This window comes from Dysidea avara, chromosome 1, assembly GCF_963678975.1.
Source record: "Dysidea avara chromosome 1, odDysAvar1.4, whole genome shotgun sequence".
NCBI classification, from domain to species: Eukaryota; Metazoa; Porifera; class Demospongiae; order Dictyoceratida; family Dysideidae; genus Dysidea; species Dysidea avara.
In genome coordinates this window covers 8,024,691-8,085,638 of record NC_089272.1, presented here as the reverse complement: position 1 = coordinate 8,085,638, position 60,948 = coordinate 8,024,691, and the positions used below count along the sequence as shown (strand labels likewise).

General features: G+C 39.6%; 2 protein-coding genes and 5 long non-coding RNA genes across 10 annotated transcripts; 4 read left to right on the top strand and 3 right to left on the bottom strand.

Moving 5' to 3' along the window:
• Window positions 1–976: 976 nt before the first annotated feature.
• LOC136241991 (uncharacterized) lies at window positions 977–2,212 on the bottom strand. Of its 2 annotated transcripts, none has more exons than XR_010694467.1 (7): window positions 1,933–2,212; window positions 1,817–1,882; window positions 1,660–1,771; window positions 1,492–1,591; window positions 1,203–1,442; window positions 1,091–1,147; window positions 977–1,038 (listed from the first exon to the last, which is right to left on the bottom strand). It is a non-coding gene; the product is annotated as an uncharacterized lncRNA (long non-coding RNA). The 2 variants fall into 2 exon arrangements; XR_010694446.1 differs by having other exon boundaries at window positions 1,938–2,207.
• A 6,352-nt stretch (window positions 2,213–8,564) lies between these two features.
• Window positions 8,565–9,173, top strand: LOC136241272 (uncharacterized). Its single transcript, XR_010694247.1, has 5 exons — window positions 8,565–8,591; window positions 8,633–8,680; window positions 8,736–8,786; window positions 8,836–8,920; window positions 8,975–9,173. It is a non-coding gene; the product is annotated as an uncharacterized lncRNA (long non-coding RNA).
• A 1,050-nt stretch (window positions 9,174–10,223) lies between these two features.
• LOC136253481 (uncharacterized) lies at window positions 10,224–16,424 on the top strand. Its single transcript, XM_066046184.1, has 9 exons — window positions 10,224–10,340; window positions 10,396–10,425; window positions 10,485–10,532; window positions 10,648–10,688; window positions 15,052–15,144; window positions 15,206–15,256; window positions 15,311–15,355; window positions 15,406–15,447; window positions 16,356–16,424. The coding sequence occupies exons 1-9, from the start codon at window positions 10,283–10,285 to the stop codon at window positions 16,422–16,424; spliced, it is 477 nt and encodes a 158-aa protein (XP_065902256.1). The 5' UTR covers window positions 10,224–10,282.
• Window positions 16,425–16,900: 476 nt separating this feature from the next.
• Window positions 16,901–17,365, top strand: LOC136240666 (uncharacterized). The gene is made up of 4 exons (XR_010693928.1): window positions 16,901–16,959; window positions 17,034–17,066; window positions 17,117–17,149; window positions 17,198–17,365. It is a non-coding gene; the product is annotated as an uncharacterized lncRNA (long non-coding RNA).
• Window positions 17,366–24,290: 6,925 nt separating this feature from the next.
• On the top strand, window positions 24,291–26,497 carry LOC136253318 (uncharacterized). The gene is made up of 2 exons (XM_066046001.1): window positions 24,291–24,588; window positions 25,185–26,497. Exons 1-2 carry the CDS (start codon window positions 24,291–24,293, stop codon window positions 26,495–26,497), a joined length of 1,611 nt encoding a protein of 536 aa, XP_065902073.1.
• A 13,133-nt stretch (window positions 26,498–39,630) lies between these two features.
• LOC136238794 (uncharacterized) lies at window positions 39,631–41,229 on the bottom strand. Of its 3 annotated transcripts, XR_010693208.1 has the most exons (4): window positions 41,215–41,229; window positions 40,526–40,640; window positions 39,836–39,967; window positions 39,631–39,783 (listed from the first exon to the last, which is right to left on the bottom strand). It is a non-coding gene; the product is annotated as an uncharacterized lncRNA (long non-coding RNA). The 3 variants fall into 3 exon arrangements; XR_010693216.1 differs by lacking the exons at window positions 40,526–40,640; window positions 41,215–41,229 and adding an exon at window positions 40,180–40,198; XR_010693234.1 differs by lacking the exons at window positions 40,526–40,640; window positions 41,215–41,229 and adding an exon at window positions 40,021–40,041.
• Window positions 41,230–49,272: 8,043 nt separating this feature from the next.
• On the bottom strand, window positions 49,273–50,346 carry LOC136238237 (uncharacterized). The gene is made up of 3 exons (XR_010692889.1): window positions 49,593–50,346; window positions 49,458–49,537; window positions 49,273–49,405 (listed from the first exon to the last, which is right to left on the bottom strand). It is a non-coding gene; the product is annotated as an uncharacterized lncRNA (long non-coding RNA).
• Between the last annotated feature and the right edge of the window lie 10,602 nt (window positions 50,347–60,948).

Here is a 60,948-nt window from a genome sequence, read left to right as displayed (position 1 = left end):
TATGTAATCTGTCGTGGTTATAGACCAGAGTAAAGGGATTAAATATCCACTACCGTGCGAATCTGCAGGTATAGGCAACCTCTACTTTGATCGATCAAATCACTACTTTTTTGTTGATCCTTTAATATTTGCGATTTAAATAGTTTATTTTTTAGTAAAGTCAACTTTCTAATTAGTATCCTTGATTCAGCACAATTTATAATTTAAATATACTAGTTTTTTTTTGTTTTTTTGTTAAGGCATACAGCTATAGTACGTTCGCGTTGAGCTGAACCCTCAAAAACGATTAATAACTTACGATTGCTACATCACATGAGCCTCCTGTATTGCTCGATACGTAGCGCTTCTCGATCCGCTAAAAATATATTAAAAGCGCTTCATTCGAATGTAAGACACTCCAGTTATGACACTGTAAAGTTTTGCCATACATTTTCAATGGGGAAGCCTCTAAAGCGCGGCCCTTTGATGGTCATGTTGACACATGTTTGTGGCCAAGCCAGACGTCACACACCCGCCCTCAACACGCATGATTTCACCATCCGTTATGTAAGAGGCTGTAATACACTTTTACAAGAAAAATAAAACAGATTTTGTGTGTGTAAAACAGAGTTGCATAAGTATAAGAGCTGGGGCCACTGTTGCACTATTTAGAAGATAAGTGGCCTGCTTATATTCAGATAAAAAACTTCTTCAGCCTCAAAAGAGAAAAATACCAAATTATAACAGCTCAAAATCTGTTATTCAGCATTGGTGTTCCTGCAAGTGAGCCAAACAACATGTATTTTATTTCACATTCACCACAGCTGATTATTGTCTTCTGTTCCCATTTAGTCAATTTGTCATTTTAATCCTTTTCTCATCACTTCGCCACACATGTACACAGTTTTTACAGCCAGCATTTTGTTTTTTAAGTTAAAACTCTAAAATTTTCAACAAATGAAATAATACTGTTTGTATGAATTTGGGCTGATAGTACCTGTAGTGACTACCAAACACTCCTGCACTGATTTCATATACAAGGGATGGTATGTTCAACTTCTGCTAGCACAATAAAGCAATGGTATTTTTTTATTAAAGTGCACACACTTACACTTCATCTGTATTTTCATGTACTTCACAGAGTTTAATCCCAGCTACCCGATGACTCCTGGGGAACAAAATCAAGTTGTAACACCAATGCTGCAAATATCAAACAATCTTACATCAGATGAAGTAAGCCCAGAAGAAGACTTGGACCCGTTGCTGCTAGTGGAAGATTCATTAATACCACCATCATCATCTTCACTATCACTGCTGATTTGGATGAGGAATTGCTCTAGAAGTTCTTCATTACCCAAGTCTCATCCAAATACACAACTGGTCTTCCTTCAGTTCTGTTGCACCTCGTTCGTCTTTAATATTTATGATGCTGATGGACTGTGCAGGGATGCTCATAGCATACCCTGCATATACGTGTAGTGACATTAAAGCACAAACAGTTTCAATTCTAACCTCTTGTCATTAATCGTCTAGTACTTAAATCCCATATCACTCAACACTCTTTAAAGCAATGTTCTACCCCAGAGAAAACACCATCATTCTTAAGTTTGGCCTAAGACGGAGTACGTGACAAAGTTCCAGGTTTCAAAATTTAACCGTAGTATCTATGATTTAACTTACCAAAATTTTTGAGAGCGATAGATTTCCTTCCTTCCGTACAATGAATGGATCTTGTCTGACAATATCTGGGTCAAAACTGTGTGCATCAACATGGACTCGTGAACATTTGTACCTGACGATTACAATTGAGCGGGCTTGTGCAAAGTGCATTTTGTACCTTTTCTTGGCGTAAATAAACCACCTTTCTTGCGGTGCTCCATTCTAATAGATGTCCTTGAAATCCCTGCGTGGCGTAATGTATGCCAAAAACCCAGCAAAGAAGGCATTACATACAATACCGGTGGCCTTCGAGATTCTCTCCGTGATGTTGATAGAAATTTTACATTTCTTCGCTTCTTGCTTAAAGTACTCCCATAGTTTCATAAGTAGATACTTCGTTTGGCTGTTTAACTTCTTCCCAAGGGGGTTCGCTCCGCACTTGCTGACGGTGCACTGGACGCCATATTCACAACAATTAAGTGCGCGCCCGTAACATGGGCTTACGAACAAATGCGTCATAAACATTATGTTTAAAGCCTTTGATCTTGTATGGCTTCTTAATCAACAACCCAGGATTCAGCTCAACGCGAACGTACTATAGCTATAAACAAGTGAGTGTTCTATTAGGGTGACTGCTGTATTAGAGTATCTTGAGTCGGCCTGCAAAGATATGTTCCTGCCCAAAAAGGGTGTGGTCATCATGGTTTCGATCGATTATTAGAGTATCTTGAGTCAGCCTACCAACTTGAAGGTGTGTGGTCACTGTTAGAAGAGAGACATCTGTTACAGCATAAAAGGGGTGTGGTCATCGTGGTCTAGATCAATAATGAGTAGAACGAAGAATGCGTGGGATCTTGAGACCTATTGTGAATATGTAGGTAGTTACATATTCCTATCTATCTAGTACTGGTACCTCCGTACAGTAGCGTAGTCTTAAGCGCCTTAAATAATTTTTGTATCATCTCTTTAAAAAAGTGTTGATATGGAAAATTAACGCCTTGATATGGTTTCGTTGGATGAAGAAGACAAGCAGGCTTATTGAAGATAAAAGAATAGACAAGGCACAGAGGGCACACACTCTTCAGACCCCTAAAAGGCAAATCCCACTGGTGAGTTTGTTATCGTGGTGTAAAATTGTGGCCGTGCGCTGCTTCATTTGGCCTCTAGGCTTTCTGCCTCACTGACTCACTCACTGACCACTGTCACTGACATTTTGACTATTTAAAAAAAATTTATATCCGGCCAGTTTGTAATGCTACGTTTGATGCTAGATAGACTATTATTATTCCATAAAGGTGATTTTTGTCACATAAGATGTTTGTAAGTTGGTTTTTTAAAAGCAGCATTTTTGGAGGTGCACATTATTTCTGGCAATCTCTACTTAAACAGTACTACCATACTGTTTAATACACTAATCCACCTGACTAAAACAGCCACCTACCTATATTAAGGCCAAAAACTCTTGGCCCAAAGGTGACCAAATTAGACAGGTTCCGCTGTATATGCATACATGTTCAATTTGTATTTTGGTAATGAAAGTTGTGCTTGTAGTAATTTTATGTTTGCATATATTTTGTTTACAGTCTATTCCATCAAACAAGCCAGGTGTATTGGAACCATCTCTTACAAAACAGGACATAGGTCAAATGGTCAAAGATGTGCCAAAATATTGTAACACCGGTATATTTCCACCTAATTCCAAGGATAAGTGGGACTCCTTTCTCTCCACTTTCAATACCGTCTATGGCACAGTACCATCAGTAACTCCACGGTGGATAGTTGATGACCTTGCACCATTGAATCAAAGAGGAATTATCAGCATAAATCCTTCTCTGCCAGTGCATGTGGTTGAAAAAACTAATAATGCAAGACAAGTTAGACAGGTAAACAGTCTGTCTCATGCAATATGCACATGCTTATTTGAATGTTACATCATACAGTATGATAGTGTTCTATATTGGGGATCATAAATAATCATCCCAAAACCAGCCTCGCAATATCTTCATGATTAATCCTTTAGCAGTACTCAAGCCCTAAATGCCTTCTGTGTGACTTCCCAAAATGCTTCGGCTATCAAATTTTTTATTCAGTGGAATTTTCTGCTGACTGGATGCCTTCAGACAAGAACAACTCAATAACAATAAGGGCTGTTTTGGGCTTGATTAAGCATTCTTTCTGCCCAACTGGTATATACCCTTTGGCATACTACAGTACATACAATGCATGCATCATAGACTTACTTTTATCCTTCCTTCTTTGTGTCCCATTGCTTTTGGTGAGTAGCGTGCATGATAGCTTCCCCATGTTTGTAAGTGTGTGTGTACATGATGGTTTCCTCATGTTTGTAACAGGAATGGTCTGTATTTCTCCGTAATAACTGGATTGATTACAGTGTCACTTCTTGTTTGTTCTTTGTTTGTATCACTATGTAATGGGCTGAACATAGCACTATCAAGATTATCTAATCCTAAACTTGCCTGCATTTGTCAGATATGCTTTTGGCAGATGGTTCTCTGGCACCCTGTATAACCATACCGCATATTATGTTTATATTTACCCAGGAACATGCTGGAATGGGTCCAAATACTTTGGATGTATGAGCAGAGTGATGATTCTAAGCCAACTTAAGGGAAGGGGTGGCAGAGAAGGAGGGAGGGGGGCTGTAGCCCCTGCTAAAAAGATAATGGAGGGGCTTAGCCTCCTTCAAATTATCTATAGAGCATGCCAATAGAATCAATAATTCGAGATACTCCAATAGAGCAGTCACACTATTCTTCAGAGAAACATTGTAGCAGGCTATGTATGTAGCTATAAATAAGCAGATATAGTTGGTGGAGGGCAGCTATTATCAACAGGCAATTACCGTTATTTTGGTCTTCGACTTACAGCTAGGCCATGTCATCCCTTGGCTGCACCGGCAGCTCCCCCCTCCTAAATATAGGTGTCTTTGCTGTCCTTGCTTAAGGGTCAATACCAGATACCGGGTCAATACCACGATATGTTAAGTATTGTTGTTTATATAAGACAAGTTAAGTGTTGTGTTTGCTGTCATAGATTGTACTTGGAAAGGATGCAAGACCAAAAGCCAGTCGAAGATCTGTTTCCAGTACCACCTCTCAACAAACAAGATCTACAGCTGCCTCCACATCATCCATTGCTGAATCAGCTTGCAATGCTGCAGTTGGTAGTCATGTGTTACTAAAGTGTGAGAGGTATAAAGATTTTGTTCCCCAAATTGGGAGGTTGAAAGCTATCAAGGAAGCTAGCGTCACTGTACAGTGGCTAGAAGGGGAATATGAAGGCAAATGGAAGATTCGGAGATTCTTAAGCTATCTGGTTTGTTAACAATTGTGTTTGTTGTAGTGCACCTATCAATGTATTGCCCCACTACCCGGCCCCCCTCGGGCATATATGGGGCTATAGTGGGGATTTGACACAGCCGAATGTCAAATGCCCCATAGTAGGGCAAACCTATCTTGTCAAATTCCCACCGTTGGCCCCAGTTGCAACGCGGGATTAACTCGAGATTTGACATAGCGAAGGAAGTTACAACAAAAAATATTTGGGCACCTACTGAACGATCGTCAAATGCCCCATTGTAGGGCAGCAGTTTCGTGTCAATTCCCCCTGTAAAGCCCTATTTACGCTCGAGGGGGGGGGGGGGGTGGTGGGGCAATACATTGATAGGTGCATAGCTAGCTAGCTAGCTGGCTATAGCGTGAAAAAAAATCGAGTTTTATTATATTATACTCTTATATAGGGTCCGCAATGTGAAAAATCAACTTCTACAAATCAATCCCCCTACCATTGTGGGATGTTCATTGTAGTATCCCATTGCTTGATCTACCATGAAACCGGAGACACGATTGTTGTCTTCACAGAAATATTGTTTTCAGTATCTCGCAAGATGCAATATTTATTTTTTAAATTTCGTGCTCTACACAAAGGACCGGATGAAACTTGCTACTTAGCCAAATCGTATCCAGAGCTGTTGTAGTTGAAAAGTACGTACAGAAATAAGTAAATGATTTGCCGGGTGCCCGGCACAGGGTTGCTTTCTTTGAAAAAAACAGACAAAGAAATACGAAGTTTCGAATTCAAACTGCCCTATCACCCAGGTCCAGAGAAGCCAACTCTTCCTCATAGTATTTCGATGCGGTTGGGTGCATAGTCTGTCTATGCTGTTAGTTTGGAAAAGATCTGAGACTTCTCACCATCTGGGTGACGAGCGTCAAAATTTTCTGCAGCATCAAAGAATTGTGTCACGCTTTCTAGCCATTTCCAGCGCTTCTGCAGCCACAGCAATCATCAATTATAAACTAAAACTATGGTAAAAGATGTCCCTGAACGTTTGGTAGCAGCGGTTGTCAATTATTATTTCATCCACGGCTTCCACGCCTCGTTCTAAGCTATGCATCAAGGGAGGCAGCAAATTTGACTTCACCTCTCACGCTCCACAGCAGCTTCAAATCTTCACTAGATCACCCTACATCACCATTATGCTGCAAAACATCCAAAAACAAACCGAAAAAAGCACAAAATCTTTCATTTTTGATTCGAGCTGGGTGGAGCTCCTGGTGAGCTGCTGGTATACTGCATCATATGAAATTACAGAGACACCAACTACCACTACTACCAAACGTTTTGATCCATCATTTATCATCATTCTAAACAAAATTAAGTGACCAGTGTGGCATCAGAAGTACTGGAAAGCACTTTGGTACCATTGAGAGAATCCCTTGAAATGACGCACGAAAATTTTGACGTTCTTCACCCAGATGGTGAGAAGTCTCAGATCCTTTCCAGACTAACAGCATAGACAGACTATGCATCCAACCTTATCACATCACTATGAGGAAGAGTTGGCTTTTCTTGTCTTGGCTGGTAGGGCAGTTTGAATTCGAAAATTTGTGTTTCGTTTTCTGCTTTCTGAGAGAAAGCAACCCTGTGCCGGGAACCCAGTGAATCATTTGCTTATTACTGTGCGTACTTTTTAACTACATTAACTCTAGATAATATCTAGCTAAGCAGCAAGTTCTATCCTGCTCTTTGTGTGGAGCACGAAATTTTAAAAATAATTTTTGCATCTCACGAAATACAAAAATCGAAATATCGATTTTTTTTAGTATTTCGTGAGATGCAAAAATTATTTTTAAAATTTCGTGCTCCACACAAAGAACAGAATAAAACTTGCTGCTTAGCTAGATATTATCTAGAGTTAATGTAGTTAAAAAGTACGCACAGTAATAAGCAAATGATTTACTGGGTTCCCGGCACAGGGTTGCTTTCTCTCAAAAAGCAGAAAACGAAACACAAATTTTCGAATTCAAACTACCTTACCAGCAAAGACTAGAAAAGCCAACTCTTCCTCATAGTGATGTGATAAGGTTGGATGCATAGTCTGTCTATACTGTTAGTCTGGAAAGGATCTGAGACTTCTCACCATCTGGGTGAAGAACGTCAAATTTTTGTGCGTCATTTCAAGGGATTCTCTCAATGGTACCGAAGTGCTTTCCAGTACTTCTGATGCCACACTGGTCACTTAATTTTGTTTAGAATGATGATAAATGATGGATCAAAACGTTTGGTAGTAGTGGTAGTTGGTGTTTCTGTGATTTCATATGATGCAGTATACCAGTAGCTCACCAGGAGCTCCACCCAGCTCGAATCAAAAATGAAAGATTTTGTGCTTTTTTCGGTTTGTTTTTGGATGTTTTGAAGCATAATGGTGATGTAGGGTGATCTAGTGAAGATTTGAAGCTGCTGTGGAGCGTGAGAGGTGAAGTCAAATTTGGACGATTTTGCTGCCTCCCTTGATGCATACACTGTTAAAACAGGGGAGTAACAGTAACTAGGGGAGTGAAATATTTTACTCTGAAAGGGGAGTTTGGATTACTAGGAGAGTAACAGTAACCCACTAAGGGTAAAGAGAACTCCAAGTAAGTGAAGGCACCAAACTCAAGAGTTCCCATTGCCAGCTAGCTAGTAGCAAAGGTGAACTCAGTGAGCCAGTATGGCTGAGGCCACATATGAATGAGCCACATGCAGGTTATAGCTGTCTCACTTAACCAGTTCAATTCTAGCCACTAAATGTAAAAAAGGAAAGTAATTATTTAGGCTTCCTTTTCAATGGCAGCCATTTACTCGTGTTTTATTTTACAGGCTAACCAAGACATAGTGAAGGAAACAGAGAGTACGAAAACAGGAGGACGAATTGTTACTCAAGAATATTTTGAAATACGTATGTATAATTATTAAATACCATTTCTATTACAAGCGCATTATTTAGAGTGAAGAGTATTACCATAGAAACGGCTTCTTTAACAACAGAGCCGTGTTGAGTAGTTGAAAGCGGTTTGCTTCTCTGAGGAATTGTAGTGCTTAAAAGGTGATACTAAATCGTTTGCTTGTTCGTGAATAATTACTGGACGTTCACTAGAGTCTATCTCGTTCATTGTTTCTTCAGCTCATATCTGAGTCGTCTCGTGTGACACACCGGTTTGTTAAACTGGCTCCAACAGAAGTCACCACTGCTCGTGAGGGTTTAGGCGCCTTATTGTGATACGGCAGAAATAGTTCAAGACGCAGGGAAAGAGAATAAAATTCGGCGGACTCAGTCGTATCACTGACTGGTACGTACAGTATTCAGCCCATCCAAGCTCACCGCTAGCTACTAGTAGTCAGTGTGTAAGAAGTTGAAGACTTGAGGGAGGAGAGGAAAGCCACCTAGCTTAAACATGGCGTACATATCATGTCCGTCTGCCTTCAGTTGACGTTAGCAGCAGGACACAATGATATTGCCTGGTAAGGTCAGTAGCCCGTATCATTGTCTTTTTACATAATTACATGCAGATTCACTAGTACGATGTATGTATCGTCTGCAGCTAACAATCTTTGATACAATGTACATTGTGTGTCTTCAACTTATCAACTTTCCAAGTTATTCTTGACCTGTAAGGAGATAATGTTTATAGTTACGTAAGTACTTTTTTAGCATGGATGTCTCAATGTCACTGAGAACATAGAATTTTTACAACATCCAGTAAGCGTGTTAACATACAGTGACTGTGCATCAATTTGTAAACATATATTTACAGGTGCCACAAGAAATCAGTGAACAAATAGACAAACAAAATGATGAACTCCAGGTAGCAAAAAAGTGCTGTTTTGCATGATAGCAACTGTTTGCCTCTTTAGTTTACACTACCAATGCTGCTGGTCTGGAAGAATTGTTTTCACAACTTTGTTGGCAACTGTGTGTGACGTACCTTCAGCCATAAAGGTAACAAGTATATGATTGTTGAATATTTCTTTACTATACTGCTATTTACTACAGCTGATAACATGTCATGTGGCAGGAAGTAACTCCAGTGAAGTGGCAGTGAAGCATCGTTTGCTGATGAAGCCTTGCTACTGGTCTCTTTTTTTCAGAGACTTTCCAATATTATAAAGCTGGATATTGTAAATATTTTGTTACAGTTTTGCTGTATGTCTTTAACATCATTTGAAATTTTATACGGAGTTATTTGCAGAATTTCATGGAGTAAAGGAAACGCCTTGCATGCTTATGTGAACTCTCCTAGAGTAACTAGAACTCCCTACAATAGATTTTTCTGTTACTCCTTTGTGGGGTGTTAGTTACTCTCCACAAAAATATAGGGGTGTTAAATCCTCCCTACACTGGGAACTCCCCTAGGGGAGTAACAGTTACTCCTTATTTTTAACAGTGTAGCTTAGAGCGAGGCGTGGAAGCCGTGGATGAAATAATAATTGACAACCGCTGCTACCAAACGTTCAGGGACATCTTTTGCCATAGTTTTAATTTATAATTGATGATTGTTGTGGTTGCAGAAGCGCTGGAAATGGCTAGAAAGCGCGACACAATTCTTCAATGCTGCAGAAACTTTTGACGCTTGTCACCCAGATGGTGAGAAGTCTCAGATCTTTTCCAAACTAACAGCATAGACAGACTATGCACCCAACTGTATCGAAACACTATGAGGAAGAGTTGGCTTCTGTTGCCCTGGGTGGTAGGGCGGTTTGAATTCGAAACTTCATATCTCTTTGTCTGTTTTTTCAAAGAAAGCAACCCTGTGCCGGACACCCAGCAAATCATTTACTTATTTCTGTGCGTACTTTTCAACTACAACAACTCTGGATACGATTGGGCTAAGTAGCAAGTTTCATCCGGTCCTTTGTGTGTAGCATGAAATTTTAAAAATAAATTTTGCATCTTGCGAGATACTGATAACAATATTTCTGTGAAGACAACAATCGTGCCTCCGGTTTCATGGTGGATCAAGCAATGGGATACTACAATGAACATCCCACAATGGTAGAGGTATTGGTTTGTAGAAGTTGATTTTTCGGATTGCGGACCCTATCTTATAGGAGATTATCATTCGTTGCAAGCAGATGCCCAGAAACTAGCTGACTATGAACTCACTAAAGAAAAGTTTTTAGGGTGTGCTGTAACTTCAAGTTCATCGTCAGAGCCAGACCATGTGACAAGTGACGTTACAATTTCCAAACCACTGCCAAAAACGAAGAAAACCAATACACCCAAGTCAGTGCCACCTAAAAAAAGAAAGGAAGTGCTGAACGAGAGGAAGAGATAAAACTTGCATTGCAAAAAGCAAAAGATATGGATTCAAGAGCCAGCATGATGGATATCACAAATAGCACGGAAGTGGAAAAGCAAAGTAAGTTATTGATAGGCTGCATATCAGCCATACATGTCAGTTTGGTTAAATATAGCTACTTTAGCAGTTGACAAGGAGATGCAAAGTAAGTTTGTTATTAATTGACATTAAATAATGTAAATTACGTATATGTTAACTGTATAGCAGCTGAAAGAAGGGAGAGGCAAAGCAAGAAGAAAAGTGAAAACCAACGTAAGTATTTTAACAGACCTTGTGCATTATATATATAATATTTTATTCAATGTATGAAATTTTAATGCTGTTACAATAACAGTATGTTGATTATATTGTTGGATTTTATATATAGCAACCTCTGCTGCAAACTTCACAAGTACTGATAAATCCAATGTAAGATCAAGACACACGGTAGTGTGTCGTGCGGCCCAAGTAGCCGGCGCGCCACACCGTGAGTATATTTACAGGAAGAAAGTAAACGCGATTTTCACACCTTTGTAGCTCCGTGATTCCTTATCCTATTAAAACCAAAGTTGCTACAGAAATGCCGGCGAGGTAGGGGAGTCCACATACCAAATTTGAAGAAAATCGCTTCAGCCATTTCCGAGATACGAGCGGCCAAAGTTTGGGTTTTTTTCTTCGTTTTATTCTTCTTCTTCTTCTTCTTCTTTTCGCACACTTTAAAAAATCCGCAATAAAACACGAATTCGAACTTGGATCTAGCTGAAATTTGGCACACTGAAAGGGCTCATTAAGGCGAATCTCAGTACCAAGTTTGGTAGGAATCCGATGAACATTCACGGAGTTATTACCAATTATCTGCGTAAAATAAGGTCGAAGGTCTGTCACGCCCACAGGGTAAACCGCTTGAAGGAATGAGCTGAAAATTGCTATGTAGGTGGAGTAACTATCGTAGGAGTGCCTTTTTGTGGTTTGAAAGGAATCCAGTTAAAGGCCATTGAGATATGACACAAAATCCAACCTATGTCACAATTACGCTATCGACTTTTATGAATAAAAAAACTATTAGTTTTCACGCCTACCAGCCAAACCGCTTAGAACAGTGAGCTGAAAATCGGTGGGTAGCTGGAATAATTATCATAGAAAGTCCTTGCAGTAGTACAGAAGAATCGGATTACAAACCACTGAGTTATGATTCCGAAGCCAACTACGTGTAGCATATGCGAGATCGAGATACTCTAATAGAACAATCACCCTAATAAAGCATTCAGCTACGTTTATAACTTACTCCATTATAGAATTTCTTTGGCATTGCAAGTTATTCTGTAGGGAGTTCAGCTACAAACAGTTAATCTTATAGACAATTCAGCTACAAGCAAGTCATCCTGTAGAGAGTTCAGCTACAAACAAATCTCTGTAGAGAGATCAGCTAGAAGAAATTACCTTGTAGAGAGTTCAGCTACAAAGAAACCATCATGTAGAGAGTTCAGCTACAAAGAAACCATCATGTAGAGAGTTCAGCTGCAAACAAATCACCTGTAGAGAGTTCAGCTACAAACAAATCTCCCTGTAGAGAGATCAGCTAGAAGAAGTTACCTTGTAGAGAGTTCAGCTACAAAGAAACCATCATGTAGAGAGTTCAGCTGCAAACAAATCACCTGTAGAGAGTTCAGCTACAAACAAATCTCCCTGTAGAGAGATCAGCTAGAAGAAGTTACCTTGTAGAGAGTTCAGCTACAAAGAAACCATCATGTAGAGAGTTCAGCTGCAAACAAATCACCTGTAGAGAGTTCAGCTACAAACAAATCTCCCTGTAGAAAGGTCAGCTAGTAGAAGTCACCTTGTAGAGAGTTCAGCTACAAAGAACCATCATGTAGAGAGTTCAGCTGCAAACAAATCACCTGTAGAGAGTTCAGCTACAAACAAATCTCCCTGTAGAAAGGTCAGCTAGAAGAAGTCACCTTGTAGAGAGTTCAGCTACAAAGAACCATCATGTAGAGAGTTCAGCTGCAAACAAATCACCTGTATAGAGTTCAGCTACAAACAAATCTCCCTGTAGAGAGTTCAGCTAGAAGAAGTTTCCTTGTAGAGAGTTCAGCTATGAACAAATCACCCTGTAGAAAGATCAGCTAGAAGAAGTTACCTTGTGGAGAGTTCAGCTACAAAGAAATCATCATGTAGAGAGTTCAGCTGCAAACAAATCACCAGTAGAGAGTTCAGCTACAAATAAATCTCTCTGTAGAGTGATCAGCTAGAAGAAGTTACCTTGTAGAGAGTTCAGCTACAAAGAAACCATCATGTAAAGAGTTCAGCTGCAAACAAATCACCTGTATAGAGTTCAGCTACAAACAAATCTCCCTGTAGAGAGATCAGCTAGAAGAAGTTACCTTGTGGAGAGTTCAGCTACAAAGAAACCATCATGTAGAGAGTTAAGGTGCAAACAAATCACCTGTAGAGAGTTCAGCTACAAACAAATCTCTCTGTAGAGAGATCAGCTAGAAGAAGTTACCTTGTAGAGAGTTCAGCTACAAAGAAACCATCATGTAGAGAGTTCAGCTGCAAACAAATCACCTGTAGAGAGTTCAGCTACAAACAAATCTCCCTGTAGAAAGGTCAGCTAGAACAAGTCACCTTGTAGAGAGTTCAGCTACAAAGAACCATCATGTAGAGAGTTCAGCTACAAACAAATCTCCCTGTAGAGAGATCAGCTAGAAGAAGTTTCTTTGTAGAGAGTTCAGCTACGAACAAATCACCCTGTAGAAAGATCAGCTAGAAGAAGTTACCTTGTAGAGAGTTCAGCTACACACAAACCACCATGTAGAGAGTTCAGCTAGAAGAAGTTACCTTGTATTAGGGAGTTCAGCTACAAAGAAACCATCATGTAGAGAGTTCAGCTGCAAACAAATCACCTGTATAGAGTTCAGCTACAAACAAATCTCCCTGTAGAAAGATCAGCTAGAAGAAGTTACCTTGTGGAGAGTTCAGCTACAAAGAAACCATCATGTAGAGAGTTCAGCTGCAAACAAATCACCAGTAGAGAGTTCAGCTACAAATAAATCTCTCTGTAGAGAGATCAGCTAGAAGAAGTTACCTTGTAGAGAGTTCAGCTACAAAGAAACCATCATGTAAAGAGTTCAGCTGCAAACAAATCACCAGTAGAGAGTTCAGCTACAAACAAATCTCCCTGTAGAGAGATCAGCTAGAAGAAGTTACCTTGTTGAGAGTTCAGCTACAAAGAAACCATCATGTAGAGAGTTAAGGTGCAAACAAATCACCTGTAGAGAGTTCAGCTACAAACAAATATCTCTGTAGAGAGATCAGCTAGAAGAAGTTACCTTGTAGAGAGTTCAGCTACAAAGAAACCATCATGTAGAGAGTTCAGCTGCAAACAAATCACCTGTATAATGTTCAGCTACAAACAAATCTCCCTGTAGAGAGATCAGCTAGAAGAAGTTTCCTTGTAGAGAGTTCAGCTACAAAGAAACCATCATGTAAAGAGTTCAGCTGCAAACAAATCACCTGTATAGAGTTCAGCTACAAACAAATCTCCCTGTAGAGAGATCAGCTAGAAGAAGTTTCCTTGTAGAGAGTTCAGCTACAACAAATCACCCTGTAGAAAGTCAGCTAGAAGAAGTTACCTTGTGGAGAGTTCAGCTACAAAGAAACCATCATGTAGAGAGTTCAGCTGCAAACAAATCACCTGTAGAGAGTTCAGCTACAAACAAATCTCCCTGTAGAGAGATCAGCTAGAAGAAATTACCTTGTAGCGAGTTCAGTTACAAAGAAACCACCATGTAGAGAGTTCAGCTGCAAAGAAATCACCCTGTAGAAAATTCAGCCACAAACAAATTGCCCTGTAGAAAGATCAGTTAGAAGAAGTTACCTTGTAGAGAGTTCAGCTACAAAGAAACCATTCTGTGAAGAGCTCAGCTGCAAACAAATCACCTGCACAGAATTCAGCTACAAACAAACCACCCTGTAGAGAGATCAGCTAGAATAAGTTACTTGTATATTGTTCAGCTACAAACAATTCACCCTGTAGAGAGAGCAGCAAGAAGAAGTCACTTTGTAGAGTGTTCAGTTACAAAGAAACCACCATGGAGAGTTCTGTAATAAATATATGTATTATATATATAATTTGTACATTTACTGATAAAATCAGAAATATTTAAAGTACATCTGCTTCATCTTTTCTTCTTCCTGTGGAAAAGAAAAAAAGACTGGTTAAAAAAGTCCCAAAGCCGGCCTATGGCCGGATAGGCCAGCTTTGGGGTATACAAATACAAAAAGAATTGAAATCTAATCCAAAACAGCCAGCTGTAAAAAAAGTGTGCGGCCCTCAAAAAGGCTATGGTGAAAAAAGATGTGAAATCCAAGGTGGCGGCCAAGAAATGGCTGTGATGGTAGGTTAACGGTAAAAATTTTAATAACGACAATTTAGATGAATTTTTTGCCAAGACCAAGCGGCACAAAAATTCACCTAAATTGTTGTTATTAAAATTTTTACCATTAACCTACCATCACAGCCATTTCTTGGCCGCCACCTTGGATTTCACATCTTTTTTCACCATAGCCTTTTTGAGGGCCGCACACTTTTTTTACAGCTGGCTGTTTTGGATTAGATATCTATATCTGCTAGGCATATGTTGTTCGGCAATATTAGATTATGTATGTGGGTAGCTACAAATGCGTGACTGCATCTAGACTAGGTATTGGTAAATTGGCTACTTTTAATCATGAATATACTTACAGCAAACCTTTATACTAACTATTAATTATTAATGTTAATTTTTAGGTTACCTATGTATCAAGGTATGACTATGATCAATATAACTATGGAAGCTATGAAAATGACAGTGACAGCTATTGGAATGCACAAAATTATTTGGTAAGTATGCTCACATTATTTTGTTACATAGTGTAAGTACATGTTTCATAATTTTTTTCAGGATGACTCATACTATGAAGAAGAATACAATCATCCATACACTGACTATTCTGTAGGATTTATCATTAGATGATACAGTACAGCAATAATACCTTGTGATTTACAGGGTTATAATACTTCTAGTCCATTTCCAGGATCAGGAGCACCTGTGGTACGTAATGACCACTGTAAGCTAACAATTGTTCATTAATAATATCACAGCATTATGATTGCTGGTCAAATCTAAGTAGTAGCTCTGGCATGGTAAGCAAAATAGAACAATACTACACATGCAAAAAAATACATATATAATAATAATAATAATAATAATAATGCAATGCATCTAAGCATAGATATTAGAGAGAAGGGATAGGCAACCGAACGCGCGCCGTGTATATCTACCATTGATTGTGGTTGAAGCACTCCTCGGTATTGATTAGATCCATGCGGACAGGATGGCAGTTTGTGGTTTAGTCGTCTTACAGTTGATTTCAACCACCTTGTGGTATTGTAGTTGATATACAAGACTTTAATACTTCTGGCTTCTGTTGTTTAATCGTCTTGGGTGGTTTTCATCGCCATTTACGATTTTGATCATCAATGGGTACCTCCGTTTTTTGTCTACCTGTTACGAAGAACAGAAGTCTAGTTCCACTGGGGAAATAGTGCCGAAGTCTTCGCAATACTTTGAAGTTTTGCACAGTACCACTGAAAGATGTTTCTCGCATAACAGCGCTTGTGTTGAAGTTGATAAATCATGGAGTAGTATTTTAAAGAACCGAGATGAGACTGCCAAAGGGCATTAATCAAGCGGAATAATAAAATGAAGTACACCATGCAAAACTATGTTACTTTAGGGTTACTGTGGCATTGTTTGCCAGTCGAAAGTGAACTTACCATGAACACAACAGGTACACAAAAAAATCGTGTCAACGGAGATTAAAATGATTGATGGCGGCAAAAACTCACAACAAGACTTACAATAGGAGTTTGCCTAGTACTTGTAAAACATAAAGAGATTGTCATGAAATACTCCACGCCCGTAGAAAGTAGTCCAGAGCAGAAGACACTATTTTGGCCTCATGAATTCACTAACGGCGGAGTGTTTCAGGGCTCGCGCTAGTTTCTAATCCCTGTACTCTAATATCTATGATCTAAGTTGTACAAATCAGGGTAATTTATCGTCATCGTCAAGCTGCAGTAGCACTACTGGTAGGCACCGGCCGATTATGCCGGAATAATTTAAAGCATAATAGGTGACCAAAAGCATCAAGCATAATGCCAGCATAATAGGGAAGATTTTTGAAAATTTAATTAAAATGCGCAATGCGCGCGCCTGAAAGAAAGTAAATATTCACTGCTAATAGTATTACTAGTGCATTTCATAGTTGAAAACATGTAATATAACTTATTAAACCGTTTCTTTGTTGGTTATTCACACTTTGCAGAAATAAGATCGAGATACTCTAATAGAGCAGTCACTTACTCTAATACAGCAGTCAGGAAAGGCTGATATACTCTAATAAAACAGTCAGTTCTAGAGCATACTTTTGATTTCAAAAGCATAATTTTGAGCATAATAGGCTTAATTTTTGAGCAATGCTCAAAAGCATAATAGGTAAAATTTTGGGCATAATAGGCCGGAGCCTAACTACTGGAGCCTTTAAGGTTTGATGATAAACACTTCAGCATTATACATGCATTAACATATATTTGTAGTGCTCAACCAGCTCATTGTCATCCTCATCAGCTAGTACTTCAAGCAGAGCCCCAAAAGTATGTATTCATTACATTAATTTCTGACACATCCTGTGTGCAAATATTCAATTATAATGTTTATTCCATTTTAGCATTACTTTACTGAAAACTCAACTTCTGCAAAGGTACACTAAACTTATTACAACATTACAAGGTTACCATAAATATAATTTAGAGACTTCATATGGAAAGTACAGCTTTCAAAAAGGTAATAACTATTTTATAGTAGTTCTGTGACTGTTATTTACTTCAACAGGAATTGCCTCCTCCTATTGAATTAGTGGAAGGATATGGTGTGTTTATCACCAGGAGAGCATTAGATGATGCTGTAGATAGCTGCCGCCAAACTGCTACCCGGTTAATGCGAAATCTTGTGGGAGTTTTCTTCTGGGATGATATTTTAAGTCGGTCAAATGCCTGTGGTGGAGGGAAAAAAGATCATATAGCATTGGATCAAGATGTACTTGGGGCATGCTACAGTGAGTTATCATACTGTAAATATTGTGGTTACCTTTTATTTTATGGAGTTTGTTCTCAATAAGTTTCCAAGCACTGCAAAAATTGACTTGAAAGATGCAGTCAATGACTGTTGCTGCAATGCCAGACGGAAAATAAAAAGGCAGTGACCTAGTGCAAGAGACAGTAACATTTGATTAGCTACTTGTTATTTCATTACTTTATTATTATAAATCAATGAATATTTTATGGTTACCTAATGAACATGTAGGGTAGGTAGTGAATGCCATGTAGGAACCTGTAGAAGCTCTGTAGAAACCCTTACAATTGCTGGTGCATTACAGAGATATAACACATATGTGACAGATAAGTGACGACCACTTGACAAAACAGAACAAGATAAGTCACAGTTTCAAATACAGACCTGCCATCACCTAGAGACAGATCTGCAAATCCTAATCATGTGACAGACCTGTTTCATGGTAGAAACTTGCATCCACACTTATTTAACCCCTACGTACTTATATAGCCCCTATATACTTATACAGCATTGATTAAAGTAGGAATGTAATGTGCATAGTTGTCGTATAGCTTGTTTCACTACTTTTATTTCATTGATGCATACTCAAATTTGAAATTTCATTATTCGTTTTAGACCCCAGCAAGATGGTGATGGAGTATTGTGAGGTGGACGTGATTCTTCATGCTTTAAAGGTACAAATGCTGATAAATTAGTCAGACTTCAAAATACAGGGTTCAATGGAATTTAGAAACCCTCAGGCTCTGGCCTTGGTGTTTCGAATTCTGTTGAATGATGTGGTTTGAAGGTCTATTATTTAACCATTAAACCCACATAAAGTAATGCGTATATGAGTGACCCAATTTTGGAAAATCAGTCTTAATGTCACATGGATGTGAAATACATGGAAATCCACATTCATATGCGTCACCATTAAAGCACTTACGCAGCTGTTAAAATATTTCACAGAATTTCTGGTGAATTCAAGGTACTGACTAGTGACTAATGATCTAATCACAGTAAAATTGAGTAGAAGTTTGTGATGTCTTATCATACAGTACGATAGTAACTGTATAGTAGGGACCACAAAGGAGTAGGCATGGCCCACGAAATAATATCACCCAAAAACCAACCTCAATTTTCCCTTACAACAATGAGGCAGTATTGGTGAGGTAAAACTAAACCCAAATAAGCTTTCAGATCGATCCAAAACGCTTTCAAGAAGTTGCTGCTGAATTTTAAAAGTTTTATCATTCAATGGAATTTTCTACTGACTGATTGAGTAAGTAACTGACTGACTGATGCCTTCAGACAAACGTAACTCGATAACAGCTAGGGCTACGGGCTTGATTTTTTTTTACTGTTCGACGTCGCTTCGGCCCGACAGGTGCCTTTTGGCATACCGCAGTACGTACAATGCATTCTTCATGGACTTATCAGTGTCCTCCTTTGTGTCCCATTCATCTTTGCTGACAGGGAAAGGTGTCGATTTGGCGCAAGCACGTGATGGCTTCCCTACAAAACGGAAATAGTCCGTATTTTTCATAGTGGCTATTTTGATTGCAGAGGTGCTTTTCAAACAGTTTTTGATTCGTATTGCTGTGTAACGAGTTGAACATAGCCGACAGCAACGCGTAATGGATACTTAACTTTTCAGACGATAATTAATAAAATTGGGGCGCGGCACCATTTCTTTTGGTATGCATAGATTGTATTCCGGAGGTTCCGGATACAAGGAACAGTGCTAACTAGTGGTATTACCTTCATCACTCCTTGCCCACAGCACATTCAAAGCTGAGCTTTAAATAGAATTCTTACTTCCAATTAACACCTTCTTTACTTGCTCAATCAGCACGTGATACTTCAATTCACAACGTGATGGATGAGAACTCTGCGTTAAGTCTTTTGGAGAGCATTTCTTCTAGCGAATCACTGAGAAAGAAGTTCCTGGATGCACTTCGAAACCCAGTTCAGCAGGACGAGGATAGAGAAGGACGCGATCAATCAGGAAACACTGTAGCCAGTCTCCCAGTGGTTGAAGACCACCCTCCTGATTATGGAGAAGACCAATTTACAGCCGGGGTGCGTCAATCTGGTATTAATGCCTCGCTGGGAGCCGGTGTGCCCCAGTTGAGAGGGGTTAGCGGGCTGGATGCCGGTGTGCGCCAGTCGTCAGCTAGCTCTCTGGGAGATGGGGACTCCCAGGCTATTAGTAATGATGGAAGCAGCTCGGGGGGATCCACACTATTTGATCCTAACAACTTGAAGTCGGACGACGATTTCACCTTTGAAACCCATGAGGTAATTAAACAGTATGTAGAAAAACACTTTCGCGCGTCTCTCGATAAAGACGTGCGAAAGGAGATGCATAAGGAGCACCCGGTACCTCGTACTCCCGCGATGAAAGTGCCAAAAGTTGATCGCTTTGTCCTCGATCACCTAAACCAACGCTTCCCGAGGTCACGTGATGCCGAACTTGGCACGATACAAGCGGCGTTGTTGCTATGTGCTGGGCCCCTCTCGTGTCTGTGGTCGGAATTATTATTATTATTATTATTGGGGGTACAGGTAAGGAGGCAAAGCCTGTAAAAACCTGATCTATACAATCAAACTACTACAAAAATAACTATACAATATCATACTGGTAATCATAATAAAATCTATCTAGGTGTGTCTTAAACAAATTGGTTGAATGAACATTAACTGAGTCATATGGGAGTCCATTCCAATCATTTATAATTCTTACTGAATAAAAGTGACGGCGTGGCAAGCAGGTAGCGTGTGGTTTATAGATCTTTAAATCATGACCTCTTGTTATAGAAGATGATCGAATGGGTAAATAAAGATGAGCTATCCATGTCCAGCATGTTATGAAATAGTCTGTATGTGTAAATTAAGTCCCCTCTACGACGTCGATATCTGAGAGATGGTAAGTTTAGGTGGTTTAATCTGTCAACATATTGCAAGTCTTTAATTTCGCTCACTAACTTGGTAGCTCTTCTTTGAATTTTTTCAACTGACTGCTGATCGAGTATGAACTGTGGACCCCATATAATATTTCCATATTCTAATATGGGACGAACAAAGGATTTGTACAGTTGGAGTAACACGTTGGTGTTCAAGTACTCAAACGATTTATTAATCATAGCTAGTATACGATTAGCTCTTGCAGTTACTATAGCAGTATGGTTATGAAACTTCAGAGAAGAGTCAACGATGATTCCCAAATCTTTGACTGACTCAGTAGATGTTATAACATTACCATCAATACAATAATTTCCATAGGAGTGGGTGAGACCTAAATGCAAAACATAACACTTGCTAATATTAAAATTAAGCAACCAGGTTCTCGACCATTCAAACAATATATCAATATCCCGTTGAAGTTGTAAGTAATCGGCTTCACATCTAATTGATCGAAAGATCTTGGCATCATCAGCAAACAGTAAGATTGGGCTGTCCACAGATAACGGAATATCATTAACATATAATAGAAAGAGCATGGGGCCAAGGACTGAACCTTGGGGAACCCCACTAGAGACTGTGGACCAACTAGAGTGATCACCATTAAGCACAACTCGTTGCCTTCTACCAGAAAGAAAATTCTGTACCCATCTTAGTAGAGACCCGCCCATGCCATATGCCTTCAATTTCATCAGTAGTCGATTATGAGGGACAGAATCAAATGCCTTTCGGAAATCTAAATATATAATGTCAACAGGATAGCCATCATTAAGTGATTGGGTCCAGTAGTCCATTGCTGTAAGAAGCTGTGTTGTGCACGACCTGCCAGCAATGAAACCATGTTGGCTTGGAGAAAATAAACTGTTAGTGAGCATGTGGTGTGTGATATGATCTTTAATGATTGACTCCAAAATTCGGACTATAGGTGACGTTAAACTTATTGGACGGTAGTTATCAGCAGCAGAACGATTTCCCTTCTTGTGAATTGGTGTGACATGGGCGTGTTTCCAACTACTAGGGAGACAGCTACTACTAAGTGACTTTTTAAACAGTATACACAATGGAACACTAAGTTGTAAAGCAGTTTCCTTTAATGAGAGTAGAGGCCAACCGTCAGGTCCTGATGATTTGTTTACATTGATTTTCTCTAACCTGTCAAGTACAATGGATGGTGTTATATCGACATCATTAAGTGTTGGTACTGTGTGATCAAGATGAAATGAAGGTACTGAGGATATATCCTCTCTAGTATATACACTGGCAAAATGATTGTTGAAAACATTAGCCATCTCAGTGTTGGAGTGTGTCATGGAGCCATCAGCATGTTGTAGACAATTGATACTAGACTTTGATTTTAATCTGGAGTTTACATATTTCCAAAATACTTTCTGGTTAGTTTTAATATTGGAGGCGATTTTCTCTTCATATGACTTGCGAAGAGACCTTGTCAAACTACGCAGCTCACTTCTGGCTTTGCTATATAGTGAATAGTCTGTCTTTGTGCCAGATAGCTTATACTGTTTCCAAAGCTTACATTTTTTCTTCTTTATACGAAATGCTTCACGTGTCGTATAAATGTTTTTTTCTTCATTTTAAGTGCATGGCAGGGTATACATTCCTTAAGAATTGACTCATAATGAGAAGCAAATACATTCCATGCTTGATGAATGTCTAAGGAACTTAATGTATCATCCCAGTCAATAGCCTCCAGCAAAGTCCGCATCCTGTCAAAATCAGCTTGATGAAGGTTGTACCTTGGCTTGTTATCAAGGATGTACTTACCATAACATGTTAAAACAAATTTGAGACAAACATGATCACTCAAACCGAGACCCGGGAGATGTTGTATATCAGATATCATTCCTTCTTCATTTGTGAAAACAAGATCAAGTAAACTGGAAGAGGAGCTACGATGTCGTGTTGGTTCCAGTACATGTTGAAAGAGATATATATCTTGAACAGTATCAAGAAATAGCTGTTCACAAAGAGCTGGTGCTGATGGTAATGACCAATCTATGTTAGGGTAATTAAAGTCTCCACATATTAGGACATGAGAAAACTTGAGACTAGGAATTGACTTCAGAAGCTCACACAGGGAATTAGTACTACTTAATAAATCAGAAGATGGGCTTCGATAGATACACCCAATGAGTAAATTATCACAACCTTTGAGCGAAATTGAGATCCAAATATGTTCTTGAAAGCTGGAGCCTGTGAAATGATATTCCAAGACAGATATTCTTTTTGAAATATATATACCTACACCACGAGTGCTAGTGGTTGGTTGACAGCCATCAGGATCAAAATTAAAAAACATATTGTAACCATCCAAGGATAGTCTCAAAGAAGAAATAGTGTTACAATGGCTCTTTGGCAGGATTTTGCTGATCAGAATTATATCAGGTTCATTGCCAGCAATGAACATTTGTAGTTCATCACGCTTATTAAGAAACTGATCAGCATTAGTATAAAAGACTGTTAAGGATTGAAAGTCAAAGTCAGGTGACTCACTATCAGAGTTATCGTCACTCTCATAATCACTATCTGGGGTATCAGATGTAGTGTAAATAGAGAGGTCAGGAGAAAAGTCACATTGGTCACTATAACTTAAATCAGATGTAATGGACATGGAATGGTTCATCACGCCAGTGCGAGAGTCGTCAGGAGTGTTGATTAGTAGTACCAGTGTTTGGCACTGAAGTGGTGTTACTTCTAGCAGTAGGTTTGGTGATTACAGCTCCGTTACGAATTACAAGGTTGGTCTCACCTTGTGAACGTCTGCTTCTAAGTTCTGAAACTAATTTTCTGTGCTTTTCCCTCTCAAACTTGGTTCTGTCAGGGACTATGAATACATTCTTATAAGAGTCATTATGGCGCAACAGGTAAGAGCGGGAGAGTAACATAAGTTTGTCCTGTTCATTATCCAAGCACAATAACAATGGCCTATGTTTATTCACTATTTTCTTTCCCAAACGTACTGACTTTGTGATAGTACATGCACAATTGTAGACAGAGGAACAAAGAGTTGCAAAAGCATCACCATCACTTTTACCATTAGGAGCAGACTCAGGCAGGTTGTAAACAATTATATTCTTCTTCCTTCTGTCACGGTCAGCAAGCTCATCGATTATACTAAGAGCAGAGCTGGTAGGAGACACAGTTGTAGAAATAGTTTGACCTGGATTAAGAGAATCTGAGGTGGTTTCAATTTCCATATGAAGATTGTTGTTAGAAGTGGACAGAGCAGTAATCTTTGATGATAAATCATCAATAGACTGTTGTAGCTTCTTGCATGTATCCTCCAGGGATACTGCACTTGTTGCCTCAAAACATTTAGTAAGGTGCTGACCAATTCCTTTATGCAACTTATTTTCCATGGATTGAAATCTGTTTTCAAATTCAATATCAAGTTTAGAATAGGTCTTGTACAGGAAAAGAGCTTCTGAAACTTCAGGTAAGCAGCGACAACAGAAAAAGGCTACATTCTCATAATTACACAGCTCAAAATCCTTCTCATGAATTGAAGCACAAGATCTATGTTCCCATTCAGAGCACCAGTCGCAGGAGATACAGTCCTCAACCACAGCTTCATCACATTTGACACAAAGATCTACTTTAGCTGACTTATCCGACGTTTTATCTGGTGTACTATTCGGTGATCTAGGTCTCTTGAACGGCATCTCCGGTTAGTGCCCACCTGCTGTGAAAGAAAGCTACAAACGACTGTAACAATAGAATTGCGCTCGCCTTTCGTGGTACCGTTAAGTATGCCACGGTACAACAGCTTTTGGGAGTAAGGTGAGGTGTACCGTGGCGAGTGCAGAGGAGGTCGAATATTGTCACAACTCTCGAGATCACGTCATGTTAATTCCAATTAATTGATAACGATCTGTTGAAGGATGAGGATTCCATGATAAACGTTCACGATGCGCTAAGCGTTGTCCAGCGCACTTTAGTGCTGTTGGGGAATGCCAACGAACTTGTCTCCCAGACAAGGAGATGCAACATCCTCCGGTCTGTTGACCAAGGTCTGGAGAAGTATGGTAAGGAGCCCCCCACTAATAGTGAAGAATTCTTGTTTGGGAAAGAGTTTTGCCCCAAGCTGAAAGCGACAGTGGAGTCTGATAAGACGTTGGCACAAGTGGTTCAAATATCCCACCGCTATCAGCCATATGACCAGAAGAGCCGCCAGTCCACATTGGGTCGCAGTAAGAAACAGTTTTTTCGACCAGGCCCTGCCGGCAATTTGGGGTCCCGGCAGGGCAATGTTCCCCCATCCAACAAGCAGCCTTACAAGCCATACTATCAGTACCCCCATCCTCAGAAGCAGTCCACTTTCCAAGCCCACAAACACTCGGGGAGATTGGAAAGGTCCTGAACAACTTACCCCTACCACATATCGACGTCGTAGAGGGGACTTAATTTACACATACAGACTATTTCATAACATGCTGGACATGGATAGCTCATCTTTATTTACCCTTCGATCATCTTCTATAACAAGAGGTCATGATTTAAAGATCTATAAACCACACGCTACCTGCTTGCCACGCCGTCACTTTTATTCAGTAAGAATTATAAATGATTGGAATGGACATCTACCCATATGACTCAGTTAATGTTCATTTAACCAATTTGTTTAAGACACACCTAGATAGATTTTATTATGATTACCAGTATGATATTGTATAGTTATTTTTGTAGTAGTTTGATTGTTTAGATCAGGTTTTTACAGGCTTTGCCTCCTTACCTGTACCCCCAATAATAATAATAATAATAAAAAATAATAATACCTCTTTTCAAGCACTCAATTTGAACCTGCACCTTCTGCCTCGACATACACTAACACCAGTAGCAGGAAGGGCTGCCTTGTTCCTAGAGAACTGGGCGTGCCTGACCAAAGATCCTTGGGTGCTATCCACCATCAGAGGGTATCAGATACCCCTAGAGTGTTTGCCAGAGCAGCACAGGTCCACCATCACAGTCAGCAGGGAACAACAATCAGTTCTGCAGGAGGAAGTGTCCAAACTGAGGGAGAAAGGGGCAGTTCACCCAGTGCAGCAGTCAGAAGCTCACATAATCAGTCCGATCTTTGTCGTCCCCAAAAGCGGCGGAGGTTGGAGACTGATTATAGACCTGAGATACCTGAACTCCCATATAGTACCGCCTCACTTCAAGATGGAGGGCCTGTACATGCTGCCAAGCATCATCAGTCAGGGGTGGTTCATGGTGAAATTGGACCTAAAGGATGCGTACTTAACCATCCCTGTGGCTCAAGAATCTTGGAACCTTCTAACCTTCCAAGCAGGTCCACCACACAACTTGATGCAGTTCCAGTGCCTCCCATTCGGGCTTTGTACCGCACCATTCACCTTTTCAAAAGTTACAAAGCCTGCAACCCAGTTCCTACGTCAGTTAGGCATACACCTAATTATTTATCTAGACGATTTGTTACTGGCAGCTCCTACCAAAGATCAACTATTGGTGGACCTTTCAACAGCCATATGGTTGCTTACCAGTCTAGGGTTTCTAATAAATATCCCAAAGTCCATCACAGCTCCCACCTGTCATCTGGAGTTTCTGGGGTTCATAGTGGACACAGACAACATGGTAATTTCTCTCCCAGCACACAAGTTGCACTGTATCCAGAAGAAAGCATCTCATCTTCTTTCTCTGGACAGAATTCCAATGAGGACTCTGGCTTGCTTCATTGGGACACTGGTAGCAACCAAGCCAGCTGTATGGACAGGCCCTCTCCATTATCGTGCCTTACAGGATATGAAGATTCGATCACTTCGTCAACACCCTCACTACCAGGGTTCTGTGAGCCTGTCGAAGGAGGCACGGGTAGACCTTCAGTGGTGGTGCTCAGAGCTGCCTTCCCACTGCTCAGCCCCAATATGGAAACCAGAGGCCTCAACAGTGATCGAGTCAGATGCCTCCAAGTTGGGCTGGGGGGCAGTCTGCCAAGGGGTACCAACTGGTGGCAGGTGGACACTAGAGGAGACCAAGTTCCACATCAATTATTTGGAGCTCAAAGCAATATTCACAGCAAAAAATACCACATTTCCGGCGGTTATATCGGTACAGGAAATGTCAAGGAAATTTTCTGTTTGAATTTCTGTCACATTTCCTGTACTTGTACATATATCACCTTTCCAAGTGATTTCCAGTTTTGCAGGAAATGCCACTTTCAAAAATGTCAAGGAATATTTTGTTCATATTTCTGGCACATTTCCTGCTCTGATACATGCCACCTTTCCAGGCAATTTCCACTCATGCAGGAAATGTCACATTTCCTGGAACTGGAAATGTCAAGGAAATTTTTTGGTTTACATTTCTGACACATTTCCTGTACTTCTACATATCACTCTTCCATCTAATTTCCAGTTGTGCAGGAAATTCCACAACCATATTTTGTCAAGGAGTTCTTTGTTCACATTTCTGGAACATTTCCTGTACTAGTACATACCACCTGTCCAGGTGATTTCCAGTTATGCGGAAAATTCAAGGTAATTTGTTTACATTTCTGGTGCATTTTCTGTATTAGTACATATCACCTGTTACGGTAGTTTGCAGTTAGGCATGTAATATAAGTTTGACACGTGCCACTTTTACTGTCATTTGAAGTTACTATGGAATTTTAAATTGATATGGTTACACTTCAGCTCAAATTACTGTAGAATTTTGCAATACTTTTATTTTCAGTTTGTACTATGCAGTTTAACTGGTAGCTAAAGGTAGAATTATTACATGAATATATCTGCATCCACTGAAAATTCTATCGCACACTTCACAGTTTTTGTTGTCTTGCAGAATATAGAAATTAACCTATGCACCAAACTTTAATCTCGTGATCAATATACCTATATATGTAATAAAAAATTGTTATAGCTCAAAAAATGCTACATGCTGTTTGATATAATAGGTTTGCCACAATTTGTAAGTGCTAGTAATGGTTAAACAAACAAATGGGTGGCTTTCCAGACACTCTCTATTGAGCCCCATTGGTAACCATGGCACAAAACAGAAAACAAGCAACCTTTGCATAATTACGTCACTTTGTATTATGAATTACACAGGATCACCATAAAATTAAATAATATTATAGGTTGTTATGTGTCATCTCACAATAAGCAAAAAATCATTTTATCGATGAGCTGGAACAATTTTCTATACACAGCGAACTGGGAAACTCATCTCCCATACATTTTCTATAGTACCTGTTGGAACTTCAGCACACACCTTTCTACTCTTACCAGAGGAGTACCACTATAACCAGGTCAACACATAATTATGTATACGAAACCAATGAAGCTACCATCCAGTAGCCACTACTGCTACTGGATCATAGCAGTAGTGGCTGGTATCCATTGTGCCACTACAACTACAATAAAATTTCTGGGATAAATTTATAAAATTCTCACCAGCATACGTATATGTAGCTAACTCAACTCAGATATTTTACTATCAGCAGCCACAAACTATAGGGTGGTCCGTTGAGAGACTATTGACAATGAGTCAATGAAGGGGACTGAACACCATTAGGAGCTATATTGGCTACAAGAAGTATATGTCTATTTAAGGTAGTAGTCCCACACACTTTATCGTAGAAAAACGACTCTACATAATGTATGACTTTGACACTACATCAAGTGGGGTTGACATTGTGATATGTGCTTTTGCTTTACATCTGATGCATAATTACTTACATAGAATGCACTTAAAAGATTTTGGTGTAGCTATTTGTCAATTTCCAGTTTGGCTCAGTGGGAATTGCACATGCTGTGTAGCCAAAGCTGATCATACATGCAAAATTCTGTATCCAATTCAGGGGCAGATCCAGGGGGGGGGGGTTCAAAGGGTTCCATGGGACCCCCTTTTGAAAGAAGAGCCTCTCTTACTCGAGATACTCTAAAGAGAAGTCACAGTAGTCTTTTGAGGAGCAGTGTAGCGAGCTATATGTAGTTGGTGAGGGCATCTATGGTGAGGGGCAGCTATTGTCAGCAGGTAATGACCTTTTTATTTTTGATCTTCAACTTACAGCTAGACTGAAGTTGCAATTTAAAGTGGAACACCCCCTTTTAAAAGTCTGGATCCTCCCCTGTAATTATATAATCAACTCCTTCATGTATTACAGTAGCTACTACCTGTTTCAGCATGTCTCGGGCACTGAGCCAGATTGCCAGTTGCTCACAGCACTAATCACCTGTGGGCACTGAAACCATCTCTGCCTCTGGATCCAGATTGCACTACTTGTCCTGAACAATTAAATTGATAAGTGTGAACCAAAGTGTAACCAAACAAGACTACCAAGCAGGGCTGGCTCTGGCAAAATAGGGGCGGGTGGGCCACCACAGTTGAGGGCATAGCAATTGTAGCATATTTTCAAGGGGGTCTGGGGGCAGGCCCCCCTCCACCAGGAAAATTTTTAAAATCATCACTCAAGCCTGAGATGCAGCAATCTGAAAGCATTTTTAACGTAATTTAGTTGGGTGCTGACAGTTGCATGCTGCTCAACAGAATCTTTGAAGTAAGTCTGAGTGTACTGAAGGGCTGAAATAATATCAAGTAGCAAACTCTTACGTGCAATTGTATGGCTTCTCGTACGTTAGTCTGTGCACTAGAGTTTAAAACCATAGATTATAGCCCTCTATATAATCTATGGTATAGCTACGTATAATATTTAGCTAGCTGTACATATTATGAGGGAAGATACTCTCTTTCTCTTCTAGATTAAAAGGTTGGGTGGGTCGCAAAGAGCAAGAATTTTAACCGATCGATTTTAACCTAAGCGCGCAACTTAATAGTTTTTTTCTGACAAAAGTTGAGGCGTTTGTTATGCTGCGCGGGAACATTAAAAATGGCGACGTTGGCAGGTGCTGGCAGAAAGTTGGAGAGAATCGAAGCGCTCTTCTGTGACATAAAGAAAGAGAAGACTCCGCAAGCAAGTAGTGAAATAAAATAATGCCAGTAAAGCGGCCGTCTCGACTCGAGGGGTTCTGGACTCAAGTCACTACTCGCACATCACCCGCCTACCTTAACAGCTATAATTCCATATGGGTATGTGAAAAGGAATGGTATTATTGCCACTGTTTCTAATGTGAGGAAACAAACAAGCTCTTCTTACTACAACTCGGTGCAGGAAAACAAGGTAGGCATCATTTAGAGTCGCCTAGTCCAGTACATAAATATTTATTATATCCAGGTTATCAAAATTGCACTCATCAATAGAGTAGTTTGTCTTGAGATAAATATAGTGTTACTCGTCAGCAGAATGTATCACCAGATATATTAAGAGAATGGTAGCTTTGCCAAGATGGTGAACATCATTAAGACTATAGCACCTGTTGAAAAAGTCCATCGGACCTCAGGATGCCAACCTACAATTGAGTTTGAGCTGTTACTGAATGTCGTTGATGTGTCACCTGGTCTGTAGGTGAGGTTCACTTTTGTGATTACAAATCTTGTTTGTAATTATGTGTTTATTCTGTGGTGTATCATTAAACAAGGCCACAGACATCCTGTTCAAAATATGTGTAACCTTATATTCTACATTGCTCATATCTTGCCTACAGTAATTGTGCTAAGTAGTACCTTGAGTAGTATGTATGCATTCCCAGGTGCATTTGGATTGAACATAATACCACACAGTACTGTACCATTATTTGTAACTTGATTTTAGAAAGCGGATCCAAATTATACACCAGGGGAAATTGAACGACCACCTCTAGTGGGTAGCTACACTATCAAACTATCCGGCGATTTTGATGCTCAAAACTGGTTTCTTGAGGTTATGTTTTCTGGGTGCCCTGTCAGGCTCTAGTCACATTTTCTGGCTTTGACATGAGGACCTCGCTTCATGAGAATCAGTGGTGGATGGCATTCAACAGCCAGCCAAAGATTTTGGTATTGATTCTGCTGTATTTCAGCCACTTAAGGAGCTAGTTTTCAAGAATAGCTGCCAACCTGCTACTAATAGGCCTAATGTATTTTGTGGAGTGGACTCACACTAAGTTAGAAACAGCTTCTTAACAATTATCCAGGAATTTCCTAGTTCTTGTACCACTGTAGACACTAATGTCAAGCTAAAACTACTGTAGCTGCTCTTCCTACAAAGTCACAAATATCGCACGTGCACTAATTTATTAGAATATTTACAAGACGTTATAATAGTGCATAAATAGTTAGATATAGGCTACACATAGCCTTTTCTACACAGTCTATATAGTGACAACATATTTTTAGATGTAAACTAGCTTAGCGGGCAGCATTAAGCGGATAGCGCAATACTAACAACATCGCTAAGTATTTACTTCTGGTCATTCGCAGTAGCCTATCCACTAGTACTAAGCAGTAAAGCAGCAAAGGAATTAATCCTACGCAACTACAATAGCCTCCACCACTGCTAGTACACACAAGTACACATGTTTTGTAAACATTCTATTAAATTAGTGCATTCGCGAACTCTGTAACTTTGTAGGAAGAGCAGCTTCAACAGTTTTAGCTTGATAATGGTGTTTCCAGTGGTACAGGAGCTAGATAATGCCTGGATAACTGTTAAGAAGCTGTTTAGTTCAGTGCATGAGTCCAGTCTGCGAGTCCAGTCTGCGAAATACATTAGGTCCTACTATTAATGTGTTTTCTATGCATAGTATTAATGTATTCAGTTTTTCATATTTGTTGGTCCTGACCACAAACATTTTTCGTATGGTTACACTGGATCTGTTTTCAGTAATCTTGCATCGTTCAACTTTCTTAAATGTCCAAGAAAAATAGTTATATTGTAGTGTAGGTTGCATTTTTTTGTTAATGTGTACTATACCGTGCATTCATTTACATTATACAATTTGCAGAAACTTCAATAAAGTGGAGCAGCTGTAATATGCCGAACTTAAGGGCAAGGTGGAAATTGCTATCAATCAAGAAGATATTAAGTGACATCGATACACCAAGAGAGCAGAGAGACATCTAGCAAGGAGTGACACGATGAGCTAATGAAAGTTAAAACTCAAGCTTAAGGAGTAAACATGCTGATATGATGATAAAGATGGTAGTCAATTAAACTAGTTCAGCCCAGGTGATCACACTTTGTCCCAAGCAAAAGAAATTTCGTGATGGTCACAAAATCTGATATATGGTACTGTACTATGTGACTAACTTGTAGCTATACTATACCCTTGTAACTGTGTACATGTATATAATATAATACCATGTAGATATTATTGTTTACAGTTTTTACCACATGTATAAGTTTCATTGATACTGTACAAGAAATGTATTTAAAATTTCATTAATACTGTATAGAAGAAATCTGTTGGAAATGTTATAGATATTGTATAATGGAAATCTGTGGGAAATTTCATAGATATTGTATAGGGGAAATCTATAGGAAATTTCATAGATATTGTATAGAGGAAATCTACAGGAAATTTCATAAATATTGTATAGGGGAAATCTATAGGAAATTCCATAGATATTGTATAGAGGAAATGTATTGGAAATTTCATAAATACCTTATAGAAGAAATCTGTAGGAAATTTCATATGTCCAGTGCAGGAAATCTGCAGGAAATTGTGCCCTATCATGTAGTAGGAAATGTACAGGAAATTTGCAAATTTCCTGTACATTTCCATCGCCCGGATATGTGCTGGAAATGTCACCTGTCCTGTAAATTTCCTGCACATATCCTGCTACAGGAAATGCCACATTTTTTCCTGTGATTTCTGGCCTTGCAGTCCTATCTGAAGGACAAAACCGATATAGCAGTACTGGTCAGGTCAGACAATCGCACTGCAATAGCTTATTTGAACAAGCTTGGCAGTCCGTTGAGATCCCGACTGTGTCAGTTGGCCCTGGAGATTTGGGAGTGGTGCCTCCTACATCGGATTACACCACATGCAGAGTATCTGGCAGGGAAGGACAATGTCTTGGCAGACTGGGAGTCTCGCCACCACGACAGCAGCGATTGGCAACTCCTACCATCAGTCTTCGATGCTGTCCACCTCCTCCTTGGTCCTTTTACAATAGACCTATTTGCGAGCAGAACGAATGCTCAGCTACCAGATTACTGCAGCTGGAGACCAGACCCACAGGCAAGAGTGGTAGATGCCTTTTCAACATCTTGGTCACAAGACCAGCCTTATCTCTTCCCTCCCTTCAACCTGATTGGCAGAGCACTGTCGAAAATTTGCCTGGAAGAGGTAGACTATGCTTGTCTAATAGCCCCAACTTGGCCAGCTCAAGTGTGGTACTCCCAGGTATTGAGAATGTTAGTGAGGAATCCTATTCTACTCCCCATGGAACAGGATTTGCTCCTGAGTCCAGATCTGAAGCCCCATCCTCTAATCCAGGAGAATCGGATGTCTTTAGCCGCATGGCCTGTCTCAGGCAAGCTTTCTCAACACAAGGATTTTCTGAAAGAGTTACAGAACTGCTCCTGCACTCCTGGAGATCTAACACCCATGCAGCATACAATTCAGCCTGGTCTAAGTGGTGTGGCTGGTGTGCTGGAAGGCACATTAATCCACTTTCAGAATTTTTAGGAAATGTGCTAGAGTTCCTTGCAGACCAATTTGATTTAAGCTTACAATACCGTTCACTTAATACATTACGCTCTGCAATCTTAACTTCTCACCCACAATTAGATAACGTTAATGTGGGAAGCCATCCTTTAGTGTCTAGGTTACTAAAGGGCATGTTCAATGCCAGGCCACCAGCTCCTTGCCTTAGTGTGTCATGGGATGTAGCTGTAGTTGTCGAGTACTTTAGAAGCTGCCCTTCAGAAGGTCCGTCAACTCTGGAGCTGGGCAGGAAGGTGGCAACATTAATGGCATTAGCTAATGCAAGCAGGTGTTCAGACCTAGCAGCCCTGGACAGGGATCATTTGAGATGGACACCCACTGGGGCCCAATTTACAGTAGTTCAGCTGACTAAGACTCGTACCCCAGGTCCCCCTAGGACAGTACACTATTCTTCTCTGCCAGAGGATGCTGACGTATGTCCAGTTACTTCCCTTCAATTATATCTCTCCAGAACATCAGAACAAGCAGCTTCAATAACTTCACCTAAGCCAGTATTCTTGACTTCAAAAAGGCCATTTAGAAGAGCTCGTCCAGGAACTTTGGGTCACTGGATTAAACACAGCTTGGGAAAGGCAGGCATTGATACTGAGCAGTTTACAGCCCATTCCACCAAAAGTGCCAGTTCTTCACGAGCTCGGGCTAAAGGAGTCCCAGGTGCTGAGATTCTCAAGGTGGCAAATTGGTCTTCAAGAAGTACCTTTGAGAGATTCTATTACAGAAGTGAAGGGTCTTCTGAATTTACTAGAGCTGTTCTATCAGGACCCTCTAGCAGGTATGATTTGTACTTTAAACGTACCACTAGTTAGCACTGTTCCTTGTATCCGGAACCTCCGGAATACAATTCACAGATTCCCCGAGGACAAGGTCCGCAAGGAGAGGATGGATTGTATGAGGAGGTGGAGGACACAAGGAACAGTGAAATCTCACCCACATGATATGTGTGCCTTATACCCTCCCTTTCTACAGCTCCATGGAAATGGCAGAGGAAGAGGAAGATCTGGAGGTGTGAGTGATTTTGACTATTCATTGAACTAACTCTGATTAAGTAGTATGATTAGTATTCTAGAATATTATACTTGTATTGTACATGATTCTTTGGGGTTACTTACCCTGTATACAGGTGTGTAGATTGATTTTAATTATATACTTGCACCAGCAAATCAATTGTGCTGGTGAAACAGTACTTTGTGTATACTGCTTCTTTTCACTGCGTAAGAAGGTGTTAATCGGAAGTAAGAATTCTATTTAAAGCTCAGCTTTGAATGTGCTGTGGGCAAGGAGTGATGAAGGTAATACCACTAGTTAGCACTGTTCCTTGTATTCTCCACCTCCTCATACAATCCATCCTCCCCTTGCGGACCTTGTCCTCGGGGAATCTGTGAATTATAGAAGTGCTTCCGGGAAAGTTCTTGATTCGAAATGCTGTGTAACGGGTTGAACATTGCTGAAAACAAAGTGTAATGGATACTTCACTTTTCAGACGATAATTTATATAGCTGGGCCATGTGTGCGCACGGTGTCAGTATGTGTGGGTTCACCAATCATAATAAAATAATTTTTTTTAAAAACAAACAAACAAGTACACGAAAAAATTTGGAATTTTCGACTAGAGTAGGGACCATAGCACATCGATAAAAAGTACTGAAACAAGTTGCAGTAGTCCCATGATATTAAATCACAGTAAAACAATAAGAAGTGTTTTGTTTCAAGTTAATAAGAGCAACCACCATCGAGTTATGGATCATTTTGTTAAGATATGTAAAGGGTTTGTGTGTTTGTTTGTCAAAAAGCTGCTTACATTGCAAGTTTTGGTCTGACAGGTTTGTGCTAGGAACAAGTTGCTATGGAATTTTTGGAAAATTTATTAAACAGAATTTTCTACTGACTGACTGAATGAGTGAGTTATTGACTGATGCATTCAGACAACTGTAACTTACAAAACGGCAAAGACTACTGGCTTGATTTTTTTTGCTGTTCAACGTCACTTCCTTCTGGAGGTGCCTTTTGGCATACCACAGTACATACAATGCATTCTTCATGGACTACCAGTGTCCTCCTTTGTGTTCCATTCATCTTTGCTGACAGCATAATAGTGTCGATTGGGCAGTAGCATGTGATGGTTTCCCTTCATAGCGGAAATTGTCCGCATTTTCATAGTGACTACTTTGATTGTAGTGGTGCTTTTTGAACAGTTCTTGATTGTATTGCTGTGTAAGGGGTTGAACATAGCTGAGTACAAAGCGTAATGGATACTTAATTTTCCAGATTTTGATTGATATAACAGGAGTGTGCTCATTTATTTTTTTTGATGTCGTATATGTGGATTGCAGGGGTGCTTTTTGAGCAGTTCTTGCTTCGTAATGGTATGTAACAGGAATAACATAGCTGACAACAAAGCGTAATGGATGTGGCACTACGTATTTCTTTTGCAGTATTTGTGGGTTCACCAGTTATAATAATATTAAGGTTAACAAACAAGTACACAAAAAATTGGAAATTTTAACTAGGAACCATAGCACATCAATAAAGAGTACTGAAATAAGCTGGAGGGATGCATGATATTATATCACAGTAAAACAATAAGAAGTGTTATATTCCTACTGTGCATTTCTGTTATGGTATCTTGAGCACAGTAGGGATATAACACTTCTTATTGTTTTACTGTGATTAATATTGTGCACTACTCCAGCTTGTTTCAGTACTTTATATTGATGTGCTATGGTCCCTACTCTAGTTGAAAATACAAAATGTTTGTGTACTTGTGCTTATTGTATCTTGAGTAGCATTTCTTAGCATTAGGAAGTACGCTTCAAAAGTTACAGTGCTTTATCTAAAGCACTTGTACCCGGTCCAGTATTCTGGCCTATGTGGGTTTAAGGGTTTACCATGTATTGATACACACAGTTTAAAATTCTGATTTCATAGGATATCTACTGAAGAAAGAAGATTGTTAACTTTTAATCTTGTATATATATTCATGCTTGGCCTTTTGTTTTGTTTATTGTGCTATATGAACATATGTTAAACCAAGTAGTGATAGATATAGCAGTAACTGGTACTTTTGTCTGGTATCCATGACTCAGCATTGGGTATCCAAGACTCAGCATTAGGTTAACCTTGACTCAACATTGGGTTTCCATGACTCAATGCTGGGTATGCATGACTCAATGCTGTGTATCCATGACTCAGTGCTGGGTATCCATGACTCAACAATGGGTATCCATGACTCAATGATGGGTATCCATGACTCAATGCTGGGTATTCATGACTCAATGCTGGGTATACATGACTCAATGATGGGTATTCATGACTCAATGATGGGTATCCATGACTCAATGCTGGGTATCCATGACTCAATGCTGGGTATCCATGCTTCCGTTTGGAGTACCATGACTCAACAATTGGTAACTATAACTGACTGCAACCTTGGATATCCGTGACTCAATGTTGGGTATTAATGACTCAACGTTGAGAATCCATGACTTGATAAGTGCTTAAACTGTGAAACTGCTCAATGGTTTTAAAGTCATGATCTTGAGTATATGTTTTCTTCCACTGAAAATTAAATTGTGATACTGGGTAAAAGTTTTTTTGATTCATTTTGATCGAGTATTGTGAATTGTAGTATTAAGATGAAACTTGAAATCCTGGCATAAACACTCTAAACTTTAGCTGTTTTTCCTAAAAAAAGTATGTAGAATAGGACAAAATAGTTTATAATGTGTTAATTATTAAGTGTAATGAGGATGTGTTTTGTACAGCCAAATGCAATGATACAAATATAGGAGCATAGGCGGCGGAAAGGAAGGGAGGAGGGAGCTAGGGGACTGAAGCCCACTCGGAATGATACTAGTCTCTCTGAAATTATCTTTCTTCGAGTTGGGCTGAAAAAGCGTGAAAATTAAAGATCTAGAGTAACTCGGACGGGTTCCAAAATCGGACGCGATTATTCGAGCCACAACAGAAATTTTTGAACAACTTACATGTCTTTAGATAGGCATTCCAGACAGATTTTTAAATTTTGGAAAAACGGGCTTTTTATATGCTCAATAGATAGAGTATTGATTGTTGATCTCAGAAATATATAGTTTGTTTGGTTGGAATTAGCTACTTTGGCATGCACAGTGCTTAAAAACTGAAAAAAGGTACATTTTTTCTCCAGGGCTCCCCATACATTTTACAAGGAAAAATGGCACAATTGCATCAGGAAGCCATCTAGCAATCTGGACTATCTTGAAACTGCAGTTGCTCCTAGCTGCAAATTTGTACATGTAATGAGAGTACCTTCAGGTCTTATTGGATCTCAGCGATCTTTGTATGCTTTGTGGTGAGCAAATATGTTTCACCTACTGCACACTTCTCAATACAGTGGTGTATACCCATATAGGCAAGTGGCTATCTCAAGTTGGTAAAAACATCAAGTTAGCAACTTATAAAGGTAAACAACTAAAGTGGAGGTGCCACAATGATGCAACAATACCTAAGGTGGAGTTGTGGTTTCAATATGGCATTGTTATGCCGACTTTGAAGTGGTTTATACTTTTGAGCTGATGACACAGCCATCAGAAAATTGCTCTGGAGCCGAAAATCGCTAACCCGAGTAAAGTAACTACGCACTTTAAAGTAAGCACCAGTGACTACCTTCCACCCGACAGTACGTTTATTAAAGTTTTAAAGTATTCTACATACATTACAAGGTTTGAAAAGATTACAAAACAACACAGAACTTACTTATATGTAACGCGCACGATAAAACTACGATTTTCATGATGATCAGCGTGTGGACAAACCCCACAGCGATTTTCATCCTCATTGCAGCTCGGACGACGGAACAATCCCAAGTTAAACACGAGTTGTCATTTTGTGCCAGGGTTCTATTGGGGAATATACGGAGAATTTTTTTATTAAAAAATCTCGGATACTGGAATGCCTACTTTAGATAGTTCAAGCACAGACAATTGTTCAGTGTGATAGTACTGTATAGTAAGGCCCACAAAGGAGTAGGCGTGGCCCACGAAATAATACCACCCAAAAACCAGCCTCACTCTTCCCCGACGACGATGAGGCAGTATTGGTTAGGTACAAGTACAACTAAGCCCAAACAAGCTTTCAGATCGACCCGAAACGCTTTACACAAGTTGCTACGGAATTTTAAAAATAATTTATTTAACGGAATTTTCTAATGCCTAACTGATTTTTAAAATTTTTTTATTAATAATAATAACAACCATTGCTATTGATTATGATTATGATTAAAATACGGGTAAAGGTATAGCCTGTATACCTGATCAATGCAAAGTATTAATAAATACAATTAACAATTATATATTGGAGAACCCAGTCTCTGCCTGGATCAAATCAACAGCAGCAATTGGATTCTCACGAATGAATCTGCCGGCAGAAGAACGGGAACCACGTAGACATCTTTTCTTTTTTGCAGAGCATAGTAGAGAAAAAGACAAGCAACATCTAATTAGTCCCATTACAGCAGCATATAGTGATCATTCATCTTCTCTGAAATGAGGGAAGCTATATAGATGTTTGTGCCCATATCCCACTCTTGGGACGTCACGTGACGCGTCGGGGTTCTTGATACACGGGTATCAGCTTTCTTTCGCTAGCAACACCTGAGATTTCTATCCTCGCTGTAAACGGCGGAGCACCAGGTAGCTTTTGTGTGTTTATTTTGCCCGTTGTCGTCGCGTTGCGTGTATCTTTGCCAGGATCAGATGCGCTTTATTTGGAATAATGAGAAGATCAGCTCGTCTCGCTGCTCGCAAGGCTGGTTCTGATACACGGGAGGGTGAGCAATCGGATCCTAGTGATGATGATGACCCACTGAGACCATGGTGTTCCTGTCAGCAACCTCATGGTGGTAACTTTATGATTATGTGATTGTGTGATACACAAAGGGAGAACTGTCATAAGTGGTACCATGGGATGTGTGTGGGGATTTCTCCTGAGGAGGGCCGGCATATGGAAAGTCATAATGAACCATTTGTTTGTCCATCATGTGCTGGAGTTCCTGCTCTTCCTGCTGTTCTATCTGCAAACACTCCAAACTTTCTGTGGGGCTCATCTCTGGATGGGTCTGAGTTTTGTGACCGTATCTCTACTGCATATGATCACATTGTTCACTGGAGAAACAACCTTTTCATGGTGCCATTTGGAAAAGCAGGCACTAATTTTGTAATTGAACTATCAAAACTCTTTCACAATTATGGAACAGCTTCTGCCATGGAGTGTATTACATTGAAGGCTGCTATGGTTATGCCTGCACTACTGCTTCAACGCCCACATTGGAACTCTAAATGTCATGACCACGTGATGTGCACAGGAAACGTACGACGCAAAGTCGGTACTGACAAATTGTTAGATTAATAGCGAGTTTTCGTTGTGTTCGGTAAAACCCTAAACCAGAAAGACCCACAATTGCTTATCCGAAAATATATCCGATTATAACCGAGATGAGACACAATAAATTCATACTCACCGATTATGACATTGATGATGCGGCGATTAAATGGTCTATTTCCGAACAAGCAAAAGTTTCTTTGAACGATCGTAGCCATAACCGGACTTCATAACCGAGGACGTAACCCGTGTTGTTTCTCAGTGCGATCCGCATTTAACTAATCATTGCATACCAGCTTTAATATTAGCGTATTAAATTATACGGTTTTTATAAAAATAATTATTTTCACGCATAAAATTATTGTTCTCATCAGTTGTGTACTCTCTGCTGGCTGTAAGTCCATTCACCCTGCTACATCCGTTAGTTGAAGAAGTTCTTTCATATTTTAAAGTTGTTGGCACATTCTAAAATGATTAAAATGTAGGTAATCACTTCTAAATAAGTAACGCTACTTACATTGCAACAGAATTCTTTAAACTCGATCTAAGTTTTGCTGGCCAACCTTGAGCATCACTTCAGTTGACGGCCTCACTCCAGTTGTTAAGAGTAGTCCTGGCCCACGTCCTCACATCTACAAGTTGGCACATTCTAAAGTGATTGTAGACATTGGTAATCACTTCTAAATAAGTAACACTACTTACATTGTTTACAAACAATCTAAGCCAATGTCCTCACTCCACTTGACATCCTCACTCCAGCTGTAGAGTAGCATTAGCCCACATTCTCACAACAACAAGTTGGCACATTCTAAAGTGATTGAAGACATTGGTAATCACTTCTAAATAAGTAACACTACTTACATTGTTTACAAACAATCTAAGTTTTGCTGGCCAACCTCCTCACTCCACTTAACATCCTCACTCCACTTAACATCCTCACTCCAGTCGTAGAGTATTATTAGCCCACATTCTCACATCTACAAGTTGGCACATTCTAAAGTGATTGAAGACATTGGTAATCACTTCTAAATAAGTAACACTACTTACATTGTAATCTAAGTTTTGCTGGCCAACGTCCTCACTCCACTTGACATCCTCACTCCAGCCGTAGAGTAGTATTAGCCCACATTCTCACAACAACAAGTTGGCACATTCTAAAGTGATTGAAGACATTGGTAATCACTTCTAAATAAGTAACACTACTTACATTGTTTACAAACAATCTAAGTTTTGCTGGCCAACGTCCTCACTCCACTTGACATCCTCACTCCAGTCGTAGAGTATTATTAGCCCACATTCTCACATCTACAAGTTGGCACATTCTAAAGTGATTGAAGACATTGGTAATCACTTCTAAATAAGTAACACTACTTACATTGTTTACAAACAATCTAAGTTTGCTTGTCAATGTCCTCACTCTGGTTCAAGAGTATTCATGGCCAATATTCTCACATCTACAAGTTGGCACATTCTAAAGTGATTGAAGACATTGGTACTCACTTCTAAATAAGTAACACTACTTACATTGTTTACAAACAATCTACATTTTCCTGGCCAACGTCCTCACTCCACTTGACGTCCTCACTCCATTTGACATCCTCACTCCAGTTGTAGAGTACTACTAGCCCACATTGTCACATCTACAAGTTGGCACATTCTAAAGTGATTGAAGACATTGGTAATCACTTCTAAATAAGTAACACTACTTACATTGTTTACAAACAATCTACATTTTCCTGGCCAACGTTCTCACTCCACTTGACGTCCTCACTCCATTTGACATCCTCACTCCAGTTGTAGAGTACTACTAGCCCACATTCTCACATCTACAAGTTGGCACATTCTAAAGTGATTGAAGACATTGGTACTCACTTATAAATAAGTAACACTACTTACATTGTTTACAAACAATCTAAGTTTTGCTGGCCAACGTCCTCACTCTGGTTGTAGAGTATTCATGGCCAATATTCTCACATCTACAAGTTTCACATTCTAAAGTGATTGAAGACATTAGTAATCACTTCTAAATAAGTAACACTACATTACACTACACACACACACACACACACAAAGCCTACTGTAGTATGCAAACCGAAACACAACTATTGTTGTCCAGTGAACCTGCCTGTATACCACTAAAGCGCTTGCAAGTCTTGCATTCATAGGTAAATTCTCTTGGGGCTGGACTATTAACTTGCAGGAGGAATGTCCAAGTCTGATACAGAGGTCACCAAACCCAAGTTCCACAACAATCCCAACACTGCTAAGTGAGACAAGGACAGTTACTAGCTGATGCTCTATCCACCTGGCTGTACAGTCTCTCTCACACACACTCACAGTATACAAAAGTAAGCTTACACTACACAGAAATAAACACACTACACATGTACAGACAAGTACTGGCAGAGGTTGATAGTGGGCCTACAGAACACCTTATATACTGTACTGTATTTGTATGCAACATGTACATGCATAAGGCTTAATAAACACAGAATATAAATGTTAAGTATACACATGCACACACTGTTAAAAATAGGGTGTAATCCAATCACCTTTGGGGGAGTTCTAACTGCTGTTTAAATTAAACTCCTTTGAGGGGAGTTGTAGTACTCCCCAGGGGTGCTCTAGGAGCAACTAAAAGGTTTTACAAGGGCATTGCAACACTCCCTAAGGGTGTTCTAGGAATAGTTATAAAGGTGTCACGGTACACTTTAAAGATGTTCTAGTGCTCTCCATGGTGGCATTTTGTTGAAAAGAAATGTAGGCTTGCTATAGCATTCCAGTAACCTTCATGTTGATTTCAATTTATACTCAATGACTACCAACAACAAAGCACATTAGCAGTACGCAATAATATATTTGCAACACCTTATACTTACCACATAGTTGTTTCCAAGTCACTCTTATAGAAGTTAGCAAACTGTACTTATAACCTAATTTTCAATACGTAGAAGCATCCAATTGTGGGTTTCAATATACCTAGGTGTAGGCAAACACCCTTACAGTGGCTTAGCTATTATTGGGGAGTAAAATGACATTTGTGGTGTTCAACAACACCCCAAGTGCTACAATACTCCCCTAGGGTGTTGTAAATACCATGGGTGTACATGAACACCTTTACGATGGGTGTACCTGTAACACCTCGTTTTAACAGTGCACACTCACTATGTTCTGATGTACAAGAGTGCCATGCATGATAGATACATGATGCACAGCTCACATCTCTGAAAAATGCAATTAGCAAAATATCAAGTACCCAGGAACGCATACACACCTTTCTATTGCTCTTCCAGTTGTCAAAGAGTTCGTTCTGTCCCCCTGTGGTAACTTCGTGGTGCATATCAGCACAAATCTCCTCGCTTTGTGGTGAGCATTAATTAGTAACTGTACAATACCGGTATTGATAATAAATTAAAGCAGGTTGAACATTTACGTACCTCATAGGTACATCAAGGTGCAGCTCCGTAGCGTAATGCCTTCCTTGCTGTATCTCCTCTATAAGATTTTTTCTCAGTGCTCCGGGTGCCTCGTGGCAACTCACGTGAATGACCACGTGATTTATGTCCAGAAAAGATGAGCTCGAGATGAGCGGCTGAGGCTGGGCGAGGTCAAGGCCACGCTTGGACGAGACCATCCGAAGTATGATTTGGAGATCGATGCTGTGTGCTATGTGATGCTAGTAAGCAAGTCGAGTTTATTATTAGGTCTAGAGATTGTGCACCTAGCCCCCTCCCCCCAACAGGCAATAAATAAGAAAAGAATAGATAAAATGTGAGGCATTTGATGTGGATTTGATGTGGATTTGATGCAAAAGCTAAGTCTAACTCCCCAACCTCGGAGCAAAATTATAGATCTAATCCGCTTGGTCTAATCTCCTACTTGTGTAACTGTAGTGTCTTGATCTTCTAGTCACCTGGGGTGGAATTTCCCCTCATTTTCCCGCTTGGTGGTAGGTGGGGCAAAACTTTTATAAGTGCAGAGTGGGGTGGATATTTGACTAACTGATGCCTGACATGTCGGATATTTAAACATTCGAATTCCCACCTCAGTCCCCACATTGCCCAGGAGGGATGGGATGGGACATAATATTATTATTGATAGGTGCAGAGCTCTCAAGTTGGCTAGGAGTGAGACTCCATATTCAGTAGAGCTTTGACATACGCACACAAAAAATGTGACATTAGACAGTAGCTAGATACAGTACAGAAACATTTTGGCATAGTGTGTGCATCTATCTAAACACTGCTACTTGCTCATTAAATTGGCAATATGTCGATATATATTTTTCCTTTCGTACTCTTCTATGGCTGTACATTGTGCAGAAATAATGACTTCTACAGTGACATCTGCCTTAAATGTTGTAAAACAGTGGCAATAGCACTCTGTCTTATGATCACTACATATTCATGCCTTCAGTGACAAATTATCCTAACCAACAATTTCAACTTTGATAAAAAGTGCAATGTCATCAATTTACTGTAATGGCCATACCATGCTCAACTGAATGATCCAACCCACCTGATTGTTTGTTTCACCAGGCCAGCATGGTACACTATGGTAGTTATTTATCAAGTACATTAAATTATATTTTTAGAACTCAACATACTGTAGTGTGAATAAGAAATGCAGAAACGCTGTTTGGCAAGAAAGAAAGCCATGAAACAGCTACAGCATTGTTCCCTGTCGTGGCAGTTGGTTTACTTCATTACTTTGATATGTGTTACCAATTTTGCAATCCTTCTCCATTCGTTGCTCTTGTGGGGATTAAAGATTTCAAATAGAAAAACAGTAATTGAGCTTGGAAAACAACAGCTGCTAAAATTTTAGCAAGTTCAGTGATAAGTATTTAATTGTGTGCTTATACACAATAAAAACTAACTAGTGAACGTCACTACTAAATGTATTGAACGTCACTACTAAATGTATTGAACGTCACTACTAATGTCTGCCACAATACTCACTATTTTTGTGGAGTGACATTCACTACTAATTTTGTAGTGAATGTCACTACCATGTAGTGAAAATCACTACAAAAGTAGTGAACATCATTACACAAAAAGAGTGAGTGTTGTGGCAGAAATTAGAGTGAAATTCACTACTAATAATTACAGTGTACAAACCAGGTGACTAAGCGAGTGAGACTGTGCAATGTGAACAGCAGCCACAAGTCGAACTGAACCGTGCTATCCTGCTAATGTAAATGCAGTGTTAACTGTCACCTCTCATTGTAGTAAACACACAAAGGTCCCAAACATGGCTAGAGCGAGGCCTTCATGATGACTTTATTTAGGAGGGGGAGATAAATAAAATTGTGCAGTAGGAAAGAGGAGTAGTAGATAAAATATTCCCAGAAATGAGTGCTCCATATGAACCCATCCACTGCATCATAGAAATGGACTTGTGTGCCTGGATGTGTACAGTGTACATGTGTGCATGCATGTGTGGGCACTAGCATCTTTATGTCTCTCTATCCACCAGAGCAACATCACCTTGCAGCAATTTTCCACGCTGATAATTTTTGCCAATTTCACTAATCTGCTCAAGACCTCCTTAGCATCCCAGCAATGTAAAATGTTTACATGCACTAGTGCACATGTTATGTTGACCTTTAAAAGTCTATAAGCACAGACACTGCATGACCTGTATACAATTTTCTGTTTTTATAAGCCATGTGTTGTAATTCTGTAGGTAAGAAATTGATGATTGATACACTCAAGGAGAACTGACAATATAAGACTTTCATCTTCATGTTTTAATAGTATGATATTGCTCAAGTACTGATATTTCTTATGCTGTACTGTACATTCCCTTCCTAACATGACGTGACTATAATTATATAACCCAGTATAATAATTATACTCATTACTAATTGACTAGCCTTTTGCTGTGTCTTGTGTAGTGGGATGTAGTGTTAAACTCTCTGGAAAAGCTAGTAACCTATATAGTTCACGATCACTTACAGTCAAGTTGTGACCTTTTTGCATATAAAATGCCTATAGCATTTCAAGTAGCCTCATAGATTGACGTTGCTGAGGTTTGTAAAAATTCACAGAAAATAATGTCAAGTTTGACATGCATTATTATGATTATGGAATACGACAGTCATGAATGCAGCATTGTTCTATATAATTATAGCTTACCTTAAGTCCTATAAGTTTAAGAGAAGGCCAGCTGTGCATACAATATTCTAGCATACATTATCGTATGTGGTGAAATAGTGAGTTATGATGATCTATGTACCGTACAAACCAGGACAATACAGTAGGATGTGATAGCCACCCAGAGATGGGACAATGGATACCAAGAGTTGGGGGTTATTGTTTACTTTCACTAATACTCATGACAGTGCCACTACATGCAATTCTACTGTGTTTGCAATTGGTGAATTGAAATACAGATGCCAGTTTATAATAGTTACAACAGTTTGTGTATTGTGTACACAGACTAGAGTTAGTACTGCATTTAAAATATCTGACATGTATAAAATATCCTGCACTGCTGTATTGTCACATGCACAGAACATGCATGGTACTGTTTTGTACAAGTATCAATGCTTTCGAGCATGTGTGCATTCAACTGCAAAATAATATCCAATCCAGGACAGATTAATAAATCAAACAGATGCAGACCAATTAACATATTATGCAGGTTGCCAGTGAACATGTGATATAGGTGTAACATGATAGTTGATAGATGTAGCAAGAAGGTTTTTAGCTGGTTGCGAGATGTGGACCAACATACATGCAGGTGTAACAAGAAGGCTGCTATTGGCTGGCTGCTAGCTGAATTCTGCACACATGCTGGTTGTTATAGCTAGCTAGCTGCAAACATGCTGGTTACTAACTATAAACATGTTGCTGCTAGCTGATCATGAGCTCTGCACAGATACTGGTTGTTAGCTAGGACTACAGCTACAAACATATAGTCAACAGCTGACTACAGTAAACTGACAGTCGACAGAAGTTAGCTATAGCTTAAGGTTATGGGAATGGATAGGTTATGGAATGGATAAAACTACCAGTGAAGACTTAAGCCACTACACAAGTTATTTAACTGAAGAAAAGGTCTAAGAACACTTCATTCAACTATCAGAAATCTCTTTTAGATGGTGGGAATGGATTTATTTGTCAACAAAGTGATCATGATTTGTCACAGAACTCAATACATTAAGTACTAAAAAAAATTAGTTTGTAATGTATCATATGGGAATGCTTCAAGATATCAAACTAAAATTTTAACACAAGATAACTAGTGCTTCATTTTCAGCTAAAAAGAGAAAAATGAATAATGTGGCAGAAAAGGATGGTTTTCAGTCACACATTACTGATCATCCATCATGTCCAGCTCAACAAGTCAGTGGTGGATATGTTGGAGCCAGCAATGCCAGGTAGCCCATCATTTTAAAAAGTAATCCTGCGACAGTGGTGTATTCCTATATAATATGACATCGGTAGCATTGGTGCACTCCTATGACTTTAATAATGGAACACTCCTATGACACATCTGTGACTTGCTACACTCCTATGACATTGCAATTGGTGCATACACATGACATTGGTGCACATCTGTGACATTACTACACTCCTGTGGCTACTGTGACATATTAGTAGTCTCCTGTGGCATTGGTGCACTCCTGTGACATTGATAAACACTTATCACCTATGTATTACCATTGTCACAGGAGTGTACCAATGTCACATGTATGCACCAATTGCAATGTACATGTCATAGGAGTGTAGCAATGTCACAGATGTGCACCAATGTCATAGAAGTGTTCCAATATTTAAAGTCATAGGATGCACCAATGTCACACTATACTGTAATTCGAGGTATAGTTACCATAGTGGGTCACATATAGTCCAACGCAGTTCACACCCACACACTATCACATGTGCTCACCAATATGGCTACCATATAGTTGTTATAATCATGTCATATAGACCGGAATCGGATGTGCAAAAGGAGTCTTAAAGATTTAAGCTAAGGTGGAATAGTTAGTCATGTTACCAAACTTTCATAGGCTACTAGCTAGCTATTCTGTGATTTTCTATTCAAGCCTCATCAGAAAATCCCACAAGTAGTTAGATGTCAAGTACATTATGATAGTGCAGACAGGGACCAGGGAGTGGGAATCTAGTGCATAACTAGCAAAGTACTAGCTATACTGTATCCCCAGGGAATACTCCTGTGTCACAGAGACCTGGTGTTTATTCTAGGGCTGTTAGGGAGAACTTCCCCCCTAAAATCTCAGACTCACCCTCTAAAATTGTGAGTGACTATATACTACACTAGACTTAGGTTAAGCCTGTTTTAAAATGATGCAATAAACTTATCAAAATGCTCTCAGATTCAATCTCAGAGCGGTAATATGTAAAAATTTTCCAGGTTAAACATTGCAAACACAAACCTTAACTGAGGTGTTCTCAGATTCAGTATCAGATCAATTAACTTTTAAATAGCTAACTAACCAGTTTTAGTGGTGACTATTTCGACCGTTGTATAGTGGTGAACTTAGACAAGTATATAACAGACTTTCACCTGGTCACCCCAAAATTCCTGATCCCCCCAAAGGAAAAATCCTAGAATGAACTGACCCTGCAGAGACCTCACATAAAAAGTAGCAGCGCTGCACGTCGCGTATAGTCATGTAGTATGTCAACCAGTTCGTCGAAAATGTCAACTTATATAGCAATTAAATCGAATTTGTTACTGTGAAGTACAGAAGGCGCAGTGGTTACGTGCCGCAGCTACGGTACTTCAGTACACGGGTCGGGGTTTGGTTGACAGCCTGTTGCTTTTTTTTTCGCCACCTGAATCTTTTCTGTGCACCTTTTGTGTTAGCATATAAATAGCTGTAAAATTCTCTCACAGTTGGTGACTGTCACTAGTGCACAGTGGCTGAGGGGACCGCATGACGAGAGTCTGTGGAAGGTGCTGGCAGGGTTCGAACCCAGGCTAGGAACGGGCCAGCCTCCTCCCTTACCCTAACAGCATTACGCACGTGGTGTGGCCTACTACCATAACGCCTACTGCTTGCAGTATGCGAGGGAGTAAGGTGTGTGCTTATGAAGTCACCTTTTGACATATTTTTGCAGACTTTTTTTCTTAGTTACACTGTAAAATAAATTCAGAAATAACAAAATTACAAGAGTCAAAAATGGTATGACTCCTGTGGCAATTTTGTATGACATTCAATTTACAGTGCGTTAATCTCTTTTTATTGTCATGCAGTCTCATATATAGCAGGTAGCTACCTACTTTTTAAGGCTCAACAGCTTTTTGGTAAGAAACTGGGGGAATACTGGCTACACACTGCACTTACATGGCAAGGTGACTGATTAGTATGAGCTATATGATATGTGCATGTTTTGTTACTTAAGAATAAGAAGGTAACTACAGTCAACAGATCAAGGTAGCTATAATGTACAGTAGAGAGGGTAACTATATTCAACTACAGTAGAGGGTATACTATATAACCGCTACGTATACAGTCAACAGCTGACTATACAGTCAACTATAATTAAGGTTACTGTATAGAGGGTAACTGCAATCTAGAGGATGACTACAGTACCAGGTATACACTGTACAGTAGAGGCAGTGTACATGTGTAATTAGTCAAGTTGAGTCAGCAGAGGTAATTACAACACAGTCAACTACACTGAGCCTAGCTATGCACTGATGATGTAACACTTGGCAACTATAATTATGGTAACTGGCTGCAGTTAATTCAACAAAGGTAACTAGACATCAACTGCGATAGTGCTAATTGCAACAACATACTGGCAACTAGAGTCAACAGAGGTAATCAACTATATACAAAATAATGGCCTGGTATAGCAACAGCAGTTTTTGCAGGTAGGTAGAGCTAAATAAATACCAAACTATCAATTGCTTACTGTGCGACCCACTTTTAGTTGCCCATACAACCAGTTTTAAAGTTTGCATATTCGGATTTTTTTTAATTATTATTATTACTGCAATAATTATAATTATTATTCAAATTAAAAAAAAATTGACATTGTAATATTTTTGTAAATAATCCAAGTTTCTTTATCTTGTATCATCACTCCATTCACCCATGATACATCTGAGGGGATAAAAGATACTGGTATTCATCTCTAACAAGTAATACCACTTACATTGTAATCATGCTCCCACATTCTTCGACACAAGTAGTGCTTGCACTCTGCACGGATACACTGACTATTCCATCCAATTGCTGAAGATGAAGAAACAATAACACACAAACTATTTTTACAAAAAGTAATACTCACATTTGTAAGGTCATCGGTGTTCCACTGTCCAAATAGTCTGTGACACGTCCATTTCTAAACATCAGCACAAAAATTATTCACTTTCACCAACAAGTAATGTCATACAGTGCTATGGTTTTTCAGTACATAAATAACCTCAAAAGAATGAAAGCTGGAGCTAATAATCTCACCTCAGCTGCACCTAAGTGATACGTTTGACATTGTATCCACTGAAGAATCCTACACACAATTTAGACCTGACACAGAGTGTTAAGTTAGTTGTTAGAAGTTTTATCCATTACAACATGTGTGGACAGGTGACAATAAGAAACTTTCATACACAGAAAGCACTACAGAAAGCACTTACTGTATGTGGGATGCATTAAAACCTGGATAGTGAAACAACAGAAGAGCAATACTTGGGTTGATCTTCAAATATCTGTGAAACCCAACATAACGGTGCAAGCCTAAATATTCAGTATAAATCATGGGTAAAATATTTGTGCAATTGAAAAGAATCATAATTTTTTAAAATACTTTGTTCTTTGTGAAGAAAGGGTCCAATGATGGAGATATTATCTTATTTGCCTACTCAAAAGGAGCTCAAAAATCTTTTGTTTTGTCACAGTAGATCAAAGGATACATGAGATGTGGGCAATTGTTTACGTCACATTGAAGTGATCATACATGATTGATCTTTCTTCACCGATTTTGTCTCTGTATGTAGTGAAGAAAGGTGATAGAAAGGTAAACGTCTAAAGTAATGGACTCCCCTATTCATGGCGAAGACAATGGTGTAAGTTGTAACTCTGTACTGCATTGCATTTGTAAGTTACAGCCGTTCTTGTAAGTGCCTGTAATTTATTTTTTCCAATACTTGCTGTACAAATCAATCCATCTGTTGTTGCTACTTTATAGGGTTGTAACTACAAAAGTTGTTTGCATACAAAGCTAAACCTTTGCTAGAGCATACACTTGGCTAAGTAGATTATAAATATTCAGTGACTGAATATTTATAATCTGATATAGATTATATCAGATCCAGTGACTGAATTTTGGAAAATCACCAATTTGGGCGTACGTGTAATAATTAGAATTTTCATGTTTAGTGGGTTGCAAATAAGAGTAGAGCACAGAAAATTTTCTTGCAATTAAAGGTATTAATAATGACTTAAAACCATTAACAAGTAGATGTGCACTATAAAATTTGTTATTTGATCATTAAAATAGTTTAGTTGTCAAATGCTCCCATATCGGCGATTCTCCAAACTTCAGTCACATACAATGTACATAAACTATTCACAACTAAGCTAAACTTTATATCCCCTTTACTACAATATATTATCAAGGTTTTTGTTACACTTCCTTATATGAATTAACTGACAGAATTTATTATTGGTAGCGTAAGTGACTCGAACGGTACCTATTATCGAACATAAACATCACGTAACGTATTCGGAAGTTTACAATTTTATTCCGCATACTTGTAAGGTGTTTATATGGAGAATTCCAATAGTGTAGCCTATTCTTAATGGGCTTTCCATCCTTTAGAGTTCATGTGTGGACATCACAACAGTCTTGATACTCATCACCACTGATGAAGAAATGAAGAAAAAGAACACAGAAATTGCCGTGAAAGAGGTACAACTCGAGCGTGACTTTGGCAGAATTCGGCTGACTCCCCCCGTGCGTTTGTCATTTACCTGAGTAAAAGATGTATCCATGAAGACTGTACAGAAGGGGTTGTTGTAAACAAGGATAATAAGACTGTGTTATTGGTCATAATGTGCTGATTTTTCACTGTACGCATTTTACACTAAATGATTCACTGTTGTAACTCACAAGTGCATGCTTGTATCAAAACTATACTTCAGTTACAGTATCATGGTACTTCAGATAACACGTTGATATAATAATTAAGAGTGTGTAGGGCGCACTGAAGTCACTACAGTAGAAAAGTTGCAAAACATTTGATAATAATTGATTAACGCATTTTAAAGGGCGTTCGATAATAGGTATCGGTGTTCGATAATTCATATTTTACGGAATGCAGAAATCCTCTCATAACACGGACACTAATCGCATACTATGACTCAAATTTACGTGAGGTATTCTGAAAGAAAGGCACTACCTCCTGGTGAAAAGTCGAGGTTGATACTATTTTCCTGGAGATATTTATGAAGTAAAGTATACACTTTGTTCGATAATTGGTCACTTACGCTAGTAGTGTAGAGCCAGCTAAGGAATGAAGGTCTGTGAGCAATCATGTGAGTAGTCCATGCAAGTTTTCATACATGTAGAGAACTGTTCTAGGTTTAGAACTACACTTGTTTAGCTAGGCAACACACCATGTTATACTATGATAATAAACACCCAGCATCTTATCACCCTAGTGTGGTTTCTAAAAAGGTCCTGTTTGCTATAGGCCAGGAACAAAATGCTAGTAAATAAAGCTTAGCTTTTATAAGGAAATACAGCACATTATCTCAGTGCGGATAGCTAGGAAATGGCAAGTCCTTGAGGGCAGTCACCCAAGTGTAAAAAAATGGTACAAGCAGAAAGAAATTTGCATAATGCTATAAAAGGTACAACAAACACTAGCATAGGTAAAGTTTATAGTGTCTCCCTCTGCATGCAAGTAGCTACTACCTCAAAAGGTACTACAGTATATAGCACTTACACTGTAAAATCATCGGTGTACTGTCATTCACAGACATGCCCATTTCCTGATAAGTAAACGAAAATATTTTACTTTTGTAACAAGTAAGTAAAGCATTTATATCTGTACTGTCACAATAAGTGAAACTCACATTGCAAAATCACAGGTGCAGTGTCACCCATGGTATGCTTGTCAGCATTTTTGAAGAGGTACATAAACAAACACCAGTAAACGAAGTACATATGTAATTGAAGGGGCCAGTGGGAAAAGGGAGTAACACACATTTGAGTTTGGGACCAGTGGGAAAATGGAGTAACACACAGTAGCTCACACTGTACAATATATAATATTATTATTATTAAAGCATTGCTGTGGAAAATAAAGCAGGTGGCACTCGGCTGAGATGGATATAGAATATAGCATGAGCTGAAGCCTAGTGCTATATCACCACTGAAGACAAGTGAGAGCGAGGTAACGCTTTAAATGATTTATTGGCGTACCTTGCAGCCATATACACTAAGACTCGTGATTAACACATGCTGCACAAATTATTAGTAGCCTGTATACATACAACTAATTAAACAAATGTAGTTCAACTTCACTGTAATATTTTGGCATTGTAGATGGTCATCATTCGTTATTGGCAGGTTTTGGCTACAAGCAACAATCGAATGCTCGTAGTGATGGTGAAGAATTTTAGTGATATTTCCAGGACTTGTCCACTAGTACATACCATATTAAAATAATCACCTGCTAGCTGATCTGAGCTATGCAGATTGGTAGAGCAGATACGTGCTAAGGCATGGTGAATCACTCAGAACATTTACAATGATACCTAGCTAAGGAGTGGCCACTCCAGACTAAATATTTTGTGCACCGGTTTATGAGATAAGTGTATGTTGGAAGGGGCCAGGGAAGGGGAAGATGTTGTTGGCTTGCCTTATTTATCTACAATGTTGTAATTAAGTTTCATTCTTTTGGGGGTCTGCATGGATACAGCAACAGATGTAGCTCTGTTTCAAGCATATAACAAACATGCCAGCTTTTACGCATTAGGCGTGAGTCTCACTCTTTGGCTAGTAATCTCACACTCTCACGCCTAACCCTCTGTTTCTCACTCTCTCAGCTTAGTTATCACACCTGCAGATCAAGTCACGATGGGGTTGGCTTTTTTCAACCCCTCTAGATATCTGTCCTGCTTCACTTTAGTATATTTAGTTCAAAGATTTTTGTTTAGGCTCCTTGGCTATAGGTAAACACCTCGTACAGACTCTGTCTTCTGTGTACACCCTCCAGTGCCTAACTGGTAAAGAGAATAATAAGAATAATATAATAACCTGATCTGCTTAATAATTAGCCCTGTGCTTAATGTACTTTTTTTTGGTCTTCAATACCAACATGTTGCTGTCAGACCTTCAGTGCTGGTCACTGTAAAGCGCTAATAACAATAACAATGACAACCAAAAATACTCGAGCTGCACTCGAGTCTAGTCCACATTGCTGGTAGTATTTGAGGTTTCACTCCTAAAATTGTTGAGAGGTTAGCATCTCTGCATACAAAGGAGGCGAAGCAAGACTGAGTGCAGCAATCATGCGGACAGAACCTAAAATATTAATTATACTTACGTACGTACTCTGATCCCACTACTACTGTCCACAACGGGTGCATGTCCATCAGACAAAGCCTCGGTGGAAACACCACCTGTACCAGTGGCGGATCCAGGATGGGGCATTTGGGGCAAATGCCCCCCCCCCCCTTCAAGATCGAGATACTCTAATAGAGCAGTCAATTACTCTAATAAAGCAGTCACAATGTTCATGAGGCAGTGTAGCTTACCTATGAAGCTACAAATAGGATTTTATTTTACATAACAGACGTGATATAGTTGGTAAGGATAACTAGCTATTATTGTTGTGACCTTTTTTTTTTTTTTTTTTTTTTTTTGGTCTTCAACTGGTTTTCAGCAAGTTTTTTTGGTCTTCAACTGTTTTTCAGAAAGGTGCCCCCCCTCTTTCGAAACTCTGGATCCGCCCCTGTGTACAGGTCTGCCACGTGTTGTTCACTTGTTGGTAAGGTACGTGGTCGTAGTACTTCAATTGGTGGCGATATAGCGTAGCCCTTGAAACGTACCCACTGCAATGAGGACAATAAGGAGGAGGGAGATTTCCACGATCACGACTGGCCTCGCGACTTGCTGGTACTCTTGCGGCCACCCTACTGTATAACCGCGCCCTTTATATTCATTAAATTATTGTAAACCATAATCGAAAACAAAGGTAATGCGGAAACGCCTTCCGATTATTCATCCCATTCATTGATGAAAAGTTATTCTCGAGGAATCGTGCGTATACTGGGAGTGATTATGTGATAATCCGAGCGTTTGGCGAATATTCATCCGATCATGGTGAGTTTTTCGTATTACTTTAATTCCGAATTTTCGTCGCTCATCTCCTGTGGTGTCTGGAATGTCGCCTTCCATTGTGGTATGATGGTAATATACTGGATCTATTGAATGAGGGCTGCTCTATTCAGCATCGTTTGCAGACCAACAAGGGAGAGAGATCCAACTCAGAGGACACTGCCAGAAAATTTGCTAACCTTATGTTCCAGGGTAAGGTAAAGGCTGCCTTGCGCTTTGTCTCTGACAAGTCTCGTGGCTCCTTTTTTCCGATCTCTGAACAGGTTGGGGAGTCCACTGTACTGGAGGAGCTCATTAAGAAACATCCATCTCCATCTCCAGCTTCCTCTTCCAGCCTAATTGTGACTGATTCAACAAACTTTAGTCATTGTCATCCTGTCATATTTGACTGTCTTAATGACGATGTCATACGGAAGGTTGTGCTTCGAATGGAGGGCGCTGCTGGGCCATCAGCGGTGGATGCCCGAGGCTGGCGCCGCCTCTGTACATCATTTCACTCAGCATCAGTGGACTTATGCCGTTCTCTGGCCATGGTTGCTAGGCAGATTTGTACTTTTTTTGTGGATCCCTCCACTTTGCAACCTTTACTCAACAGTCGCCTTATTTCCCTGGATAAAATCCGGGTGTTCGACCTATAGGGATAGGAGAAACCTCCAGGCGGATCATTTCTAAGGCTATCTAAAGTGTATTGAAGCAGGACATCTTAAAAACATCAGGCAGCCTTCAACTTTGTGCGGGCTAGCGTGGGGGCTTTGAGGCTGCAGTGCATGCCATGAGATAGATTTTTAATGATTCACATTCCGAAGGGGTTCTGCTGATTGATGCTTCTAATGCTTTTAATTCCCTGAATCGTCGCTCTGCCCTTCTGAACATGTTTGATTTGTGTCATCCCTTTGCTACTGTTTTGACCAACATCTATCGTATAGCTTCAAACTTTATTATTTTATTGATGGTACATCCATATTGTATCGAGAGGGTACTACACCAGGAGACCCGTTAGCAATGCCCATGTATGCTATCAGTTTGATTCCAGTTATTCAACGTCTAAGGGGTATTGCCAAGCAAGTTTGGTATGCGGATGATGCTGCTGCTGGGGGTTCGCTTCGTCAGCTGAAGAAATGGTGGGATACATTGTGTTCTTTCAGTGGCTCTTTTGGGTATAATGTTAACGCAGTCAAGTGCTGGTTAGTTGTCAAGGAAAGTTTGTTGCAGAGTGCTAATCATGTTTTCATGGGAACTGGCGTTCAGGTCACCTCTTCTGGTCGCCCATACTTGGGTGCAGCATTGGGTTCCACTACCTTTATTGACTCTTTTACTGAACAGCGTGTTGATGAATGGATTCAAGGAGTCTCTCGCCTATCTTCTTATGCTGAGACACAGCCTCATGCATCTTATGCCGCTTTTGCCCATGGTTACCTTTCTAAGTGGAATTATTTTTTCGTACCACTCCAAATATTTCCAACCGGCTTTCACCTCTTGAATCTGCTGTTCGCAGCCATTTTCTTCCTACTGTATCCTGTTGGTGACGTTGAGCGAGAATTGTTTGGCCTTCCTGTATGTTTTGGAGGTCTGGGCATCAGTAATCCCACCTTGACATCTGATGAGCAGTACACTTTTTCAAGGGAGCTGCTGCATGGCTTAATAGATTTGATTTACCATCAAAACCCTGCTTTGTCTGAAGATGTAGTTCATCATCAGCATGAGATTTTTCGTCATTTTTCTTCTGTCAAAGAGCGATCCTTATCTAACCAATTACAGTCCACACTTTCCAGCTGCCCTCCACCTCTGCGCTGGGCTGTTGAATGCTGCACCGAGAAAGGTTCTTCTTCTTGGCTTACTGCTCTTCCTCTAGAACAGTATGGCTTTGCACTTCATAAGGGTGAGTTCATTGATGCCATTTGTTTAAGGTATGGCTACATGCCATCACGACTTCCATCTCACCGTGTGTGTGGCAAGGATTTTAGCCTATCCCATGTCCTTAGCTGCCCACATGGTGCCTTTCCGATTATTCGGCATAATGAAATTAAGAATCTGACAGCTAGTTTGATGTCTGAAGTCTGCCATAATGTCCAGATTGAACCACAGCTGCACCCTTTGTCTGGTGAGACCTTACATTATCGCTCTGCCATTCAAGATGATGATGTAAGGGTAGACATCAGGGCTCCCGGCTTCTGGAGGTGCCTACACCACCATACCTTCTTTGATGTGAGGGTTTTTAACTGTTTTGCAGCTTCTAATCGTTCCTCTACGGTATCTACTGCTTTTCGAAAACATGAACTAGAGAAACGTTGTGCCTATGAGGAACGGATTCGGGAGGTGGAGCATGGGAGTTTTACCCCCCTTGTTTTTTCCACTTCAGGTGGTATGGGAAGGGCTGCCACCACCACTTATAAGCATCTTGCCCGCCTGCTGAGCGAGAAGTGGAATTCCCCATATTCTGTGGTGATGGGCTGGCTCCGTTGTAGTTTGGGGTTTTCCTTGCTCCATTCTTCAGTTATGTGCATCAGGGGATCACGCTCAAGATCCAAGTGTCCGTGTGTGCCTCCAGCAGTTGATCTTGCTGTCGCTGAGGGGCACCTGCCTGCCCATTGAACCTTGGGCATGCTGTAGGTTCTGTGTAGGTTCTGTGTAGGTTCTTTTCTGTAGGTTATAATTAATTTTTCAAATATTTTGTTAGCATTCTATAGAGATGTGTGGGAGGAAGGGAGTGCCATTAGGGCCGGAGGAAAAAATATATATATATAGACGTTTGTAAAATACAATAGCTTGATCGGCCATCCCACCCGTTGCGGAGAAAACAAGAGGATTAAAGGTGCCATGATCAACCTCATGAATTCGAGCTTCATAAGCATGCTTCCTCACAGTTTTGTGACGACGATAAATGGACCTTTGAGTAGAGGAGCGGTTAGTAGGTGCATGAGGATTGAACACTTTAACGTAAACATAAGACTTTTCACATCTGCCACCCAAAAAACCATTCATAGCAACATCTAAACGTGTCCCATCTTCTGTGCTAAGGGTGGCATGATCAAAATGTTCCCCAGAAAGAGGCTGTAAGGTTGTTTCAACCTGCACTTCATGGCACACTTCTGTCAGCAAAGAAGCTGTTAGATCACATAATTATTTCATTGTGTCTAATAGTTGGAAATCCACCTTTAGGGAAAGAGAAAGCATGTTCAACAGAAAACTTGACCCCACAAGGGCAACGATCAGGAAGGATCCCAGCCATACTGAAGAGCAATACATGTAGCATCATGAAAACCGGCCTTGTGAAGAGTAAACCCATGTTCCTGCACAGGAAGTACAGTAAGCCAATTGGAAGCACCCCGTTCAGTAGCGTTGCTGGGTGGCAATAGCTGTGTTTAACACAATTGCTGTAGGCTTTGCTTTTAGGCTTTTGTGTGTGTGTTTGCTATTGGTATTAGCTCTACTTAGTGTGAGTTCATGTTTTGATGGCCAGTATTTCACCTTCAAATGTGATCACTACTGCATGAGTATAGAATATAGACAGTCATGCTTGGAATTAACTCCTATCCGCATTGCAATGGAATGGTTTAACATTGTTGATGGAGTATAGAAATGTGGCCAGCTGCATTTCTGGTAAGCTACAGTCATAAAAATATTCTCTGCACTTACAAGCTTTGATTCATCCTCCTCACAGGTGGATAGCAATTCCAATAAAAGTACAACTGCATGCAACACAAAACTTGTCAAACTTCTCATGTATCCAACATGGAAATTTTCTGTCAATGATACGCTATCTACCTACATACCTGGTAGCAAGAAGGATTTAGCTAGCCTCATTAGCTTAAAAAAATTATTTAGCTTTTCGTAAGTGTGCTTTTCATGACATGCAGTGGCTCTACTTTTTCAATTCTTACATGTAATCCATAGATGTTATTGCTAGAACACTTGTTTATACAGGAAACATTCTTTCTTGAACGCCATAGAGTCTGTATCTTGGTAGGTAAGGTTTTGCTAATTTCACTATGCAGTATATTGTACATGTACATACATCTATATGTACAAGTTGATGTCATTGTCAGTGTTGTAGTCCTAGTAGGGACTCTATATTATCTGCTGTGTCTCAATACGAAGGGATTATATTATATAGACCTTGAATAGCATACTAGAGTACATGCAGCTCATACAAACAGTTAGTCAAATCATACAAATAATCAAATGCATGTTTGACAGTGATTGACAGTAATTTCCAACAATATAGATAGCAATTGCCTATACCTCCATAGACAGCAACAGCAATTGTCTATAATATAGATCTCAGTAAAATATCAACCATTCATAGCTACACTAACTTATAAAATTATGTGCTTTGCATTACTAAAGATGGTTTCTCAGCAACTGTTTCATGTATAGAGCATGTACATAATGAAACCATGTAATGTATCATAAATTTTATGTGGTTTTCAAACCTTCAAATTGTAAATATCCTGTAGCTTCAGGGGTTGCACCCCTGCCAGATCCCCTGAAATTCTACTTTATATTACAGCCATACTACAATAGTCATGCTTTGTCCTACTTGTCCCCCTACTCCCCATCCTCTACCCCAACTCACAGGTCAGGTGTAAAATTGTCACCTCCTCCTACCTATGTTGTTATCTGTTGATCATGTCACTAAGCATATGGCTGCACAGACTACAAATTTTCATTCAGAATTGGTTTTATAAGGATGCAATGAGGCCTTGTCAAATTCTGCCATTGCTACAGTATCTATCTACTACCACATCATCCCAGTACTCTATGTATATATACACTTCAGTTGTTCAGTATAACTTTAGTGTCTTTTTTACTAAATGCTCAGAAACATGTATGTTATCAATGGTATGTGTTCTTCAGTAAATTTCTATTATACCCATTATGTCTGCAATAAACTCTATGGGGTAAATTTGTTAAACTTAACTTATGTGATTTTGATGCAATAGAAGTTGTTTACAGGGTCGGAGGAAGTAGTTGATATGAGGGGGGGCTGGGCTGACCCAGACTTAGTCTCTGGTTTGGTATGGTGAGACCAAAAAAAAGGTTGCAACCAGTTGACAATAGCTGCCCACCTAACCAGCTACGCATTCATAGCTGATAAACTACATAAAAAATCTTACATAGTTCGCTACACACTGCTCTAATACTGTGACTGCTTTATTAGAGTGACTGCTCTATTAGAGTATCTCGATCTTTATCATGGTTTTCAGCCCCACTCCAAGAAAGATAACTTCAGCGTGGTATCATTGACTAAGGGGGGGCTTTAGCCCCCTAGCCCCCCTCCCCCTTTCCGCCGCCTATGGTTGTTTATGAAGTTGAAGAGGAAGTTGTTAATGAGTTGATATCCTGAATAGTATAGCATCACATGATATGCAGTATACATTATTATGTGGAATCCTTTCTCGAGTTTTTTGAAAACTGGTGGGGCTGCTGGACATAGCATATGTGCCACTGCAAATACGGAAGTGCACAGGGAATATATGGAACTTTACAACAATTTTAAAAGAATTCAGATTTCAAAATCAGAGATTTCAACAAGATTTAAAAGAGGGCTGTACAAGATTTTAAGGGAGTTGCGGATCCCTTGGTAGGTTTACATGAGGTGGTCACTATAGAAGATTTATATTATGTGCCAAATTAAGTATAACAACTATGTATAATAGCACGTGAATAGAGCAGTTAATACCAGTATTAGAAGGAACTAGGAAGCATCAAATTAATGTATATATCTATAGACTGCATATTAAAAGCCTTTTGTGGGGGCCTAGGACTAGATCAACTATTCAGCTCACAATAAAGTTTTCAGTGTAGCTGCATTTCAGTACTAGTGTAAGCTGGGTCCACAAACAGCCAACAAAGAATTCTTTCACAGGGAAACGTCCCCAAAAACATTTCATACCTTCATTTAAATCTGCTGATGTGTGCATGTACAAAGATTGTGTTAATTACTACAAAGGCCTAATATGGTTGTATGTTAATTAACAGTTCTAGCTATGCAAAATAATGCTACAAAAAATAGATTATAGATACAAAACTACACAATACAATTATTCTGCTACACTAGTGTTAACACTAAACTCCAAGTCTTCTGAAGAAGTCAGACTGTTTGAAGTGTCCAGGCATGATTTGAAGTCAAACAGTCTGAGCTAGAAGGTGTTTATTACTACATTCAAACTGCCTTTGAAAGCACTACAGGATGGCTTCTCTACTTGACGTGCTCATTTTTGATGCAGTATATGGCAGTTGGACACTCTCTCTTCCATTATTTACTCTTGATAGTACTGTATCTTGTATCGTACAG

What these genes read in the sequence shown, in the direction of transcription:
- LOC136253481 (XM_066046184.1), top strand. Translation starts at nt 10,283, where the DNA reads ATGGATTCAAGAGCCAGCATGATGGATATCACAAATAGCACGGAAGTG. An exon ending in GGAATGCACAAAATTATTTG is followed by an intron (nt 15,145 to 15,205) that starts GTAAGTATGCTC and finishes AATTTTTTTCAG; the next exon opens with GATGACTCATACTATGAAGA. An exon ending in TAAGTAGTAGCTCTGGCATG is followed by an intron (nt 15,448 to 16,355) that starts GTAAGCAAAATA and finishes TGTACAAATCAG; the next exon opens with GGTAATTTATCGTCATCGTC.
- LOC136253318 (XM_066046001.1), top strand. Translation starts at nt 24,291, where the DNA reads ATGATAAACGTTCACGATGCGCTAAGCGTTGTCCAGCGCACTTTAGTG. An exon ending in CCAGTCCACATTGGGTCGCA is followed by an intron (nt 24,589 to 25,184) that starts GTAAGAAACAGT and finishes CCTCTTTTCAAG; the next exon opens with CACTCAATTTGAACCTGCAC.